At 37.1% G+C, this 60,948-nt stretch overlaps 1 protein-coding gene across 2 annotated transcripts; it reads left to right on the top strand.

Moving 5' to 3' along the window:
• The first annotated feature begins 38,325 nt into the window (after positions 1-38,325).
• Positions 38,326-56,700, top strand: ZRANB2 (zinc finger RANBP2-type containing 2). Of its 2 annotated transcripts, XM_059054702.2 has the most exons (11): positions 38,326-38,670; positions 41,115-41,167; positions 41,258-41,366; positions 42,418-42,500; positions 47,628-47,704; positions 48,001-48,135; positions 49,298-49,467; positions 51,020-51,106; positions 53,046-53,204; positions 54,254-54,327; positions 54,848-56,700. In XM_059054702.2, exons 1-10 carry the CDS (start codon positions 38,615-38,617, stop codon positions 54,285-54,287), a joined length of 963 nt encoding a protein of 320 aa, XP_058910685.1. In that variant the 5' UTR covers positions 38,326-38,614; the 3' UTR covers positions 54,288-54,327; positions 54,848-56,700. The 2 variants fall into 2 exon arrangements, with proteins under 2 accessions (XP_058910685.1, XP_058910676.1); XM_059054693.2 differs by lacking the exon at positions 54,254-54,327.
• The last annotated feature ends 4,248 nt before the right edge of the window (positions 56,701-60,948 follow it).

The following is a 60,948-nucleotide window of genomic DNA, read 5'->3' on the forward strand; positions in this document are numbered from 1 at the left end:
ATTAACTGTTTAATATATTCCTTGCAATCTTTATGCACTAATATACTTTGCGATTTCAATAATATGCAAAGATAAATTTTAGCCCAAATCAGGTAAAACTATACATTTTGAATTGAGTGGACGTCAATTTATTTTGGTTACTAAGGTATTCTGTTAGTATCAAATTCATTCAATACTACATAATGAATCATCCTAAAACAGAGTGACTTAAAGGAATGGGGATAATTTTATTAGTATCTTAGTTCTGGGGTTCTTGCTCGGTGTCTCTCATGCAGTCATATTCAGATGCCTAGGGTGGCTGAAGCTAGAGTAATCGCAAAGGCTTCCTCCCACACACATGTGGCAGTTGATGCTGGCTGCTGTCCGGGACCTCAAACGAGGCTGTCAGCTGAAATATTTACCTATCCACAGCCATTCCATGTGTTCTGGCTTCCTCACAGCATAGCAGTTGGGTTTTAAGAGTGAGCATCCTAACTGGACAGGCAGAAGCTTTATCACCTTTTATGACCCAGCCTCAGAAATCACATAGCATTATTTCCCCCCCACAGTCACAATTCCCCTAAAATCCAAAGGAAGGGAAAATAGATCACCACTTCTCAATGGCAGGAATGTCAATGTCACATTGTAAGAAGAGCATATGGGACAGGGAATGTTTTGCAGCTATTTTGGAATATACAATCCACCAGAGGTCTCTTTGTTCCAATATAGACAAATCTACATTAACATAATGTTAAATAACCAACAACTATCTTTACAAGGAGACATGCTTAGGCCTGCAGATTTCAAACTGCGATATGCGTGCTTTAGGAAAAATAATTTTAAGGAAATAATTTCCGGATCCTATGCTTCACATGTACTCTTTCCAAAATTTGATTGCCTGAGAATATTCATGCCAGCTGTTTGCAAACAGAGAGGTGAGCCTATCACTCATTTTACCTTCTTACTATGGTACACTGAACCTGAGGGCAAAAATCTCCAGATTTTCAAATAGGACAATTCAAAATATTAGTGTTGGTGTTGAGAAAGTAAATGACTAATAACTGAATCATAAAATCTGGAATTGGTTTCAATTCTTTGCCTTTAACAAAACTGAAGGAAGACCTAATTAAAATGACAGCTGGTAGATCATTAATAATTTTTGATGATAGATAACTATGTGATTTTGGCATAAAACTTGGAAGGAGTTCAAATGTTTGAGGGACACTGCTAAAACAAAACTCCATTCTCATCTACTTATTTATGGGAGTATGTTTTCTCAGATCTTACATCCATAAAAACAAAGAATAGATTGATACTGAGATTTGTCTCATCTTAATGTGTAATTTGAATCCACTCATGCATGTTTATTTATTGAACAAAAAATAACCCTACTATCTGAATAATGGACACATTTCTAATAATTCTTTTCTTTATGTTTATTATCTAAAGGTACAATTATTTATGCTGTTTAGGTTAATTTTGTAATAAAAAGTGTGATGAAAGTCCAATTCAGAAGAAATTTTAACCATTGGAGTGTGTCACAAATTTTTAAATTACTTTTCAATGTACATATATATTTTTATGGCAGGGAAAAGTGATCACTAAAAGACTTTCAGGCAGAAAGAATATATTAAAATAGGATAAAATTTTGGAAACGTGATATGGAAATAGAATTTCAGAGAGAAAAATAAATGAAGAACTTCTATTAAAATGAGTTTGTTCAAGTATTTTTATATGGATAAAATGGATTATGGATTATGGATTATGGTGGGAATCAAAATGGATACATTTCAAAGAATGATGAAATTTTTATGTCGATGTTCACAATTTTATGTAAACTATATATTTTAAAAATATTTAGACTTATTATGAGAAATTTTTGAGGTCAACAAAAGTTTCTGAGAAGGGATATAAGTTTTCAAAATTTACTTAAGACTGCTGATTTAGAATCATCCAAAAAATATGAAATATGGTCCTAATTTAACAGCAAGTATTTTACATAAGAGTTATTTTTGTTTTTAGCTAAAAGAAGGAGCTTCTGAACATTTTCATATCCTGTTCAACTAAAGTTGTTTTTAATTGTACATTATGTATGTAACTGTGAGGCAATTCAGTAGAACAGTAAAAGAAGAAATTCTTGTTTTATTAAACCTGGCAGAAGATGGATATGGTTTAATTTTATTATTATGCCTAAGACTAATTATTTAGAGCTGAGATCTCTGGTTTTACTTAGAATTTTTTTACATACATGAAGGAACATATCTAGAATTAAAAATCTACAGTTATATTTTTGAAGAATATAGGTCAGAAATATAGAATATGGTAGAATATGGTCAGAATATGGCAGAAATATAGAAACAAATGCTTGTCCATTTCTTTTGAAGATTATTGATGATATGTACTGAATGTAGGATCTGGAAATCCAGATATGTACTCCTGGCTCCCTTTTCAGTGCCTCAGTGCCCACAAATAGTCAGTTTCATGTAATCTTAATGATATTAGAATCCCAAGCTCATCATGGTGCCTGACACAGTACAGATGCTCAATGTCTCTTTGTTGAATTATTGAATGAATGAAAAAACGGGGATTCATTCATTTATGAGTTAGTCGGTAAGCCTTTCCCACTTTTAGAAATTTTCTATTAAAGTGAAAATTTACATTTGAGTTATATCATCTGAACAATGGTTCCCAAAAGTCAGCCCATAGTCTGACTGCATTAATGTCACCTGGAGTGTGTTATAAATTTAACTTCCTGTACTCTCACCCCATATTACTAAATTACATACTTGAGGGAGTAAGGTCCGGGAATCATTTTTAATGGGCTCCCCAGTTGACTGTCATACAAGAATAGACAGGAAGCTGGAGAACTGATTTTGGAAACAAGAAAAAACAGGGCAGATCCATTCAGAAAATGAGAAAGCAGCAAATTCAGGCAGAGTCTCAGGGGAAAAAATAGTTTGGTCAGGGTACCACTGCTGGAAATAAAACACTGCCAAACATTTGTCACTCTGCTCAAGATTCAAATTCAAGGAAGAGAATGACTACGGGTCTACCATGGGTCATGTTGGTATCCCGTTTAGGGTGGGGTCAGGGGCATGATTAATAGTTCTGCTAGAGTGCATCTGATGGAGAAGAGACTTTTTCACAAACATAAATCAAAATGCTGCTAGAAATCAGAAAATTTGTCTAGGAAGCCCCCCAAAAGTTATAAGTCTGTACACAATGGAATGGGGTGACTTATTATAAAGTAGCACATACCCTGTCAACAGAGAACCAAACACTAGACTGTCACTCAACCTGAACACTACAGAAAGGATCTCTGTATCAAGAGCAGTTAAATAACCTTGATGTTTTTCCCCCATTCTGAGTCTGTGGCTCTGTATTACTAACTGAATTCCAAAATTTTCCAGTTCAGTTTTTAAAATAGACATTGTTCAGAATCCTTTGGAAAAACTAAACAATTGGCTGCATTTATCTTTTTTGCTGTTACATGTTTAATGACAGAATACATGGTAAAGTCTATTGTAGGGAGGAATAAGTTATAACCATCTGCTCAGCTCTTGGCCCTTTTAGCCAGCTTGACCCTTTTCACTCATCATGTGCCCACTGTTCCATAAAGAAAAACCTCAGTCATCGTATCCCCTAGCAATGCTAAATGAGGAAATTGTCAAGGAACCACCTGTTCATTCCCAAATGGCTTCTGCTTTTTTCCTGATTTTTTGGCTAAAAAAATTTTGACTCTGCAAATCTAATGTCTTTTCTTCCCTCTGACTTCTACAGATTTAAAGTTCATATTTGCCAATCCCTTTGGCTCACAGCATTCTCATAGTCCTGAGTAAGAACTGCCTACTTCTTGTCATCCTGAAACCTAACTAATAAATCCCTTTCTCCAACTTCTTTCATGTTGTCTGGGTCATTCACCAATTCCCATAGAAGCAGGTAAGTTTAACTATGTTCATAAATCTGTTTGGATATGGAGATGCTCACTGGTTAGCATCCAAATGATTAAATAACTGTAACCCCCCATCATTTTTCAGGAACTTAAATGTATATGAGTTCAGCTTTTCTGACTCATGTCATTATTCTTTCAGTGATAGAATGGACATGGTACACTGCTCTGTGAAGAATACCTCATTACCTTTCCCAGTTCTCTGAATTTCATAGTGTTGACTAAAAATATCTCTTCACGAGAAGAGTCTAGAAGAACAGCACTCAAGAGAGTTGTGTTTTCCATCACATTGATCTCAGTGAGTAGACTCCACTGCATGACTGAGTTGCATGCTGCTCATAAATCAACAAACATTACATCTGTTCTCACCTGCATTTCAGTGTTTTATCTGTGTGCTTAGTGATATTTAATGTTAAACTATGAGAGGAGTTGCCTTTTCTTTCTTTGTTTTGTTTTGGATTATTTTCTTTAATACATTTACCAATGACCAATCTCTTCAAAAATCCAAACATACTGATGATCTATGTAACATAGCCAGGAAAATAGTTTTATTTCTCTTAATAAAAATATTACATATGCATTGACTCAATTCTTAGACTATGAAAACCAACTTTCTGACAATATGATCAGGCTGTGCTTCACAGCTTTTATCAGTGCCACAAAAAAGTCAAATGTAAAATAGGCCTCTAATAAAATTTCACTGGCTATTCATTGAATTCTATTCACACAGGGTAGTGATATTGGCTAAAGCAAATGAAAAAAAACATAAAAGGTAAATCTTATGCCATAAGTTAACTCCTGAATATACTTTGGTTCCAGGTACTAAATTAACCTGATAAATATGAGAACTGTTGATGGTGTCTAATGCTAAAGTGTATGTACTCAATATACAGATAAATTCTCGCCTGGCAAGAATATAGTTCCTGATTAACTGTTGAGGGATAACAGGAAATTCTATAGCTAGATGTAAAAGGTGATAAGGGCAGAAGCACTGCAAAAAGGACATTGTGTTATTCAGGGTTCTCCAGAGAAACTGAACCATCGACTGAAAAAAAGTGCACAACGTGAGAGTTGTGAGTTAAGTTTTATTTGAGGTAAAGTGAGGACTATAACCCGGGAGACAGCATTTTAGATAGCTCTGAGGAACTGCTCCAAAGAAGCAGGGGGCAAGGTCAGTATATATGTGATTTTGGTGAAGGGAGATACATGCAATCAAGCACACATTTTGGCAGAAAGTTGCTGCTAGTCTTGTGAAGGTTACTGCTAGTCACGAGGAGCAGGTATCTCCATTAATGATTTTAGTGCTTTTCTAGATGTGAGGAGATACAATAATTTGGGCTCATAAAATCTTCTCCTGAAATATCTAACTACCTGAAGGCCTGTTCTGTCAGCTTTCCCTAGACCACAGAGTGCCTCAGCCCTGATCTCTACCATGAACTCCTTTCAGGGTGTGTTGAAGGTCAGTGGCTACAGCAGCTAGTGACTTAATCCTTGTTGAGGCAGATGGCAAGTGTCAAGTTTAGTTGGTACAATAAAAGAATGAGATGTGTTATAAGGAACAGGCTCGCATGATTATAGAGGTTAAGTCATACCATCTGCAGTCTACACACAGGAGACCCAGGAAAGTGGTTGGTATAAATTCCAATCTGAGTCTAAAGGCCTGAGAACCAGAACTAATGATGATCTAAGTTTCAAAGGGCAGAAGACTGATGTCTCAGGTTTAAGTCAGGCAGAGAGAGAGAATTTGCCATTTCTCCATCATTTTGTTCTACTGAGACCCTCAATAGGTTGGATGATGCCCACCCACACAGTAGGGGAGGGCACTCTGCTTTATTCAGTCCACCAATTTGAATCTAGCATTAGAAGATCTGATTTGAAGTCTTGACTATATCACTATTCATGTCCTTGAACCTACGTTTCTTCCTCTGAAAAATGAAAGTAGTAACACCTCACTCACAGTGTGATGGAGTAAGCAAATGGATATAAAATAGATGTAAATGTACCTTGTAAATTTTTAAATGGTTTAGTAATATAAGGTACTATTACTTCTGTTTCTTGTTAGTGCCACACAGGAAGCTATCAAGGCCAGGAAAGTACAAATTTAAGACAAAACCTTTGTCGGGAATTCCCTGGTGGTCCAGGGGTTAGGACTTCGTGCTTTCATTGCTAAGGGCCCGGGTTCAGTTCCCGGTCAGGGAACTAAGATCTCACAAACCATACAGTGTGGCAGTAAAAAAAAAAAAACAAAAAAACAAAAACAAAAAACATTTGTCAAAGTGATTTCATTGGAGGAAACAATATAAACAAGCTTAATGAGGTGTCTTATGCTTTTGGACATGTTTGTAGGTAAAATATTACCAAGAAGTATTAAATGAAAGCCTCTACGAAAGAGGTTATGCTAAAGCAGACATAAATCCATTCAGTAAGAATTGATATAGATAGGCAAAACAAGCAATGCCTGAACTGTTATCCAAGTAAACTGCCTCAAAAATTAAAATAAGCAATTGGAATTACTATCTCAAAACCAGGACAAGTGAATGTAATGGGAGTGCTTGTCCTAGAGCATCTAAATGTTCTTTGCCATATCCCTGTAAATACCTGGTTAAACGAATAATTTATTTCAAAAATGGAATAAGCCATTCCTTATGTCAGTGATAGAAAAGACGTCTAGAGAAAAAGAAAGAATAGTAATGGAAATGAGTACACAGAATAGCTCCTACTTTAAAAGACTTCGGCTTCCCAGAAGTCCCAGACCTGTCATTCTCCTAGCTACTATCACTCCTTACACCAAAGCTGTCAGGTTTGAATAACAGAAAATCTTCTGTTGCTTTTTCTGGTTACTGAGTTCACTGAGAGAGACACAATTTAACTATTCCACCTTAGTCTTGGTTCTTTCTTCCCTGACAGATTCACCTTCCACTGAGAATGATCTTCCACAGCATTGGGAAAGGAGAGTTGGAGAAAAAGAGTATAAGAAATTTGACCTAAGGGTCTGGTAAAACAGTTAAATGATAAAATTTAAGGAAAAACAATTTCTCTGAATGAGAGTTTTCTCCCAAGTCTTCTTAAGTTGGTTAAGACTCTACCAGTCTATCAGTCACTTAAGCTCAAGAATTTGCTCATCTTCAATCACCTTTGCTTCTTTTATCCCCACAAGTTATTAATTGCCAAATCTTATTATTTATAGGCACAGACTGTGGGAGTAATATCTCTTGTCTCTTCCTTTTTAGGCCCTTTTAACATTCTAGTTTGTTTCCACATTATTTTCATGAAATCATTACAATAGCATCCCAACTGGCTTCCCTCCTCAAATTTTTCTCACACTCTAATCTATGCAACACTACCTGATCTATCTCCCCTATTCACACCATTTTCCAAACCAAAATCCTTCAGTGGCTCAACATGGCATACAAAATTAAGTCCAAATTCCCTAGGCTAAAAATTAAAAGGCTGAAAATTCCAAGTGTTGGAGAGCTTGTAAAGCAATAGGAACTCTCAGATACTGCTGGTGGACGTGTATACATAGGACTATTTTGGAAAGCTGATTCCCAGAATCTACTAAAACTGAATATGTGCATATCCTGTAACCCCCAAATTCTACACAAACAACAGTCATTTTGACACATAAGTTGTGGTGTGAATATTCTTACACTGGAATACTTATAAAACAAAGAAAATAAACTACAGATACATTCAACTGCATGTATAATCTCATCAACAGTACTGAGTGAAAGAACTTAGACACAAAATAATAAATACTATCTAATGACATTTCTATAGAATTCAAAAACAGGCAGCATTAACCTATGGTGGTAGAAGTCAGTGGTGTTTCCTTCAGGGAGAAAGAAAGGCACAGTGTTTGAGAAGAGGCATGAGTGGGGTAATGTGTTGGTAATGTTCTATTTTTGAGATCTGGGTAGTGGTTTCTCTGATGTGCTAACTTTGTAACAATCCACTGAGCTGTATACTTACATTGTGTGCATCCCTTTGTACATTTTTTAAAAAATATAAGTTCTTAGCTCAGCTCTTAAGGTTGACCACAATCTTCTCCCCACCTGTTTCTCCGATCTCTCTCTCGCCTCACGAAATGTTAAGCTTCAAATATGTCTTAGGCATTTCAGGCCACTATATAAATTATCATAGACTGGATGGCTTAAGTAACATTTATTTCTCACAGTATGGAGGCTGGGAAGTGCCTTCAGATTCAGTGTCTGGTGAGGGCCCACTTCCCGGTTTGCAGATGGCCATCTTCTTACTGCTGTCTTCAAGTGGTAGAAAGCAGAGAAAGGAAGCAAGTTCTTTCAAGTCTCTTCTTAAAAGAATGCTAATCCCTTAAAAAGACTTCACCCACATGACATAATTACCTCCCAAAGGCCCTATCTCTTAATACCATCTCACTGGCGGTTAGGGTTTCAACATATAAATTTGAGACGAGGGAGGGAACAAATATGTAGTCCATGACAAACTCTACTGATTTATTTACTCATCCCAGAAAAGGTTCTATTTTTTTCCCCTGACCAGGGATTGAACTTGGGGCCACGGCAGTGAAAGCACCAAGTCCTAACCACTGGACCGCCAGGGAACTCCCCAGGTTCTGTATTTTTATTTTATTTTTTCAATACGCGGGCCTCTCACTGTTGTGACCTCTCCCGTTGCGGAGCACAGGCTCTGGATGCGCAGACTCAGTGGCCATGGCTCACGGGCCCAGCCACTCCGCGGCATGTGGGATCTTCCCGGACCGGGGTGCGAACCCCTGTGTCCCCTGCATCGGCAGGCGTACTCTCAACCACTGTGCCACCAGGGAAGCCCTATTTTTTAACCTTGTTATTTTGCTCAAGCCATTTCTCACTGAGAATAATCTCCCACATCTCTTCATATCAAAATCCTACCTGCACTGGCATAAAAACAGACATATAGAACACATAGATCAAATGAAACATAACAGAAACCCAGAAATAAATCCACGCATATTTGGTCAATTTATAACAAAGAAGCCAAAAATATACAATGCAGAAAGGGTCTCTTCAATAATTGGTGCTAGGAAAACCACACAACCACGGGCAAAAGAATGAGACTATACCACTAACTCACACCACACACAAAAATCAACTCAAAATGTATTAAAGACTTGAGACCATAAAACATTTTAAAACTTTGGCTTACTTTCAGTAAGACCTGAAACCATAAAACATCTAGAAGAACATAGGGGATATGATTTTTAACACTGGTCTTGGCAATGATTTTTTTGGATTTAGTACCAAAAACAAAGGCAACAAAAGCAAAAATAAGTGGGACTACATAAAACTAAAGACTTCTGCACAGCAAAGGAAACCATAAACTAAATTGAAAGGTAACGTATGGAATGGGAGAAAATATCTGCAAATCATATATCTGACAAGAGGTTAACATCCAAAATATATAAAGAATTCACAGAACTCAACAGCAAAAGCCCAATCTGATTTATAAATAGGCAGAGGAACTGAGTAGACCTTTTTCCAAAGAAGACATACAACTGGACAACAGGTATATGAAAAGGTGCTCAACATCACTAATCATCAGGGAAATGCAAATCAAAACCACAATGAGATATCACCTTATACCTGTTAGAATGGCTACTATCAAAAAGACAATGGATGACAAGTGTTGGAAAGGATGTGGAGAAAAGGGAACCCTTGTGCACTGTTGGTGAAAATGTAAATTAGTGCAGCCCCTATGGAAAACAATATGGAGGTTCCTCAAAAATTAAAAATAAAACTGTCTTATAATCCAGCAATTCCACTTCTGGGTATATGTCTGAAGGGAAAGAAATCACTATCTTAAAAAGATATCTCAGGACTTCCTTGGTGGCACAGTGGTTAAGAATCCACCTGCCAATGCAGGGGACACGGGTTTGAGCCCTGGTCTGGGAAGATCCCATATGCCGTGGAGCAACTAAGCCCATGCACCACAACTACTGAGCCTGAGCTCTAGAGCCCACGAGAGCCAGAACTACCTAGGCCACATGCTGCAACTACTGGAGCCATGCGCCTAGAGCCCATGCTCCACAACAAGAGAAGCCACAGCAATGAGAAGCCCACGCACCACAATTAAGAATAGACCCCGCTGGCCACAACTAGGGAAAGCCCGTGAGCAGCAACAAAAACCCAACACAGCCATAAATAAATAAATAAATAAATCTGCACCCCCATGTTCATTGCAACATTATTTACAGTAGCCAAGACATGGTAACTACCTAAGTATCCATCAACAGATGAATGGGTAAAGAAAATGCAAAACAATGGAATATTATTCAGCCATGAAAAGAAGGAAATTCTTCCCTTTGCAACATGGACGTACCTTCAGGGCATTATGCTAAGTGAGATAGGTCAGAGAAAGACAAATACTGCATCATCTAACATATATGTGGAATCTAATGTGTGGAGGTTTTGCTCATATCATCAAGCAATTCTCAGACACCAGCTAGGTGTTCTACAATTCAACTTAATTCTGACACTGTCTACCCAAATATAGTATTAGATTCCACAAGTTAAGGGATCAATCCCACAAAACTGTCCTCCACTTCAAGTGCCAATCACAAACCCAGGTCATTACCTAGGCTTCTGATTAACTGGCTATAAATCACAGGTTCCCACGACCCTCTCCTTGGGTCCCATTAATTTGCTAGAACAGATCACAGAACTCAGGAAACTAGTCTGCTTGCTAGATTGCAGTTTACTACAAAAGATATTAAGGTATACAAATCAGCAGCCTCACGAAGAAGTACATAGGGTGAAGCCCTTAACAAAGGAGTCTCTGTCCTAGTGGGGTTTGAGGCCTGACTTAGTAGTATGTAGAAGCATTTTGGCTCACCACCCTGGAAGTTCTCCAAATCTCCTCATTTTGGTTTTAAGGAGGATTCACTATATAGGCATGATTGATTGAATCATCGGCCATTGGTGATTGATTCAACCTCCAGCCCCTCCCCAGAAATCAGGGGGGGGGGACTGAAAGTTTCAACCCTCCATTTAAGGTTGGTACCCACAGTAACTACCCCAACCCACATTTTTAGGGGATATCCAAAAGTCACCTCATTAACATAAACTCAGCTGTGATTGAAAGACGCTTGTTATGGATAACAAGACACTCATTTCACCTTTATGGCTCCGAAGAGTTTTCAGGAACTGAGGAAAAGAGACCAAATATTACAATAAAAGATGTTCCCATTGCTCTTATCACTCAAGAAATTCCAAGAGTTTTGAGAACTGTGAGCCAGGAAGCACAGACGAAGACCAAATATATACAAGAAATACATCTGAGTGACCAATTATATATTTCTTACAAATGACAATATTGCACAGCCCAAGACAAAACTGTGTTGTGAAACCAGAAGTTGTTTCTTCCCCAACTTTCTTCCATTTCTCATGTCTTTCTCCACTCTCACCCCTGCCCATACTGTCTCCTTCCTCTTTTCCCTTCCTTCTCAGAGATCAATACTGACACAGAACTAACAGGATGTAGATAGATAGATAGGTAGATAGATAGATAGATAAAAATAGACAGACTCAAGATTTAGTATAAAAAATTGGCTCATGTTATTATGATGGCTGACAAGTCCCAAGACCTATAGTTGGCAAGCTGGAGAGCCAGTGGTGCAGTTCAAGCCCCAAAGTTGGTAGGCTTAAGACCCCATAAGAGCCAATGTTTCATCCAAAGACAGGAAGAGACTGATGTTCCAGTACATCCATCAGTCGGGCAGGAGGAGTTCCCTCTTACTCATGGGAGGGTCTTCCCTTTTTTCTATCCAGGCCTTCAATTGATTGGATGAGACTCATCCACATAAGGCAGGGCAATCTGCTTTACTCAGTCCACCAATTCAAATGTTAATTTCATCCAAAAACACCTTCACAAACATACTCAGAATAATGTTTGACCAAACATTTGAGCACCCCATGGTCCAGACCAGTTGATACATAAAATGAACCAACACAACTGCCTTCCCAGCTTTTCCCTCTCATTTCTGGAAAAAAGTACTATATTGTTCCTTTAGAAAATTTATACATCTTCACTGTCAAATGTATAGATTGTATGGGATTGAACATTTTCACCTCCAACTCTAAAAGAGGACCCTAAAATGATCCAGATATTCTATCCACTTGACCACAGTGCTTGGTACAGAGACAGACAAAGTTAATAGAGTTAATGGGCTAATAATAACAATCATTAACATAACAAATATTACCCCACTTAACCATCACAACACCCCATTGGGACATATGCTCCCAAAAATGAGAGAAAGCTTTAAGAGAAAACAGCTTTGACTCTTTAACTGGATTTAGTAATGTAAAGATCTGACAACTGGAACTGCCCTCTCCATTATGCTCATAAGGAAAGTCAGCCTGAGAATAGAAGCAACCCAGAAGGGGCTCTTGGTGATATAATATGAGCGCTGAATCAAGCTGCACATGAAGCCAGACTCACCTGTGGACTTTTCAGTTGCATCAATCAGTAAATTCCCTGTTTTTATTTAAGCCAGTTTGAGTTGGGTTACTGTCACTTGGAACAACAAAATTCATAACTGATGTAGAAACTGATACCAAAAGTAGGGTGTTGTAAGAGACAAACCCTAGAATGTGGAAGTGACTGAATCCATGTGAGTACAAAGTACGAAATTGAGAATCCCTAGTAGACTAAGTAAATAGGATCAGGGATGTGCATGTAACCCAAGCCTAGCTACTGACATGTTAGGAAATATTAGCTGGGACTTCCGGGAAAAAGCGTTGACTCTTCAAATATATTTGATGGTATTGAAATATGTGAGCCACAAAAAGGGAGCCTGGATGAGATAGAGACAATCTAAAGGAAGCACAGCCTAAAGACTGATCCTGGTAATAATTTTTGAATCCTGAGTCAAAGTGTACTAGTCTGGGTCCAGTTAGGAGACAAAAACCATATAGAAAGATAAATATGGAAAGTTTAATATTAAAAGTTATTAAACGATACTAAGAGAGTAACTATAAGACAGGCAAATTTTATATGGTACCCTAGGGCTGAGGAAGGATATCTAAGGAAGGATAAAACTTGGGAGGGGGCCTCGTCCCCAGGGCTGGGGTTCAGACCTTCAGAAGAAAGCATAGTTTGTTACACTGGATAACTCATAAATGAACTGGGTTTCCCAGACTGGAGCTGTTCTGCAGTTGCTGGGCAATTAGGAAGCAACTCTGTGGACCGCAGGTAAGGAGCAGAAAATCCGCAATGGTAAAGGATAGAAACCTTCTGGGCACAGTCAAAGCAAGCAAGGCTTACAGAGGGAGCAGTGGCTGGCTTGATGGAAATCCTCTGGGGCACTGTCAGTTTGCACAAGAACTTACAAAGGTAAATGGGGCACTGATTAAGACAGGAAGCCTTTAGAGTGCTAATTTCCATGTCAAGTGCACAGCAATTAGGTTATTGCCAGGCCAAGGCTGAAAGGTTAACAAAGGACCATGTTCTGGGTACATGACTGGGACCGAGATTCACCTTATACCCACACTGCTAGCCCACTAGGCATCAGCAACACAATGTAGGAGAGCACCTTCCTCCTGCAAGGTCCCTCCAGTGCCCTCTACTGAGAATGCTTAACACAGGTCTCACTAAAGGAGAAAAACACTAAAAGAAACTGAAAGGTGAATTTGAAGCCGAGAGGCAATAATTTGATAAGTGGCACACAGGTCATGAGAGGCAATAAATTCCATTTTTGTTTTAGACACTTTCTATTGTATTTTCTGAATATTGCATTTGAAAGACTGATGACAGATATATAAGATCCAGTCCTCATACTATCTATAGCTATGTTGAGTTTTTCATTGAACATTGCATTCTTTCCTGACAGTCTTTCTGCCACCATTTCCTATCCAAAATCTTTCTGCCCAGGTGTCATTTTTTTAGTTAGAATCCTACTTTTGTCACTGACATACATGTTAGCCTATCAATAACATTTTTATTTTAATAAGAGCATTCAAAAAAATGAGGGCTTTAAAAGGAAAGGGTGATGGAGTTTTTAGGTACCTTGACAAGTTGATAAAAAAATACTTTAGGGACATTGGTACTTCGGGTTCTTCTCTGATAATTACACTATTATCTATAATATAGTCAGAATTTACCAGTCTTTCAATTCTGTCTGGTCCTTCTAGAATTCTACAGTGGCAACAAAACATGACCTAATAAGGAATGATTTATTTTCAGTATGAAAGAAAAGAAATCTAAGTAAGCAACCATAATGGTCATAGACTATTCAGGTAAAAAGACAATTGCTTTTTATGCTTTTTAAAAAAAAAATAAACAGAACTGCCAGGGAATAGAATTAAGGAGGCAAAAATTTTACTCAATACTCTTAGTGATTAAAATACTTATTTTATGGAGGACTCCAAGGGATTTATAAAAGTCCTTAACTGGACAATACTGGCCTTTTGAAAAGCTGGATTTTAAAATTTAGGTATATTATATATATATATATATATATATATATATATATATATATATATATATATATATATGATGTTTTTAGTAAACATCAGTAATTTATTCCTAAACTCCTTAGTAGTCCTGTATATATAATGGTAAAGCTGGTCATTTTTATTTCTTGTTAAGTGTTTCTTAGTCCTAGGGCTTTATAACCACAAAGTTTATTATTAAAAAGTTTTAGTTCACCTCAAATACTTTCTGTGTTATTTGGAAAAACTACCTAGGGGGAAATTCACGTAAGAAGAGTAAACCCAATTTAACAGAAAACATGGAAAATTGTTGACGAAGTGCTTTATGTGTGCGTGTGGTTGGCCCAGAGGAAGCATCGGACTGGCTCTGGAAGTGAGAGGCAGAGTGAAAAGATACAGTGTCTCCTCCGCTGTCTGCTTGTGTTGGATAAATGGATCATTTTATTGTCAGGTTGGTTGAGACTGAATGTCAACATTATACAGGAAGATCCCAAAGGTATGCAGTAGAGGGGATGCTGTTGCAGCTTCCTTCGCTTGATGCTATTAAATGAGCTCACAGTCTGTATGATAAAACTTAGAAAGTCGAAGGTCAATAAGTGCCTAGTTTTACAGCATGAGTTTAAGTTCAAACTCTTCATAACTTTATGTGTACTTCTATGGAAAAACCATATCTAAAACAACACTCTGACAGATGAAATTTACCAGAGAAATGAAACAAAATTTACCTGTGAACTGCTGTACCGATTGGTAGAGGTTTTTTTTCCTTTCAATAACAATAGGAGGGGGACCTTCAAGATGGCAGAGGAGTAAGATGTGGAGATCACCTTCCTCTCCACAAATACATCAAAAATACATCGACGTGTGGAACAACTACACAACACTGGCAGAAGACCTCAGACTTCCCAAAAGGCAAGAAACTCTCCCTACCTGGGTAGGGCAAAAGAAAAAAGAAAAAGCAGAGACAAAAGAATAGGGACGGGGCCTGCACATCTGGGAGGGAGCTGTGAAGGAGGAAAAGTTTCCATACACTAGGAAGCCCCTTCACTGGCGGAGATGGGGGGTTGGGGGGAAGCTTTGGAGCCACGGAGGAGAGTGCAGTGCGGAGGGCAAAGTGGAGAGATTCCCGCACAGAGGATGGGTGCCGACCAGCACTCACCAGCCGGAGAGGCTTGTCTGCTCACCCGCTGGAGCGGGCGGGGACTGAGAGCTGAGGCTCGGGCTTCGGTCGGATCCCAGGGAGAGGACTGGGGTTGGCTGCGTGAACACAGCCTGAAGGGGCTAGTGCGCCACAGCTAGCTGGGAGGGAGTCCGGGAAAAAGTCTGGACCTGCCTCTAAGAGTCAAGAGACCATTGTTTCTGGGTGCGCGAGGACAGGGGATTCAGAGTACCACCTAAACGAGCTCCAGAGACGGGCGCAAGCCGTGGCTATCAGCTTGGATCCCAGAGACAGACATGAAACGCTAACGCTGTGCTGCAGCCACCAAGAAGCCTGTGTGCAAGCACAGGTCACTATCCTCACCTCCCCTCCTGGGAGACTGTGCAGGCCGCCACTGCCAGGGTCCTATGATCCAGGGACAACTTCCCCAGGAGAACACATGGCGCACCTCAGGCTGGTGCAACTTCACGCCAGCCTCTGCCGCTGCAGGCTCGCCTCACATTCCAATTATAACTGCCTACATACTCCTCCCTCCTCCCAGCCTGAATGAGCCACAGCCCCCTAATCAGCTGCTGCTTTAACCCCATCCTGTCTGGGCGGGAACGTATGCCTGACTGCGACCTACATGCACAGGTGGGGTCAAACCCAAAGCTGAACCCCAGGAGCTGTGCAAACAAAGAAGAGAAAGGGAAATCTCTCCCGAGCCTCAGGAGCAGAGGATTAAATCCCCACAACCAACGTGATGTACCTGCATCTTTGGAATACCTGAATAGACAATGAATCATCCCAAAATTGAGGAGGTGGCCTTTGGGAGCAACTGTAGACTTGGGGTTTGCTGTCTGTGACTGATTTGTTTCTGATTTTTATGTTTATCTCAGTGCAGTTTTTAGGGCCTATTATCATTGGTGGATTTGTTTATTGGTTTGGTTGTTCTCCCCTTCTTCTTTTTTATTATTATTTTTTATTTTAATAATTACTTTTAATTAACTAATTTTTTTTTCTCCCTTTTCTTCTGAGCCATGTGGCTGACAGGGTCTTGGTGCTCCAGCCTAGTGTCAGGCCTAAGCCTCTGAGGTGGGAGAGCCAAATTCAGGGAACTGGACCACCAGAGACCTCCCGGCCCCACATAATATCAATCGGTGAGAGCTCTCCCAGAGATATCCATCTCAACACTAAGACCCAGCTCCACCCAACAGCCAGCAAACTCCAGCGCTGGATGCTGAATGCCAAACAACTGGCAAGACAGGAATACAACACCACCCATTAGCAGAGAGGTTGCCTAAAATCATACTAATTTCACAGACACCTCAAAACACACCACCAGACATGGCTCTGCCAACCAGAAAGACAAGATCCAGCCCCACACACCAGAACACAGGCACCAGTCCCCTCCACCAGGAAGCCTACACAAGCCACTGAACCAACCTAACCAACTGGGGGCAGACACCAAAAACAATGGTAACTACGAACCTGCAGCCTGAGAAAAGGAGACCCCAAACACAGAAAGTTAAACAAAATGAAAACACAGAGAAATATGCAGCAGATGAAGGAGCAAGGTAAAAACCCAGCAGACCAAACAAATGAAGAGGAAACAGGCAGTCTACCTGAAAAAGAGTTCAGAGTAATGATAGTGAAGATGATCCAAAATCTTGGAAGTAGAATGGAGAAAATACAAGAAACGTTTAACAAGGAGAAGAACTAAAGAGCAAATAAACAATGATGAACAACAAAATAAATGAAATTTAAAATTCTCTAGAAGGAATCAATAACAGAATAGCTGAACAGGTATTCAGATAAGAACAGAAGAACAGATAAGTGACCTGGAAGATAAAATAGTGGAAATAACTACTGCAGAGCAGAATAAAGAAAAAAGAATGAAAAGAATTGAGGACCGTCTCAGAGAACTCTGGGACAACATTAAACTCACCAACATTCGAATTATAGGGGTCCCAGAAGAAGAAGAGAACAAGAAAGGGACTGAGAAAATATTTGAAGAGATTATAGTTGAAAACTTCCCTAATACGGGAAAAGGAAATAGTCAATCAAGTCCAGGAAGTGCAGAGTGTCCCATACAGGATAAATCCAAGGAGAAACACACCAAGACACATATTAATCAAACTATCAAAAATTAAATACAAAGAAAAAATATTAAAAGCATCAAGGGAAAAGAAACTAATAACATACAAGGGAATCCCAATAAAGTTAACAGCTGATCCTCCAGCAGAAATTCTGCAAGCCAGAAGAGAGTGGCAGGACATATTTCAAGTGATGAAAGGAAAAAACGTACAACCAAGATTAATCTACCTAGCAAGGATCTCATTCAGATTCGACAGAGAAATTAAAACCTTTACAGACAAGCAAAATTTGAGAGAATTCAGCACCACCAGACCAGCTTTATAAAAAATGCTAAACAAACTTCTCTAGGCAGGAAACACAAGAGAAGGAAAAGACCTACAATAACAAACCCAAAACAATTAAGAAAATGGTAATAGGAACATACATATCGATAATTACCTTAAATGGAAATGGATTAAATGCTCCCACCAAAAGACAGAGACTGGCTAAACAGAGACAAAAAGAAGACCCATATATATGCAGTCTACAAGAGACCCACTTCAGACCCAGGGACACATACAGACTGAAAGTGAGGGGATGGAAAAAGATATTCCATGCAAATGGAAATCAAAAGAAAGCTGGAGTAGCAATTCTCATATCAGACAAAACAGACTTAAAAAAAAGACTATTACAAGAGACAAAGAAGGACACTACATAATGATCAAGAAATCAATCCAACAAAAGATGTAACAATTGTAAATATTTATGCACCCACCATAAGAGCACCTCAATACATAAGGCAAATGCTAACAGCCATAAAAGGGGAAATTGACAGTAACACAGTAATAGTAGGTGACTTTAACACCCCACTTTCACCAGTGGACAGATCATCCAAAATGAAAATGATCAAGTGGGGTTTATCCCAGTAATGCAAGGATTCTTCAATATACACAAATCAATCAATGTGATATACCATATTAACAAATTGAATGATAAAAACCATATAATCATCTCAATAGATGCAGAAAAAACTTTTGACCAAATTCAACACTCATTTAGGATAAAAACTCTCCAGAAAGTAGGCATAGAGGGAACCTACCTCAACATAATAAAGGCCATATATGACAAACCCACAGCCAACATCATTTTCAATGGTGAAAAACTGAAACCACTTCCACTAAGATTGGGAACAAGACAAGGTTGCCCACTCTCACCACTATTATTCAATATAGTTTTGGAAGTTTTAGCCACAGCAATTAGAGAAAAAAAAGAAATAAAACAAATCCAAATTGGAAAAGAAAAAGTAAAACTGTCACTGTTTGCAGATGACATGACACTATATAGAGAGAATCCTAAAGATGTTATCAGAAAACTAGTAGAGCTAATCAATGAATTTGCTAAAGTAGCAGGATACAAAATTAATGCACAGAAATCTCTTGCCTTCCTATACACTAATGATGAAAAATCTGAAAGTGAAATCAAGGAAACACTCCCACTTACAACCAAAAGAATAAAATATCTAGGACTAAACCTACCTAAGGGGACAAAAGACCTGTATGCAGAAAACAATAAGACACTGATGAAAGAAATTAAAGACAAAACAAATAGATGGAGAGATATACCATGTTCTTGGATTGGAAGAATCAACACTGTGAAAATGACTATACTACCCAAAGCTATCGATAGATTCAATGCAATCCCTATCAAACTACCAGTGGCGTTTTTCACAGAACTAGAACAAAAAATTTCACAATTTGTATGGAAACACAAAAGACCCCGAAAAGCCAAAGCAATCTTGAGAAAGAAAAACGGAGCTGGTGGAATTAGGCTTCCTGACTTCAGACTATACTACAAAGCTACGGTAATCAAGACAGCATTGTACTGGCACAAAAACAGAAATATAGATCAATGGAACAGGATAGAAAGCCCAGAGATAAACCCATGCACAAATAGTCACCTTATCTTTGATAAATGAGGCAAGAATATACAACAGAGAGAACACAGCCTCTTCAATAAGTGGTGTTGGGAAAACTGGACAGCTACATGTGAAAGAATGAAATTAGAACACTCCCTAACACCATATACAAAAATAAACTCCAAATGGATTAAAGACCTAAATGTAAGGCCAGACACTATAAAACTCTAAGAGGAAAACATAGGCAGAACACTCTGTGACATAAATCACAGCAAGATCCTTTTTGCCCCACCTCCTAGAGAAATGGAAATAAAAACAAATAGTATCTAATTTTGCACAGAAAAGGAAACCATAAACAAGATGAAAAGACAACCCTCAGAATGGGAGAAAATATTTTCACACGAAGCAACTGAAAAAGGATTAATTTCCAAAATATACAAGAAGCTCACCCAGCTCAATATCAAAAAAACAAACAACCCAGTCCAAAAATGGGCAGAAGACCTAAACAGACATTTCTCCAAAGAAGATATACAGATGGCCAACAAACACTTGAAGGATGCTCAACATCACTAATCATTAGAGAAATGCAAATCAAAACTATAATGAGGCATTACCTCACACCAGTCAGAATGGCCATCATCCAAAAATCTACAAACAATAAATGCTGGAGAGGGTGTGGAGAAAAGGGAACCCTCCTACACTGTTGGTGGGAATGTAAATTGATAGAGCCACTATGGAGAACAGTATGGAGGTTCCTTAAAAAACTGAAAATAGAACTACCATATGACCCAGCAATCCCACTACTGGACATATACCCTGAGAAATATGTAATTCAAAAAGAGCCATGTACTGCAATGTTCACTGCAGCTGTATTTACAATAGCCAGGACATGGAAGCAACCTAAGTGTCCATGGACAGATGAATGGATAAAGAAGATGTGGCACATATATACAATGGAATATTAGTCAGCCATAAAAAGAAACGAAATTGAGTTATTTGTAGTGAGGTGGATAGACCTAGAGTCTGTCATACAGAGTGAAATAAGTCAGAAAGAGAAAAACAAATATACGCTAACACATATATACGGAATCTAAAAAAAAAAAATGGTTCTGAAGAACCTAGGGGTAGGACAGGAATAAAGAGCAGACGTAGAGAATGGACTTGAGGACAAGGGGATGGGGAAGGGTAAGCTGGGACGAAGTGAAAGAGTGGCATGGACATATATACACTACCAAATGTAAAATAGATAGCTAGTGGGAAGAAGCTACATAGCACAGGAAGATCAGCTTGTGCTTTGTGACCACCTAGAGGGGTGGGATAGGGAGGGTGGGAGGGCGACGCAAGAAGGAGGAGATATGGGGATATATGTATACATATAGCTGATTCATTTTGTTATACAGGAGAAACTAACACAACATTGTAAAGCAATTATACTCCAATAAAGGTGTTTTTAAAAAAATTTTTTAAGTAAAAAAAACCCCAAAACAATAACAACAGTCATTTAGAATGTGTGAAAAGTCCAAGCCCTAACAATGGATGGTAATTTAATTTGAAATATCAGAAATACATTCTATGTTCATTTAGAAAATTGTGACTGGGTTACATATAAGGAACATTCATCTATTCGCTCCACAAATATTTATTATCTATTATGTGCCAGTAGACCATGGTTCTTGCCTGTGTAATAGTCTGTCTAGCATATGAGAAAGTTTTGTTGCTGTAAACATCTGTGATTATCATGAGTTAAATGGGCATCACACTTTAAGAAGAACATAATAAAAATAATCATCATTTTTATTTAGTAATATAATTTCCAAAAAAGTTCATATATATATAATCAGTGATAGTATCCAATATATTTACTGACTGGTACAGCAAGGTTCCAACAAACCAAAATGTAAATAGAATAAGATTGATTTTGGAAGAAATCTGTGGAGTACAGAAGCTTAGCCATTATGTCCACTTGTAGGTGTGCTTTGAAAGTTTCCACAGAGCCAGGGACAGGACATTAAAATGGAATGTGTTGCCACATCATAGGCAAGATGAGGGCTAACAAGAATTCATAATATTGGCAAATAGAAATTGATCAGTAATTCATATTTACTACATGTATACTATGTGTTAGAAACACCTTTGGAGGTATAGAAGAAGTAAAATGAGTCCTAGGATGATGGCAGGAATTTGGAAGGAAAGAAACAGGATGATCCAGAAGGAGAAGGAATAAATGAACTTCAAGGAGATGTCGTGAAGGAAATTTTTCACAACTATCACAGCTATTTTCTCTGTGAAGTATTCAAGGTAATCTGCTAAGAGAAAATAGTGCAGCATTAAGTGCAAAAGTTGTTAAGAGTAGTAAAAAGTTACCAGCATAAGGAATGGGTAAGGATATGTTCAGATTTGCTAGACAATACTGTGAGTCAGTAGTTGGGAACCATAAATGTATAAGGCAGGCAATCAGCATGGTTATAGGATTTGTTTCAGTATTATTCAATGCCTAGTTCCAGGATGAGAACAAACAGATGGTTAGATTATTCTAGAATTGAGGATTAGGATAATGGAATAACAAGGTCATATGGGTGTTGAGAAGTGAGAGTACTGGTGAGAGAGATTCAGCTGAAGTACCATGGGTTGACAGCTGGATTGAATAAGGAAGTGATGCCAAAGGAGGCTTATTGATCAAGAACATATGAAGCAAACAAAGTAGGAGAATCAATGAGAGTGAAAAGCAGCTGCTTCCCTGCATAAAACCTGCAGAAGGGCATTCTGCAGCCTGGAAGAAGAGTTTAATTTACTTCTGATAACAAGGCTTTCTATAATCATGTTTGCCTAGCCAGTTCATTTCTTATTCCTTCACCCAAATACTACCAGGAATCCACATGTCCTGGCATACCCAATGACTATGCTGCTTCCTGTTTTCAAGTCACTGCTGTTCTTTCTGAAGAACTCCTTCTCTTCTCCTAAATCCCCATTCACCTGATGAACTTCTCAGCCTTCAAGACTCATCTCAAGAATCTTTTCCTTCTTAAAGTCTCCTGTGGTAATCTGTCTGCAAAAAAGAGCTACCGATTTTCATACCATCCCAGTACACTCATGCCATTACTCCAACAAAAAACCCTTGATTACAGGCAAGCCAATAGAATGCAAAAGAACTGGCACTGTGCCAGTTCCAGCTTAACACAACTACCATTCTATAAATTTCAGGCTATCCTGCATGGAGTATAAGATATCATGCAGAGAAAGCCAAGGGAGGAGAGTTGACATATAGCACCCATACCCCCAGACATGTAAATAAGACCTTGCTGGCCCTTCCTGCCCATTCTAGCCACCAGTTGAATGTAGATGGAGCCCAGTCAACCCACAGAATGGTAAGAAATAAATCAGTGCTATTTTAAGCCACTAAATGCGGGGTTTTAGTTATATAATTATAGATTAATGATATATCTCCCATTTTCAACTCAAGTGCAACTGCTCAAACTTTCCACTGTATCACACTACTGTACCTAAAATATATCTCTATTATTTTACTTACCACACTAGGATTGCAAAAAATGTTTGCATATCCACTCCCTTTCTATTCTGTGAAATATCTCAGTACAATTTTGTGAATATATATATATATATATATATATATGTATCTCCTAAATCCTAGCACACAACATATGATAGATACTCAATAAATGATGTGAACTAAGTTGAATCTAAATTGAGTTAGTGGGAGGGGAAGAGGGAGAAATAAAGACGCTATGCTCAGTCACTGGAATTTCATGGTTAAATATTTCACAAGTGGAGCAGTTTCTAGAAAAATATGGAAACATGTTGGAGGTGAAGTTGGCTCAGGTACAATCTAGGAATTGAGGTAAGAGTGGGTGCATCATTGAGGATGTGGACTTGTGGCCTAGTATGGTGATGGAATTTGTGTAAAGTGGACGATGGTGATCCTGAATGGGGAGAGACTGTGAACTTCAGAAAAGGAGAGGCTGTGAGTGACAGGTTTTCACAATTACAACAATGCTCTTAAAGCAACAGTGGACAATTAAGATGATGAGGGTCCAATCTTCTGCCCAATATACGCTTAGAGAAAAAGTAAATCTGTACTCCGTAAGCATATTATAAGTATATTATTCTGGTTTTCCAATAAGCCATTTGAGTGCACCTTCTCTGTCTCCTCCCCCTGAATCCTTTTGTTCCATAGCCACTGAAGGCTTTCTGCTCAATCCTCTTCCCTATGCCTATTCTCTGGGCTACCTGAGTCACTCTTATGGCTTCAACCATCACTTAATCTGAACTTTCTCACCCCATATCTTTCATGAGCTTCAGGACTGTTATTTCCAATTCTCTTCTGAATATCTCCACTCTCTGGCCTTTCGGATATATCAAAGTCAAGATGTTAAAGTGCAAACTGATTATTTTCTATTCAAACGATGATTTTCCTCCTGTATTTCCCAGCCCAGTAAATGGCATCACTGCCCACTTGGTCAGTATAGAAAGAAACAGCACAATGGTTACAAGCTTGGGTTCTGGGTATAGTCAAATAGAATGTGCTTGAATCTGTCCTTCATAGATTACTACCCACATGATGACTGGCAAATTTCTTAACTTTTCAAAGCTTCAGTTTTTGTCATGTTATAATCCTCAAAAGCTTGTGAAGAGGATTATATAAATGCCTATCCAAACCCTCAAAACTAAACAGGCAAACTGGACCTCTTGAAGGCATCCTTAACTTTTTCCCCTTCCCTGAGTACCCAACTCTCCCAAGCAACTGACCACAAAGCTCTATTAATTGTTTCTAAAAGGTATCTTGGGACTTCCCTGGTGGTCCAGTGGGTAAGACTCCAAGCTCCCAATGTAGGGAATCTGGGTTAGATCCCTGGTTGGGAACTAGATCCCGCATGAATGCCACAACTAAGAGTCCGCATGCCACAACGAATAGTCCGTATGCCGCAACAAAGATCCCGTGTGCCACAACTAAGACCTGGTGCAGCCAAAATAAATAAATAAATAAACTTTTTTTTTTTTTTTAAAAAGGTATCTTAAAATATGGCTTTGTCCATTGTCACTTTCACTGCCCTAGCATAATACTGAAACGTACTTCAAAGGTCCATTACTAATCTAGCCTAAACTGCCTTTCACACCAGTGTCAGAGATAGCTTTTCAAAAATACAAATCATATCACATCCTTGTCTTCACTTTCAAATTTTTTCCAACATTCGTTTCCCACTAAAGTAATGCCAAACTAAAAAAAAAAAAAAGTAATGCCAAACTCTTTAGAATGTTATATTTGCCATCTTTCCCTGATTTACCTTTACAGTCTAACTGTACATCATTTCTCACCATTCCCTAGATTTTACACTGTCATTTACCAAACATACTCTTCTGCCTTCACATCTATTTCCTTTCCTACATCCTCAGTCCTCACTTCTCCTCTGAGAATTCTTGCTCAGGCTCAAATATGATTCCCTCTGTGTTGTCTTCTCAGAACCCCCAAGGACATAGATTGCTCCCTCATCTGTTTTCCCATAGAACTGTATACAAACCTGTCATAGCCTTTATCACACTACAATATAGCTATTAATTTATTTGTCTATCTGTCCAGCTAAACTCTGATCTCCTCCTCAGAGACAGGAATAGTGAAATATTTATTATGGCATTACCAATCTCTAACATAGTTCCTGGAATATACCAGTACATGTGAGATGCTTGATAAATTGAGAGAATTGATGAATGAATGAATGAACAAAGAAACTATGTAGCCTGAATGGTTCTGGCTCTACATTATTTAAATATGAATTAAATCCAAATAGTTCCAGTACATAAAAAGAGAAAATCCTGAAACTTAGACACTAATTTGAAATACATGATCTACAAGTATTTTTCCTAACTCCAAAATTCTGTGATATGATCATAAACTGAGCTAAAGCTCTTCTCCAGGCAAGGAGGATTAGAATTCTGTCTGGGACACACAAATTTGTAGAATGAGGTCTAGTGAGTTGTTTAGGGTGTGTTTCTAATTAATTCTATCATATTACCTTTAATAAATTATGTTTTGTGAAGCTTATACTTTTCAATTTAGCAAAATTGAATTATGCACAATACTTGATCTTTCAAAATGATGACATAGGGAAGAAAGTGTTTTTTCCTAAAATCTTGTCAGTTTGAGTGACATGTGAGTACCCAGCACTAAGCATCTGTTAGGGGAAATCTTATTGTTCTGTGTCTGTCACTAGAAAATTGGAACAAACGTTGCAAGACCTACACACTGAAAATGTTATGATGTGTTTTTAAAACTGCTTTCCACAGAAGGTCCTTTATTTTATTAGAAAATTATAAGCAAACAAGTCTTGTTTAATGGCTTTCAAAATATAAGCACATTTCATGTCAAAATTGTTTTACTCTCAACTGCTTACTTGTGTGAGAAATCTGTCAAGCCCCGGTGTCCAAGAAAATAGGGTACCATGGCAGAAGATTTTTTGCTGAAGGAAATAATGTATGCTCAATTAAACCAATACAGCGTGTGTAATGGTCTGATTCCACCTTAGGAAGAACTGTCAGCTTTCTTTTCTGGGATCAGAATTTTCCTAATGCCTGGACTTTTGGTGAATTCTATGTAACAAGTGACACAGTCTTGAGCTTGTATCTCAGACAAAGTTGGGCTCTTATTTTTTCTCCTTTCAATACTCAAATATTCTTGGGAATTTTACCTTTCTTCCTGACATCCTCTCTGTCTCTATTCCTTTTCCATACTGCTTTTAACTTGCTAAATATTTTAACAATTAAATATTCAGCCAGTTTTTCAGGGGAATCAATGGTTGGTTGTGATGTTATTTTATTTGAAAGTCATTCCCAAGTGCTTTAGCTCTTCAAATATCAAAAAAATGTGTGCTTCAAAATGAATAGATGCTAATAAAATATGGTGAAAAAAATCCTCGAGCACCCCAATGTCCCCTTATAGTTTATGCTATTTGACAAGTTTACAACAATCTGTTTCTGTAAGCAGAGATCACTAACAGAACTTTCCCCCAAAAAAGATGACAATAAATATATAACACTTAAGATGCATGTTTTTCTAGATAGTCTTTAAAAAAGATGACTTCTAAACATAACATAATAATATTTTATGTTACTAAACTGCCATCTACTGTGCTTGTTCACCCAGTACACAATACCATCTTTTACAGGCTTGTCTTTTTCAATGAATACGTGAATTTATCCCCCAGCTGCTTCTTGACATTCTTTCTTTCCCTTGTTCTAGCCATGTGTACTCCGTAAAGACCAGGAAAAAATTATTTCAACTAATTATAGTCCTACCAAAGCCTTTCACATCATTTAAGACTCTGATTATACACAGTGCCATGAAGACGTGTCAGTTTGAGACAAGAAGAGGTTTAGAGAGGTTTACACTTTGCAGAGTGCCACCTGTCTCCAAAGGGCACAGTCATTAAGAAGCTCCAGGTGCACGTTGTGGGAGCAAAACAACGTAATGAAGTCCTTTGCCTCCTTGTGCACCTTGTGATTAATAACATTCCCCTTCAGTTGTAGCAGATTGTGCACCATGTTCGCTGCAAGAAACCTGGAATACCAGTCTATTTTTCTATCTTTCTCTAAATAGAATAAATTGCCATTTATCTATGACATGAATCAGAAGAATATACAAAATAGGGTATTTCTGCCATAATCTACTTTTATAAGAGCAGCTAATAAGCCAAATGAATGATATTTATTCAATAAGCAACATTTAATATGTATCACTGATCGAATTCTACGTAATCCTTTTTATCCTATACCCACACACATAGAAATATAATTGATATCTATACTGATAACCCAAAGGTGTTGTAAAATTCCAAGTTGCTTCATGAATCATGGAAATGGGAAAGAAAACTGACATTTATCAAATACCTATTATTTACTAGACATTTTCACTAGCACTGTCACATTTTATCCACATAACAGCCTGGTCAGGTAAATATTGTTATCCTCATTTTCATGACTGAATGGGATTGAGGCTCAGAGAGATAATAAGAACCAACACTTATTGACTGCTTACTATTTTCCTGGCATTTTTATTAATTTAAAGGTATTGCCTCAATTAATCCTCAGACCCACATTGTGGGGTAGACGCTATCATTATTCTCCTTTATTAGGGATGACTCAGAGAAGTTAAATAACTTGCCCAAGATCACACAAATAATATGTAGTAAAGCCAAGATCTGAACCCAGGCAAACTGTTTCCAATGCCTGTACCATTAACACCAACATTATATGTGTGACTGTACTTTAACATTAAATGAGTTATATTATTATTTTGTTTTTGAAAATTGGGAATACATGTTTGGTACACGTGGTAACATTCAACTAATCTAACTCCCCTACTAATAGCTATTAATACTTGTTCCTTATTATGCACTTACCGTCAAGCATTTTACATGTGTCATCTTGTTTGAAATTCACACACATATATAATATTATCCCCATTTGACTCTGATAAAACTGAAGTTTGGAGAATAACAATAAGAATAATCACAGCAGACACTTACATGGCACTTACAATGTGCTAGACACTCTTCTCTCAAAGAGTTTAAAATATATTACTTATTTAATTCTGACAACAACAAAATGATGTATTATTATTCCTACTATACAGATGAGGAAACTGAGAGGTAGCATTTTGACCTTTACTGTGAAAGTGAAGAATTGGTCCGGCTATGTTTTTTAAAATTACCTCTCCCGTATGCACCTCCACCCTGGGGCCGTGTCAGGTCGGGGAGGGGGAGCCATTGGGGCAGGGCCAGTTTTGTCAGCAGAGCAGAAATCCCAGTCCCCAAAGCCCATGATTTTAACCACTACTCTAAACTGTGGAACAATTTAAAGTAGACATTCCTTGTTTATTGCAGCAAATGTTAGCAACATGCCTTAACTACAATAGCATTCATCACAATCATTTTGTTGCATACCCAGTAATATAAATTATGCACATTTGGTATGGAGTAGGAGGGAATCAAGCCTGTACAATTTCACACTGGTCAGGCTTGTGCAGTTTCAATGAGGGCAAAAATAAAATTCCTTTCTTCATGTGTTCTACAAATATTGAGTGCTATGTTCCAGATACTGATGTTAAAGAAATAAATAAGATTTATTCACTATCTATGAGGAATTTGGGATATATAAAACAAATAGGTAATTACAACCTAAAAGGATAGTTGCTAAAATAGTTTTGCTTTCTAAGCTAAAGCCAAAGCCACAAACCACTATGTGTTACCTTGCCACACAGCCCCAAAAGAGGTTACACACAGGATAGAGCTGGCAAAAGAAGAGGAAGGTAGAAGAGCATTCCTCCATACGGATAGGGTAAGATGGTTAAAAATACTGTTATAAAATGGTACAGATGACCGGTTTGCAGGGCAGAAATAGAGACACAGATGTAGAGAACAAACATATGGACGCCAAGGGGGGAAAGTGGCAGGGGGGTGGGGTGGGGGTGGTGGGGGTGGGATGAACTGGGAGATTGGGATTGACATGTATACACTGATATGTATAAAATAGATAACTAATGAGAACCTGCTGTATAAAAAAATAAACATAATAAAATGCAAAAAAATACTGTTATAACAGTTGCAATCATATTTAAAGTTCCAATAATGTTTCTGTGTGAACAACTAGAGGTAGAATTCGCTTTCTCTCCCCATCCCTTACCCAGCCCCCCACCCGCAGCCCCAGCCCCCTTTAATTCCCTCTATCAGCTCTCATTGTCTCTCCTTGACTTCTTTTTGTGAGTGTTCTCTCTAGATATTGGCTCTCACACTCCAATTTACCAGCTTAGAAACTCAAATGGAGAGAGAACTTCTCTCTCGCAACATTCCTAACCAAATCCTAGGTAATAATTCTGACTGGTCTTTCCTGATTCACATATTCATTCTTCAACCAATCACCAAGACCAGGCAAGCTAACACACAGGATTGGATTATCAAATCAGACTCACAGAAATCAGAGATTTTTACCTAGCATCAAGCTTTACTAAAAATTCCAAGAGTACAGGCAACCAAGAGACAAAGATAAAGCAGTGAAAGGTCTGGGACATTCTTGCCAGGTCCTTCCTATCTACTAGCCCAGAATAATAGACAAGTCCTGTGTGAAGCTTTGCAGATTGTTATTTCACAGAGTGAAGCATGTAATTTCTAAAACACCTCCATTTTATACCTCAGAGAGTTGTGTAGCTTACATGGCATTCTCTTGGGAGGCCATGTCCCATAAATCAATAGATTCCAGATCTACTTACTGTAAGCAATCTTTACCAAGGGAGAGCCTACTCAGGGCATGCAGATAAGGCTCCTCCTCCTGTCTAAAATCATTACTCTATTTACCTGGAAGTCCAGTTGAGGAGATTAGACCAGATCACCTCCCTTCTTTGCTTTTTCCTAGTGCTATCTCTCAGGTAAAGTAAGGGAATGTCACAGGCCAGCTACTTTACTTCTTCCTCCCCTTCAGGAGACTGGGCATTCTGATTGGATGGCCTGGGACAAGAATCCCACACTGGGCTTGGGGTTAAGGGGAGCACCATGATTGACCTTCCCCCCCAGAAGCACCTGGAGTATGAGATTGCAAAAGGAAAGCACATTAAGCAGATATAAACTGTGACTGCTTTGGTCCGGTCTACTATCTGTCCAGATAATAGATTTTTAAGATTTCTAGCAATGTACAACTTTCCTGTTCCAAAACTTTATTTTTCTCTATATTCTAGCTGTGAAAAACTCCCCAGTTATGTCCTGTGGCTCACTGAATGAAGGCAAAAGAACAAGTAGTGACAGCAAAGAATCTTGTAGTCTGTGGGAAAGTCAAAGAAATGCCTAATAAAACCTCATAAGGAATCTTACAAAGAATATCTCAAGCAAGTATTTTCCATCCAATTCTCTTAATGTCCTCACATCCATTTGCCTACAGAAATTCTAATACAGTATCTGAATTTCTTTAACCTTATGTACGGGGCACAAACAGCTACCCTACTGACCTAATACTCCAACAGGCATTTTTTGTTTGGCTAAAACAGTATTCATTTTTAGGTTAAATTGGAATGTCTCTGAACAGTCTGTCACAGTCTCTTTCACTACCTAGTGTCTTACACTGGCCTGCTCTACTCATTTATGCTACTGCCTTGTCCCTGTAAACATTTGAGGTTTTTGAGCCATGGTTGAAGGTCTTGACTTCGCTAAACTGAAAATTCCTTTGAAAAGAAATGTATACCTAAATTGTTTTTAGTTATTTACAACAGTGTAATGCCCATAATACTCTCTAATTATGCCCATACTACACTTAAAACACTACTTCCTATCTCTTTACACATCTGTATTCATTTGCAGTCTGAGTTCCTTAAAGAAAGAGGCTGTGATATCGTCCTCTTTGTAGCTACATCTAGCCTTGTCTTGTTGAGTGAATGAATAAATTAATGAATGACTATGCCGTTAGCATCAAGCATCCCATTCCTCCTGTGACATGGGACACCTGTGAAGTCCTGTGTCAGCTAAAACATCTTTGTCATAGATTGATGGCAGACTTTAACAAACTTTTATTCTGATATGATTTTTCCCACAAATTTGCATGTAATCTCAGTAATTACCCACTTTTTTTTTAAACACACGTGGTCTGGAAAGTACTGCATTAAACTTGCAACTGACACCTTATACTTGCTTTGCCTTTCAGCCTCCAGCAGGGCCAGCCTCCTTGACCTAATTAGATTCTCCACTCCCACTCCCACATGGCTAGTAAATACTATAATTAATTTATAAAGGACTCTGAAACACCAGCTGGCAATAATTTCCTATTGCACAGAACAAAAAGAGTATTTAAATTGTAGGATATCTGTGAAATGTACATGTGTGTATATTTACATCTTTTAATCCACTGAATTTCCAGGAATGTCAAATTGTGAAGAGTACTAAGTAAACAATGTTTAATAATTTCTTGTCATTTCTTTCAGCACATTAATTTTAAATTGCAGAAAGAAATCTGTGCGACAAAAAATTCTTAAGAGACGTATATTTGGGGTATGTGAGATTTGCATGTCTATGAATACTCACACACATCCCAAGCACTATAATAAACTATGTTGTTCTTAAAAGAATGTGAAGGAGAAAAAGGTGGACAGTTAGTTTAAGGATTTCTCAACGCCTTGAGATAGTGACAAGTGTAGTGACCATCTGCTGGAGTATTTGCCTAGTCAAGAGCTGTGATAGGCAGAATTTTTAAGATGGCTCCTAAGATTCTTGCTCTCTGGTACACATGCCCTGTATTATACCCTCCCTTTGAGAGTGGGCAGGACCTGTTAATGCGATGGGATGTCACTCCTTTAATTAGGTATACTATAGAGCAAAGGTGATGGAATCATTTCTCCCAAGATTACATTATGTTATACAAGACTACATTTGTGGTGATGGTTGTAATAGTAATGGTAGCAGCAGGTGCAGCAGGAACAGATTGTAAAGAAATTCTCCTGCAGGCTTTGGTAAAGTAAGCTCCATGTTGCAAGAGGGCTGTGTGATCAGAGCCTGAGGGCAGTCTCTGAGAGCTGAGAGAAAATCCTGGCTGACAGCTGGCAAGAAGACAGGGACCCCAGTCCTCTAGCTACAAGGAACTAAATTTTATCAACAACCTGAATGAGTTTGGGAGATGACCCTTAGCCTCAGATGAAACTGCACCTCCAGCTGATACCTTGATTACTATCTGGTGAGACCCTAAGCAAAAATAAGCCATACTCAGACTTCTGACCAACAGAAACTGACAGATAATGAACTGTGTTGCTTTAAGCAGCTAAATTTGTAATCTGTTAACACAGCACTAGAAAACTGGTATGAAAACCAACTGCCACCCCACAGGTGCAAGTCCCAGAGCTTCTCGGGGACCTGGTGGATCCCATGCACAATGTGAGCGGGGTTTTGTCGAGAGGGTCCTAAAAGGGAGAAACAGGGACTGAGGCCAATAAAATCCTGGCACAGATTTAGGGTGTCCTGCCCAGAAGGGCCTGCTAACCTGGCCAGTCCCCAGCAGACAATAGAACATTTCAGGGTTTCCATTTCCAGGACCCACACAAGACTAGGTTCTGCCTCCCAGGCCCTGCCAGATGGTCCCAGGCACCACAGAGGACTTAGAACATTTGGAGGAAGGTTCTCCAAAGTGTCCCCCACACCCCATCCCCCAGAGGTGTAGGCCTGGCTTAATAGACCCTATTGCTCAGGTCTAAGGGTGGTAACTGCATCTGTCTGTCCTGGAACTAAGTAGCAGGGGAAACTGGTCCGTAAAAAGAAAATTATGTGTAAGCAGAGACAGTGACAAGAGAGGAGAAAGCATGCTGCTTTGATGCGAGATGACTTCTTTTAGTCTCCTTCTGAATCTGTGCTGTATTCTTGCCTTCCTATGCCATCAAATACCTTCTCTTTATAATATTAATTCCCTTCCCCCTTTCGTGATTTAAGCCATTTTATTTTTATTTTTGTTACTTGCAAGCATACAGAGCTCTAATACAATATTCAAAGCCAGATTCTTAGCTTTGTAGATTTGGAAACTCAAGTTTATCATTTCCACCAGGGCACATTAACCTCTTGGGGATCAATATGTTAAGAGGAGCCATAAAAAACGAATATGCACCTCAGAATGTCAATTTATCAATCTATAAAGAGAGCTATATCTAGAAAGAAAAACTTGTATGGAGAATTCACTCTGGGTATTTCACCACGGTAGGTTAAATGCACTCAGGAGAGGAAATTACCAATCACAGGGTTGTTTGGTTAGCATACACAGTTGTCCCTCAGTGCCCTCGGGGGTATTGGTTCCTGAACCCTAGGCACATACTAAAATTGGTGGATGCTCAAGTTCAATAGTTGGCCTTCCTGTCCACATCCACAGATTCAACCAACCTGCGTTGTGTAGTAGTGTGTTTATTGAAAAAAAATTTGTGTATAAGTAGACCCATGCAGTCCAAATTCTTGTGTTCAAGGGTCAATGATAATTAGAAGAGAATGAGTAGTCTTGATGGATTTTTCTTTCAACTTAGGATAATTGAAATTCCTTCTCTACTCTAGGAATATTTCTCTTTGAAAAATTAGTTGTAGTCCTTGAACTCAAATAGCTTTCTATTCTGGTCATTGCCAGATATATTCTCATATTTTGTCTACAGTTATCCTAGACTTATCTCAAGTCATCTTTCTGTTGACATATGATTCTCCCAGAAAAATTTTACAACTATAGTTGATTAACTTTTTGGAACTTTAACTGCATGTTATTCACCACCTCTGGCATCTATTACCTGTGAGCCTTTAATTGAATAATAATAACCATTATTTATTGAGTTCTGTTTATCAGGCACCTAAGTGAGCTTTCTCATTTAATCCTTTTAGCAATTCTAAAATACTGATACTATTATCACCATCTCTGTTTTCTAGATGAAGAAGCAAAATACAAATAGTTTAAGTGATTTTCCTAAGCTCACATGGTTAACAAGTAGTAGAGCTGAGATTTGAACCCAAGAAATCTGACTCCAGAGTCATCATATATTACACCTTATGGCCTTTCACAAGGTCCTTACAGTTTCTAAACCTTGATTTCTTATCTGTAAACAAAGCTAATACTATCTTTCCTAGGGGCTCCCCTGGCAGTCGAGTAGTTAGGATTCCATGCTTCCAAGGCAGGGGTGGGGTGGGGTCAGGGTGCGGGTTCCATCTTCCATCCGTGGTCCGCTGGTCAGGAAACTAGGATCACACAAGCCGTGCAGTGAGGCCAAAAAAAACTTTCCTAAAGACTGCTGGGAGTCTAAATGTGACAATGGATGTACAGCTCTTAGCACACTACCAAATAAACAGTAAACAGCTATTATCAAAATAATTCCCTCAGGAATATGGATCGGATTTGGGAGATTCCCGTTCACCTTAATATCACAAACACAAACCAGATTTTAGAGTGAGTTAATTCTATTTTCAGATGGCTGATCTAAACAATCACATGCTAATCCTTCCAACCTCAATTCCAAATGATACTTTATTACCCAATTTCTAATTGAGTGCCTTCTGGAGGCCACAGCCACCCAGCCCTCCATCTTGCAGACTGCACATATTGCTCTAAAACTCAGTCACAACTTCACACACTCCCCAACTTTGCCTAAGGTAACTGCTGTCCTAGTGACCTAAGAAGACTTTCACTTTCCACAAATTCCCAGATTAAAATTAGAGAATTACTTAGTTATAAGTATTAAGTTCACAGATTTATTTATTTATCTAAATTCCTTGTTCTTCTGAGTAAGACCTACTTATTTCAAGAACAAATATTTTATGGTTGGTTGTTAAGTTATAATTCCAGATATTTTATAACACAAGGATTTATATATTATAAATTTTTTAAAAAATTCTGGTTAAAAAATCATTATTTTAATATATTTCAATTGTAACTCATGCAGTGAATTTAAGATTTAGAACTTTATAAAGTTATTTTTCATTGTTTTTGAATAGCAGATTTTTTTCCTGCATGTGTCTGAACATGCAAGAACAAAATCTGCTTGATTTTTCTGTATTTTAAGAAAATTCTCTTAGTTTAGAAATGTAAACCTCAGAAGTTAGATCATTGCCACCTCAAACCCTCAGTTAACTGTAGAACTGAGAAGATCTTTTCTTAATAGCTTTGTAACACATCTTAATATGAGTTATGGTGGATTCAACATCCCAACTGCAAGAAATTTCAATCGCCATTAGGGCCAGAAGGTATCCATGTATCAATCATACTCAGAATGTCACAGTGGGGAGTCTGTGATCACTCCCTTTGCCCCTAAAGTTAGTACAATATTTAGCCAGGATCTACTGAATGAGAAGGATAGGTGGGATATGGTGAAATGGGCAAATTTATTTATTTGTTTACACTTATTGAAGTTTTAAGAAAATGCCTAAATCATAAGTGCTACAGTTAAATGAATTTTTATAAGATGAACATACCTATGGAACCAAAACCCAGACCATGACAAAGAATATTACCAGAACTCCAAAAAGCTCTTCATGTCCCCTTTCAGTCATTATCTCCTCCCCACTGCCTAGGATAACCATCATCTTAGATTTGTCTGGCCTGCTTTTGAACTTCATGTAAATGGAATCATATAGCATGTGCTAGTGTGTATCTGGCTTTTCCAATCCAATATTTGTGTGTGTGTGTGTGAGACACAGTAACAGCCATACTCTTCAATGTGGTTGCGATTTGTTTATTGTCATTGCTGTATATATAATTTCACTGTGTGAACATGTAACAGTTTATTTATCCAGGCTACCATTCATAAGTAATTAGGAACTTCTAGTTTGGGGCTATTATGAATAGTGCAGCGATGAACATTATTATATAAATCTTTAGTGAAATATGTGCATTTCTGTGGGGGATATACTTGGGAGTCGAATCGTATGGTCATAGGGTATGCATACATTCAGATTTAATAGATTCTGACAAACATTTTCCAAAGTAAACGATCAACTGACACTTCCACTAGCAGTGTATAAGAATTCTAGTTGTTCAACACCCTAACACTTGGTATTGTCTAAATTTTTCATTTTAATCATTCTTATGGATGCATACTGGTAATTTGTATTTCCTTGACTTACAGTGCCAGCCAAAATGGAGTAAGACCACTACCACCTATCTTTCCTACTGATTACAACTAAAAGTTCAGGGCAAAATACAAAAAGCAACTACCTGAGGACTCTAAAAAGTAAACAAAAACAGGCAGATTGGGGAGGAGAGTCAAAACTTAGAAAAATGCCCTGTGTGGTTTTTTTTCTACTTTCTCTCACAGCTTTGACCTGAGGTCTGGCACCCAGTGAAACTGTGGTTTCACAAAGGAAGCAAAAAGAGAAAGAAATCCCATATTTCTAGCCAGATGAATGGGGAAAGGGAGTTTCTGTGAGCTAAAGTCTATGGGGGAATACTTGGCTTTTTTCCTCCTTTTTTCCCTCTGGGCTTGACCTGAGAGTTAGGGCCTAGGCTTGGACAGCTACACCACCAACAAAAACTCTGTCTTTCTACACAAGTAAACTGGGAACAGGAGCTTCTACGGTCCAAAGAATTTGGAGGGAATTCATGTTTTGTTTTGTTTAGCTCTTTTCTCTCACCTCTTTGCTCCAGTGTGGGCCCTAGTCAGATGCTGTAGCTATGGCACAAAGCTAAAACTCCAAGAGAAACCTCATATTTCTAGCAGGAAAAGGAGACCCTGCAAAACAAAGAATATGAGAGGAATATCAAAAAGGGGTGAGCTTGGGCTTCCCTGGTGGCGCAGTGGTTGAGAGTCCGCCTGCCGATGCAGGAGACACGGGTTCGTGCCCCGGTCTGGGAAGATCCCACATGCCGCGGAGCCGCTAGGCCCACGAGCCATGGCCGCTGAGCCTGCGCGTCCGGAGCCTGTGCTACTCAACGGGAAAGGCCACAGCAGTAGAGGCCCGCGTACCGCAAAAAAAAAAAGGGGTGAGATGGAGAAGGGAACTCCTTAATTCTATGTATGAAACCACGTAAGTCCTGTGCTCACACCTGAACTGACCATCTGCAGGGCAGACAAAAAGCTGCACAGCAAAAGATATGTTAACTAAACTACAATTTAAATTACTACCCAAGTTCCAAAATATTCCTGAGTGTTCTATGTATAGAACAGACTCAAAGAGCACAATAAAACCTTTGAAACTGATATGGAACCAGCACCCACAAGTGAGACTCAACTTGAGATACGAACCGAACTGGATTGATGGCCTCCTAAAACAAAACAAAACAAAAATCAACATTCCCCAAAGACTTTTATCAGGACCCAGAGTCTATGCAACATAAAATCAAAATGTCTTGGAGAAAAATCACAATTACTCAGGAATTCCCTGGCAGTCCAGTGGTTAGGACTCCGCACTTTCACTGCCAAGGGCCTGAGTTCAATCCCTGGCTGGGAAACTAAGATCTCCAAAGCTGTGCGGCAGAGGGGCGGGGGAATCACAATTTCTCAATATATAAAGAACTGGAAAAATATGGCCAGTTTTTAAGGAAAAATCAACAGCTACCAACTGCTAGATAACCAAGATGTTACAATTACCAAAGACTTTAAAACAATTACAATTAGAGTAGATGAAACATTGTCTCTAGATATATGCTGTACTCTAGAAAAATTCTTGCATTTTTGTATCCGAATTAATGACAAAACCTGTGAAACAGAAGGGATAAACTGTCACACAAAGTAACATTACCAGTGTAGAGCAGTAAAATTAAGTACAGCTACATACAAATTTATGCAACAACCTAGGATGATTTAAAAGCACACTGCTGAACGAAAAAAGTTGCAGACGATTACATAACAATAAACAATCCTTGTAAAGCTCAACCGTTTATCAAAGTTTTACATGTACACAAACTAAATTTTTAAAAGCAAAGGAATAAACCCCAAATACACGAGTGTTACCTCTGGAGGAAAGCAAGGGAATAGAATGGGAAAAGACACGTAATTTTAACAATACTGGCAATATCCTAGTTCCAAAATTGCTGCTTGGCTCCCATGTGTACAATGCTTATCTGGTATACCTATTTACGTACCCCAAAACAATAAGTGTCTAAACGACATCCCGTGTCCATGGTGACAGAACAGAGTTCTCGAGCCTTTATTAAAATAACTTCTCCAGAAACACGAAGAGCCCACTACACCTCACCCTCTCAGCGCAGGTAGAAGAACCCGCCTTTGCCAGCTTTTCAACGTCACTTCCTCCCCCGCCTCCCTAGCTCCGCCCATCTGAGCAGAAGTACTTGCCTTTCGGGTCCTCCCGCCTGTAGGGGGCTCTCCGAGGCTTCTAGTGCCACGGAGGCCTCCCGCCTAGGCTGTCCCGGCGGCGCCTGTTAGTTTAGCTCAGAGAATTTATTTGCATTGTAAGTCTTTCGGCTAGGAAAAAATCTCACAGGCATCTTATTCTGGAAAATAACGTTCAAACTCAATCCAGGACGAGTGTTCTCACTGTCAAACCCTGTCGCAGTGGTGGGAAGGAGTCAGGCAGCGTGGGGACAGCCCCGGAGTGCCAAAAGTCCCCGGCCCGCTTGCTCCTGTGAAGACGCAGCTGCGGGTGGCTGTGGTGGCGGCGTCCAAGATGTCGACCAAGAATTTCCGAGTCAGTGACGGTGACTGGATTTGCCCTGACAAAAAGTGAGTTTATGAAGGGTCCCGAATTGGAGCGGGGTTGATCGGTAGAGGTTTTCTCGAGTCGACTGGGCATCTTCCGTTTTTACGGTCTCTGGTACCACCAGCCGGGTGGAGGCGGCGAATTACCGGCTCCCGGGCGGGAGGGAGGCTCTCAGTCTCCTCACTATGAGGTCTTTCGGGAGCCTTTGTTTTGAGTATGTCTCCAGCGTCTCCTAGATCATGTCTCTCCAAGTCAGCCCGTCGTTTTCGGGAGCGAGATGGCCGCCCTTTTGCCCCACACTCCACCCCCCGCCCCCCGCCCCCGGCCAGGTTTCAGCGGTAAGGAAATCTCCCTAACCTTGGCCAGCTCGGAGTCTGATCTCCCCCACGTGACTTTTCCCTGCAGAACTTGACTCTTGTTCGCGGAAAGCGTTCCTTTCTTGAACTCATGTTTTTGCTTCTCATAATTCACCTTTTTTTTCCTCCAATTTAAACTTTCCATACTGTTGATACTTTTTCCTCCGGAACACTATCCTCTTTTGGTTGGGGACATTCTGATTTTTTCTTTATTGATCTTTAATTACCCCACAAAAATTGGACCTTTGGCCTCGTTAGAGCCGAAACACATGAGGCCTGTGTTTTTGCCTGCTCAGCCCTGGAGAATGCCTGCTTCAAAGAGGCACGTGTTTAGTAGCTGCTGAAACCAGTGTGTTCTATTAAATTGTTAGTACTATTTTATTGATGGGTCCTCAAGTAGGTCTACCTGTTTGGAGAGATACGAAAATTACTACGGAAGATAATTGTCAAAAAAAAATGGAATGTACAACTCATGTTCCAAAAAAACATTTGATTTCCTGTCTCTAAGGTAGCCACAGATAGCATGTGGAGTTCATGGTAGTAAAGAGTAAAAACTATGAAGCAAATAAACCTAGGTTTAATTCCAGTCCTATTGCTTATGGATCATTGAACTTTAAATAGGTTATTTAGCTTTGCTTAAAAAACAAAAGGGTGGAAGAGCTCTCTTACAGTGATATAACATAGACTGTATGTGTAGAGCAATAAAATGTATCAAATACTGATTGATAGCTATGGATAGTAGTTTTAAAATCAATTGTCAAAGGAGAGTAAGTCCTTATTTCCCCAGCATTTGTTTTTTATTCATATTTTAGGCAGTTTAAATGAAACATCATGTTTTTTACATAAAAAATTGATGGCTCTCGATTGCATAAAGTTTAAGATGACTTGAAGGGTCTGAAGTCTAACCATTTTGAATAGAACAAACACTTGCAAAAGTCACTTTTGCGACTTTTGCGTTGTTGGTTACTTGTAGAAAAATGTGCTTTTGACAGTGTCATTAATGACAGTATATTCAAATATTTGAGGTAGGTTTTTGTAAGAGAGTGCATTTCAGCTCAGTTACAAATATATGAACAGGGTAACTTATACAATGTGTATAAATCCAGAAAACATTTTCAGAATATATTTTCAGTGCTTGTTGGAGTCATAAAGATATTCTTTAGGGGGGAAAAACAACCTAAAAATTAATTGGAGTGCTACACTTTAGTGTCCATTCTATATTTCACAACTTTATTTCATGCTAGTATAACACCTAAAAAATAATCAGTATTTTAAAATTTAATCTGTACGTGTTATTCAGAGCATTTAGCATGCTTTTACTGACATGCAGATGCACTGTGAAGACCATGTTAGTGAACCCAGTAAGTTTTTTATTTTTGTTCGTTAAATATCAGTATAAAGTGATAGGTTACTTGATGTATTGAGATTATTGGTTGTAGTTTTTCAACCAGGTTTCAGAGGTTGATAAATATCCCCCAAAACTCAGTTTTCTTTTAATTATTGAACCTATTTATATTTTTAGTCAATACAACCTATCTCCCTTTGTTTTTTTACCATCCCACCTCCTATTTCTAACAAGAGTATTTTATTAAGATCTGTGAAGCCGTATCTGACTTAACCCATTTTCTCCCCCTTGGTTCACCCTTAGGATTTTGTATTTCTTATAATTCTTACTGTATAATCTTATTTTCTATACGAAGAATTACTTTAAAGTTTTTTTGAACCCCCGGTGCTTCATCAGTGATTGTTCAAGTAGACTCACATCTCACTTAAGCTTTGTGAGGGGATTTCATTATAATTAACGATATGTGCTAATAGGACACTGAGGCACAGAGATCCTCAACTTACCAGGATCACATAATTTGTAAGTGAAAGATTAGAGTTTCTTATCCTCGACTTGTGACTTCAGTTTTTTTTTTTCCATCTAAATTGTGAGGGTTGGTTTTGGGGGGTTTTTTTGTTAACATTGACATTAACATGAAAAGAGATGATGGTAGAAGTTCTGGACCCAAGTATATAGGGTGGACACATTAAAAAGTTGTGTAATAAGATTTTTTAAATTATATAAGTTTAGTAGATGTCTGTATAAATATTTTTTACTTTATTTTCAGATGTGGAAATGTAAACTTTGCTAGAAGAACTAGCTGTAATAGATGTGGTCGAGGTAAGCATTTAAGGAAGCTTCCTTTAAGACTGTGTATACAGATCATTTCTTTATTTTCCCAGATTCATACTTCATTTTTCTATTCTTCAGAGAAAACAACTGAGGCTAAGATGATGAAAGCTGGAGGCACTGAAATAGGAAAGACACTCGCAGAAAAGAGCCGAGGCTTGTTTAGTGCTAATGACTGGCAGTGTAAAACGTATGTGTTTCAAATTATCATCCTCACTTTTTCCCATAATAATATATCTAGCCACTACTTGTTAATATTACCTACTCTTACTGGTCACATTGACAAGCCAAAGTAACCTTTAAATTAAAGGTCTGTTGATTATTATTAAGTCTATATCTGACGTAGTATAAAGAACTTTTAAATTCTATTTTTTAATGGTAATATTGTTACTAAGATGAATTATATATACCAGTAAACAGATGCTTAAGGTGAGCTAACATTCAAAAAAAAAAAAAATTAGGGAAGGGTATTTAAAAGCACTAAAACCTATTTCTTTCTGTTAAAAAATCTCAGAAACTTTTAGCCTGTATCATCAATGTGAAATATACCACAAAATTTATTTTGCCTGTTTGCACAGTAATTTTAGAATCATAAGTTGCATACCATAGATAATTATTCCTAATTAGGTAGGTTTCTTAATATTTCTGGTTTTCACATGCTGTATTGATTTTTCCAATATCCATCTTTTATGTTAAGCAGATGAATCAAATACACATGAAAGAAGACTGAATCAGAAGAGGGTCTTACACAAATTTCTGGTCTTACAGATACTAAGTTAGTATTAGATAACTTTGCAGCAAGATTAGTTGCTGAATTTGGGATCCAGTGCTTGAACTGATTCTACAAAACAAATTTTTTTTAACATTATTTGGAAGGTATAACCTCACTCTTAAGGTGAATTTGGAGACTGGGAAATTAGTAGAACCTTTTGTTTAAAGTGGTATTTTTTCCCTCCTATGATGGCAGACTCTCTATAGATATAATTTGTCATTGATTTCTCATAAAATGACAAAGGCAGTCTTCATGCTGTACAGGTTTTGCTTCTCTGCTTAAGTAGTTCAATCTGTTGGAACCATACTCTCTCTTCAGAATACGTACATTGGTACATTTTCTTTGTAGCATCCTTAGTACACATTCCTTTATGATAGTGAGTTCACTCTACTTTTTATTTTAAAAATTTAAAAATTCACTACTTGTTTTATGTTATAGTCTGCTAATTTGATATTTTTCACTTTTAAAGTTGCAGTAATGTGAATTGGGCCAGAAGATCAGAGTGTAACATGTGTAATACTCCAAAGTATGCTAAGCTGGAAGAAAGAACAGGTAAGGTTCAAACGCAGTCCAACTAAATGATTTTAAAAGAACTCAACATTGAAATTAATTATACCACTTCATAAGAACACAGTAAATGAAGATTGTTTATTCTGCCCTTTTTTTGCGGGGTAGGGGGCCACTGTGTTGGGTCTTCATTGCTGCACGCAGGCTTTCTCTAGTTGCGGCGAGCGGGGGCTACTCTTCGTTGCGGCACGCAGGCTTCTCATTGCGGTGGCTTCTCTTGTTGCAGAGCACAGACTCTAGGCACACAGGCTTCAGTAGTTGCGGAGCGTAGGCTCAGTGCTTGCCACACACAGGCCCTAGAGTGTGCAAGCTTCAGTAGTTGTGGAGCGTGGGCTCAGTAGTTGTGGCACACGGGCTCAGTTGCTCGGCATGTGAGATCTTCCTGGACCAGGGGTCGAACCCGTGTCCCCTGCATTGGCAGGCGGATTCTTAACCACTGGGCTAGCACAGAAGTCCCTGCCCTTATATTTTTTTTACCTTGTTTTTTTTCCCCTCATCCACAAAGTCATCTTTCGTTTGATAATTTCACAATTTACAAAGTACAGCATCAGGAGGCCTTATCCTTACAAGTAGTTAACATTAGGATAGTTTTAGAAATGCTTTATTCCTCACTCTTTCCTCTGCTGGTCTAAATGTTTGTTACTAGTAATGATAGGGTAGTACCATTTTTTAAATTCATTTGATATCCTAGTATGACAAAAAAGAGCATGGGGCACCATTTAAAGTAATTGTCTAAAGTTTAGGCAATAATTATCAAATTTGGCTATACATTAGAATCATTTGAGAAAGTCTAAAAATCCAGATTCCAAAACAGAGCTATCAAAGCTCTTTCAGGGTGAGTCCCAAAAATCTGTAGGTGATTCAGATAGTGTTTGGTAATCATTGGCCTAAATAATAACCTATCATTGGCTCTGTGTGTTGTCAGTGGTGGGGTGAAAATATTTGCTTAATAGAATATAGTTTTCCCATTATCATCAATTAGTGCAACCACATTATCAGTGTTCTTCACATCTGATTTTATCATTCAGCAACTTGTACAATCAAAGGCTCCATTCTATATATAGTCACCTCGTTAGACCTAGACTTAGTAAACTATTTCCCTCTTTTCTTTTCCTCTCTGACTTTAGACAATTCCATGCTCTGTATAGACTAAGACCTTTTAAATAAGGGTCTCCCTTTGTTTCCTTCCCTTATCTCTTTAAGGTTTACATTTTTTCCCCTGTATTTTTAATCTATCCACCCCCCCCAACCCCTCTGGTTGTTCATTCTGTCTCCTTTTTGGTTTTATTTTCGTGGCCACAGAATGTTGGGGTTCTTTGAAGTCTAATTCCTGAGTTCTCATTTTTGCTCTATATTTTCTAGGCATTTTCTTCTAAGCCCTAAGTTTAAGTGAGCATTGGCACACCAATGAGAACCAAATTTATGTCTCTAGCTCAGACTTCTTTGACCTGTATATTCAGCTGCCTATTCAGCATCACAAAGTGAATATCAAACTCATTATATCCAAACCAAATTCATGATTTTCCCCCAGGACGTGGCCCTCTTTTAGTGATCTCTTTCTCATGATTAGTACCACCCACCATATGCTTGTTACATAAACCAGAAACTTAGGTGTCCTTCTTAATAACTCCTTCATCTCTCCTGTACCCCCAAAATTCTTTTCCATCATTACCCTACGCAGAGATACCACTATATCTTGTTTCTTGGAAAAAGAGCCATCTTGTTGGTGTCTGTACATATTCCCCTCCTGCTCACTTGCAGCCATGGGTTTTTGTTCCAAACTAAAAACTCCATTTGTGTAAAACCGTTTTGGTTGCTTTTAGGATAAAGTCCAAAATCTTTTACTAGTTTTAAAAATTGTAATTCCTAAAAGCCTTTTATTTATTCACATTTTCTGTGACCTATTTTGTGACTCCTTTAAAAGTTTCATTAATGCAAGAGCTATAGTCTAACAACTAAAGTTGTCAAAGTTTGTTTGATAACCTCACTTTCCTTTACTCATTGTCTTTTTTCTGTCATTCCGGTATCTTGACTCTTTCCCATTTCCCTGTATATAAGTAGTTGTCTTTTGCTGGTCACTTGTTGAAGATGTGAGCTAATACATACTGTTGCTTTCTAGTTTCTCTTTACTGTTTGTTCTGTTTACTAATTAATCAAAATACAGAATCATAGAATTTTCAAGTTAGTATCTCAGTTCTTCCTTTGAAGTACATATTATATTCATCCCCTTTTCTCTCTTCATTTCCATTGTCACAACCCTAATTCAGGCCAGTTTTAAATCTGTGTTTGATCCTTTACTTCCTTGCTCATATTTTTACATTTTTTGAGACAAATTTTAAGATATGATTTTTATTTTAACACTTGCTAAAAACATACAGAGGTTCTTGGTTGCTTGTATCATCTAAATTGTATTATAAAGCCTTTTATAAAAAAAGCAAAACTCATTCTTTAAATGGTACCAGAAGTATTTTTTGGCCATTGGGCAGGGTGCTGGGGATACTTGAGTGAGCAAAACAGACATGTAAAGGCAAGGATTAATGAAGTCTTCTTTGAGAGAGCAATGTTTAAGCTAAGAAGTGAAAGTAACAAGTTGAGAGATCATCCCAAGCAAGAACAAACAGCTTGTGTGAATCAGGCCCTGAGACTTGAAAGAATTTAGCATATTGGATGAATTCCTAGGAGCTCCAGAAATCACTTCAGAAATAGGCAAAGGCCATGTAAATCATGGTAAGGAGTTTTATTCTAAATATAATGGGAAGTAACTGAAGGGTTTTTAGCAGGGAGTGACATGTCTAATTTTCTTTAAGCATTACTGGTTTATGGAAAAAGAATTAGGGGGTGGGAGTGGCAAGAGTAGAAGCAAGAAGACCAATTTTTACAATATTCCCTGAAGAGCTTCAAACCAGTAGAATGAAGGAAACACATAAATAAGCCAGTTATCCCTCTAACTCGCTTATTATTCAGTAGAAATGATGCTCAAGTTTTTTTTATGATAGAGCTGCTATATTTCCCACGTATAGGGAAAGAGTTCGTGAGGTTTATTTGTTGTATGGGTTCAAGCAGCATACCTTAATAATCTCCTTATTGTTAGCAGATTGTTTAGGTTCTTTTTCTATGGCCTACGTGAGAGAACATGAAAATACCTTTGTATTTGCTATCAAAATCACTTTAATTTTACTTACATACCTATGCAAAATAGGTATTACCTATATGAGTTACAGTTCACTTTCTAAATCTTGGTATATTGATTCCTTAGCTCCCCATATTTGCCATACCATTTTTAGCTTTAGATTACTGACTAAATAATTACTGACTAAACAGAGACCTCTACTAAAAGCCTATTGATTTTAAATAGGATTGTTTTAATATGTTTACATTTCCACATATAAATAGTCCAGTTTATCAGGCATTTTTCTGCACTGGCCTTAAAAACAATCATTCCGTTGTATCGTATTTTTTCTTTTCTTAAATGAATCATTTTCTATCTATTTTTTTTGTCTTAATTTTTCACCAACTTCAAAGTATTTTGAGGTTTAGGTCTTTACTATTAGTCATTCTTACAATTTGTTTATCAAACTACTCGTACCTTAGTCTCAAGACATACTGATACAATATTAAACATATATGTAGAGATAGGAAGCTGTATTGTTGAATTATAACTTTCTACCGTGTTTATATTCCAAAATTAACATTTAATTTGAGCTGTTTTGAGGTGAACATATACCCAGTTGTACTTTTTCTGTTTCTTTATATTTGATACTTTGAAAAACTAGAGCCAAGATTTTACTAAGGAAAAGTTGTTATTGGTATTTAAGACACTTTTCACTTTTGTATCATATGCATAGAAACAAAAGGAAATTCTTCTGTATTACAGTTGGAGTCTATTTTGTCTCCAGAACAAGGTAGGAGGAAGAGGAAAAAAGGGATGATATCAAGTGATATCCAAGGATAAACACTGATACATTGCAGTTTTCACCGGTACAAAGTACAGTGAAGAAAGGAAGGATTTTGTATTAATGTGATTTTTTTTTTAAAGAAAGTTAACTTTATTACATTATTTTGTTGGGACAATTACATGCTCTCTACTATTTGTTTGTGGCTGTTCTATGAAATGATGAGAGGGTAAGTGATGAGGTTTTTAATGTCCGTGATTGACAGATTTAAAGTCACAAATCTTGAATTTTTAAAAAATAATTTTTTGTCTGTAAGTTTATTTAACGTTTTGCTGGTTCATTAAATCCAGGAATCACTCTTTATGTGCCGGTACTGTTCTGAAATACGAGGTAGTTAGATTATGTTACTTTTAACCACATCTCTGTTTTTTTTCAGTGGGAAATATTTTCAGAATTTCTCATTTCATTTTCTCTAAAACTAACTCACTTTCTTATTCCGATCTCTGTTAAGCCTATGTCAGAGATCTGTCAGTCTAAATTGTAGATGTTAGTTGTGACAGCAAACAATAATGGTTTGCTGATCCTGATTGCTTTTTAGTAGCATATTTTCAGTTGAGGAGTTACTGGCTTCTTCAGAAAACCTGAGTGACTTTTAACTGTATTTAAAACCAATTTGGATGTCCTTTATTGTGTCATTATATTTGTCTATATAATTAAAAATTATCCAAGCTGTAGCTACATTTTAACCCAGCAAAATTTCAGTGTATCAAAAGATTTCAGACCATTTTCAACTAGTAAACAGTAAAATTTGATAGTTGGTTCTTATCGAACCCACTTCTCCCAGAAGAATTAGGATAAACTACAAAGGAAAGTCCTTTTAAAACTTGATTATAGCAGAGGTTTAAGGAGATGTTTTCCACCCATATATTCCATGCATTACTAAAGTCATATAGGACATTTTGAAATTGAGAAGAGCTATAAGTGTAACCACGGGACTTTTCCAGCTATGGTATGTAACTTTGAGACTGTTCTCTATAGTGTTTTGGTGGGGGGTTGTTTTGTTTTGTTTTGTTTTGTTTTAGACCAGTAATTTCTTAAAGGGGTAGACAAATTCTTTGATAAGATCTTCTTTTATTCTATTGCTTGTAAGTGATTCTGACATGTTTTTGTTACTTTGATGAATTGTTATAAGGTAACAGTATATGCCTCCCCTTTTTAGGATATGGTGGTGGTTTTAATGAAAGAGAAAATGTTGAATATATAGAAAGAGAAGAATCTGATGGTGAATATGATGAGGTAAGCTATACATTAGTGTGCAGGTTGAAAGCAACTTAGAGAAACGTGTTAGAAAATACCTTGCAAAAGGAAAATATTAAATGTATCTCATTTTTGTAAGTACACTTTGAGTCTTTTACAGCAGCTTACCTTTTTGTAGGAAATCATAATGGACTTAAACATATAATTGACAAAAATGTATATTAACCAACATAAAAATGTATATTAACCTAAATATATAAAAGTAATTTCTTTGAAAAAAATTATTTATTTTAACAGTTTCAGCTAACAGAAATATTATGAAACTTTTTCTATAGTTTGGACGTAAAAAGAAAAAATACAGAGGGAAGGCAGTTGGTCCTGCATCTATTTTAAAGGAAGTTGAAGATAAAGAATCTGAGGGAGAAGAAGAGGATGAGGATGAAGATCTTTCTAAATATAAATTAGATGAGGTAAATTATTTCCTTATATTTCCCCTTTGTCTTATTCAGGCTATTGGATAACTTATGAATGTCTCTGACACTTTTGGCCCATGGTGAAGATGTGTTCTCCAGTGTAATCATTTGTTTTCACAAAGATTTTAATCTTCTACTCTGCCAAGCATTATTCTGACTCCGGAGATACAATAGTGACTGAGACACAACCACCCTTCTCTTAAGGGAACTTAAATTCCAGAGGGGGAAAGACATAAATAAACAAGATAATTTAGATAGCAGTACTGTGGTGTAGACACATGATGTGATAGTAGAGCATTAGAAAAGCTACTTTAGTTTTAGTGGTTGGGGGATTTCTGAGGCAGTGGAATTTGAGCTGAAATTTGAGTGACAGAATATGAAGGAGCCTGCTGTAAGAGCTGGGATCAGAGCACTTTTAAGGCAGGGAGAACAGCAAATAAAGTTTCCCCTAGCAGGAAACAAGCCAGCACCATCCAAAAAATCATACATAATCTAGTGTGGTTAGAGCAGAGGGGAGAATATAATGGGGGAGTCAGCAGCCATATTAGGTCTGGTGATGTTTTTTTGCTGTGGGGCCTGAGTGTAAAATTTTGTGGATGAATAGATCCAGATTAAGGGTACTTTGGGGACTGAGCATAGGATGCCCTTGAATGCAGCTGAACAAATCAATGCGAAACAAGTTTTAAAAACAAACAAATGAGGTGTACTTAACTGATCTGTGTTTTAGAGTGATGACTGTTAACATATTGAGATACTTGGGAGGCAGAATGGATTCGCAGTTAGGGAGACTACCTAAAAGGTTATGATAGTATACTGAAGAATGAAGTTCTGAACTAAGACTAAGGGAGCTGGATTCAAGAACTTTTAAGGGAGTAAAACTGAAAATTCTTGACAGCTCATTTGGAAATACATTGTGATGAAAAAGAAAATGAGTATGACTTCTACATTTACTTCTTTAACTGTCTGAGACAGTCATTAAGTCTCTTTAGCTGAGATGAGGAATGTAGTAGTCAGATTTCAGGACTGAGAATGAATTTGCTGAGGTGTTAGTTATATAATAAATCCATATGGAGATGTCCAGTACACAGAACTATTCCTCATTCCTAGGTAGCATGGATATCTAAATGTCTAAATATAATTGACTCTGAGTTTTCGTTAGGATGAGGATGAAGATGATGCTGATCTCTCAAAATATAATCTTGATGCCAGTGAAGAAGAAGATAGTAATAAAAAGAAATCTAATAGACGAAGTCGCTCAAAGTCTCGGTCTTCACATTCACGATCTTCATCACGCTCATCCTCCCCCTCCAGTTCAAGGTCTAGGTCCAGGTAAACGGGCACAGGTCAAGGGTAACACCAGTCAAAATGTCAGTATCTAACTTCTTTACTTATAAATTTTGTTTTTCTTGACTAAATAAGCTTTCCTTTTATTTCAGAGTTTTCATTCAAGTCATCTTTTATAAGATAATTTTTTCTTAGTGCCATGAAGTTACTGTCCAATATTTTCAGAAATACAAAATTTTACTATGAAACTTCCTTAGTCCATTTTAACACCATGCCTTTTATTAAAATAGACTTTAAAAATTCAATTAAATCATTATATGTAGTGATATTGAGTTATCTAAGGAGATGGTTTACATTTAGAAATTTTAAAGTAAATAAAGTGAAGATTTATATTTCCACTGATGATTTTAAACACTAGTACAAAAATTTTCTAGGCATTTAAGTTGTTGCTTACTGCACAGTGTTTTATTTGGTATATGTGTTCTGAATAAGCAAATTAAGCTGTATTCTGTTGTCTTAATGCTCATACTTTAGAGCTGTCCAGGAATAAATTAGAAGATTTAATTTGTGTTGTATTTGAATATTATTTTGTTAGTAATGTAAAGTTTTAATTGAAAAGTCCCTCATTTGTGCAATCGACAATAAAAATGAAGTTTTGGTTGAGAAAAAGCAATAACTTATGTAAGCAATCTTCCCTTGAAGAACTCCTATTTAGTTAAGTGAAACTATGTGCAATGAATTTTAACTGTATTTGGGAATAAAATATTAGCTAATTGAGTAATTAATAATTAGATAATTGTTAATTGAGTACTATAAAGCCTGAAAGCTTAAAAGAGTGATTATAAAGATAATTTTAAGGTAAAAATTATTGTTTTTCTGCAGATTATTATTTTCAGGGACAAATTAAGTGTATAAATTAAATTAGTAAATGAAATTTATTTCATTTGTTGACTTTTTAAATTCAAATGGACCATATCTCCCCTATGACATTTTTCAGTAATAAAATTACGTAAAACAGTGACAGGATTGTCAATGTAGTTTCTCTTTAATTCTCTAACCTTTGAGTAGACAGGAAAACCTGTGGATTTAAAAACGTACACATATCAACATTTAAGCTTTATGCTAGATAGTGACTAAGAAAATAGAAGGATTTTTAAATTGGGAAAGGGAAATTGATGGAAATATTTCACAGAAGTTAAATATAAACTGCAACATCCAGTATTCCTGGATGTGTAAGTCCCGGGATACTTTTAAATATTTGTGAACATATAAAGTATTCAGTGTTAATAAAGTGATATTGCTGGATGTTTTTATTTGTATGATCTCGAATGAGTTTTAGAGAAGTTTTGTCAAACTTGGAAAGTAATAGTTGATTATTTTCAAAAATTATCTATTACCTTAAGTTTTGGCATAAGTATTAATACAGAATAAAAGTTTAAAATAAACCATAAAATACTGTATTTTGAAAATATATGTCCCAAAAAGTATTCTTACTATATGAAAATGAATTCTAATACATATTTTTCTTTCAGTGTTCGTATCACAAAGCTTAATTAAATGGTCCTGGAAAAAAAAAAATCCTTCCATGTTGTTCCAGGTCCCGTTCAAGAAGTTCTTCCAGTTCGCAGTCAAGATCTCGTTCCAGTTCCAGAGAACGTTCGAGATCTCGTGGGTCGAAATCAAGGTGAATGAGGTAGCATCTCTCTGTAAAGCAGAGAGAAAAAATATTTAAAGGCTGCAGAAGGCGTTGCTTTTTTTCCTCTTATTTTGCTTCTACTTGTCAATTTTATTTTAGCATTAGAAAACTAATGCACTTGCCTCAGCTTAATTTTCTCACCGTGAGACGTTTCCATTGCCAGCAGTGTGCCAAGACATTCCCATGATTGAATTAACATGGTTATTTTGCATTATGCAAGGTTTGTGCTAAACTGTGATGAAGTAGGAAGATGGAGCCAAGTCTTATCACCAAATGTCTGTTCATTGAAGTTATTTTGCAGTAGTAGTTAAAATAAATTGAGATACGCAAATAAAAAGTTTACTCCATATTTTAAAAGGAAGAAAAATAACTGCCTCAAGACAGATTTTGTTTTGCATGGCAATTATTTCAATATTTATAGAAACAATTTTGTCATTTATATTAGATGAAGTTTCTGGAGGGTTTTATTTTCATTTATCTGTAATATAACACAGGATATTGTACACTGTGTATAGTATGTAAGAAATATAGACACTTCTTAAATTTCCACAAATTAAATCAAGAAGTTTGGTTGGTTAGTCTAGGTAGGATGTGATCTTAAAGTAAGCATTCTTGTTAACTTCAGGTTGCATTTAGTTAGACCTGTAGAGGGAAAATAAGTTTAGAGAAGCAAGTGAGAAACTAGCTTTTAGTCTCTTGAAGTTTTTTCTAGTCTTGGTCAAAATATACTGCCTTTCTTTTAAATTTAATTTGTTTATCTGTTAAAGGCAGCTAACATGAATAAGAGAACAATGAAAATTCCAGTTGTGTGGAACTACACTGAAGTGTAGTGGTAGCTATTTTGGTAAAAATAATTGCTTAATAGCTTATTTTAGAGCCAGTCTGTAGCATTAGATGGCAACTGTAATTTGAGAACATTAAGGAGAAAAGAATGATATGCACAGTTCTATTAAGCCAATACAAAATAGAGAGCAAGTGAGATTATTGTCATTATTATGTATTATCAATGTTTCATTTCTTTTATTTGAGTGCTTCTTAGGTGAAGATCCTTAAGTCCTAGTTCCCTTTGGGAAGCACTTTAATTAAAGTTTACAGAACAGCCTTCATATTCTTTTCAAATATTTTTTTCATCGCTTATAACTTTCCAAAGAATTCTCCTTTTGGGCTTTCTGATTTTATTTTAAGCCCAAAGGTGAATTTTTTGGGAAGTTTGAGCTAAATTACTTCAACCAAAATATGTAAATGAAGAAAAAAATTGTATTTAAACATTTGTGCATTTACCTCTGCCTGAAACATGTGAATGTCAACACTTCATACTTCATGGATAGTAATCCTTCATAAAAATAAAGATTGTTAATATAAATCAAGTTTTAAAGTTATTCATTTTATTTTCCTTTGAATACTTAGCGATTTAATAGCTACTGTTCTTTGTCATATTGTCCCCCTATTCCTGCTTTTTCTACAGCAGCTTAACTAATAAGTTGCATAATTCCACAGCGAATTGTTATGCTTACTTTGCTCAGGAAGTTGTATGATACATATTTTTTCCCCAAATGGAAGGATGTAGTTTCTAGACATAAAGTCATGCAAATGCCCACCTGTTAGCTTTGCTATTTATGTATACTTTAAAATGAACACCTTAAATTTTAAAAGAATTTAATTCTACTTTAATACGTTAAGCTGGTTTTTAATTGTAAGTAAAGAGCACTTATCTTAGAATTTTTTAAAGTGATGAAATTAAATTATTTAAGTAGAATTATTTCATGGTTGAACCAGAAGTCTTCTGTTGAGTAAGCAGTAAGTATTCTTTCTTATAAAATTTTTATAGTTATAAATTCTGTTTGTTTATATTTGGAGCTATTAACTAAACCATCTGCCTGATTTCTTCTTTTAATGAAATGTTTGATTTGTTTCTCAATCAATGAAGATCCAGCTCCAGGTCCCACAGGGGCTCTTCTTCCCCACGAAAAAGATCTTACTCAAGTTCATCATCTTCTCCTGAGAGGAACAGAAAAAGAAGTCGTTCTAGATCTTCTTCATCTGGTGATCGCAAAAAAAGACGAACAAGATCACGGTCACCTGAAAGGTTTGGGTTTCTGTAGAAATAAGAATGGGTGTTCTTAAGTGTGTTTAATAGAGTAACTGAACTTCTCAGTCAAGGATTAGATTTTCATTATCTCCTTCATTCCCACTTCAAATTATTCTTTTCAACTTTGGACTTCAAAAAACATAATTACTTTGTTTATCCTTTGTGCTTTGATCAGGTTGTTTAGAAAAGATCAAACCACTCTCTTCCACTATTTGATCATTTTGTTTAAATTTTTATTTTCATTTATAATTATTATAGCCAACTCTCGGTTATTTCTCTCTTAAGATTTTAATTCAGAAGCTGTGTGTTGATGTAATTTAGAGGTTGATTTTTATCAGTTTTAATTTATGCTATTGATTTTACATTAAATATTAGAAACCGTAGGATTCTAGGGCATCTAATAAGAAAATTAACTATTACAGATCATTGGAAATCTGTCCTAATTTAAATATGTATAAATGCATTTCCACAACAAATTATTTTTTCGTGCCCTTTATAAGGAAATTGTTCTTGTAGCTAATACATTTTTCATCTTTCAGTCCAAAACCTTTTTTTTGTAGAGAAAGACCTTTACTAGATTACTTTATCTGTGTTGACATTTTTAAAAGTGGGAAAGTGTGTCATCTGTCAGCCTTTTCTGCAGGAGGCTAATTAATCGGATTTATTATTTTTCTCTTGGTTCTCAATGTCTACATAGTCATTTTAATGGCTTCCTTGATAATCTTTGCAAATTTTTATATCCTTTCAGCTTGTGAAAGTAAGGATTAGATAAAATCTGATTTTTGCTGTGTTCAGTGCTAGTATTACCTCTACTTGTACATAATGACTGGTTTTGCATCTTCCTGTTTTGGAGTTTAGATATTAAGGTTACACACAAGTAGTTTCATTTCTGTGCATTTGTTCCTTTGTAAGAAAATTACTCCATACTTCAATGAAACTCATTCTGTTGCTTTTTTTCCACGTCTGCAAATTTTTATCTTAGCCACATATAATCCCCCTAGTTTGTTGTCATCTAAACTTAATGAACATGTTCTCTATTCCATAAGCCAGGTGATTGGTGAAAACACTAAACAACCCTGAGCCCAGGGCCAACCCCTCGGAACACCACTACTTTACCCAGGTTGATATATTGCCTTATTCATATTAGCTGCATGAATATTATCCTGTAACTAATTGTACAATCATCTTGTGTGACCTAGATTTCCAAAACATAATTATTTACGGATATATATTTGCATACACAGAAGCCTTGCTATATCTATTTTACATATAGACTTACCACATTATATACAGTGTATCACAGAGAACGATTAAGTCACGCTGCCATCACCAAGTTATTTGTCTTTGTTGTATTAATCTGTAGTTTCATACAATTTTGCAAGGCTTTCTTTCATTACCTTAAATAATTGAGAGGTGGCTATATCTTGAAAGATTTTAAAATTATGATTGCACTGCTACTGGGCTCATATCCAAGGTCTGAGTACTAGTTAATTTTATGTGTATAAGTTTATATCTCAGAGTTTAATTATTCCTCTTACCAGTGTAATGAGGTTTAATTTTTCATATTCTCAAAGTCTTATGAATGCTGATATTCAGCTCCAGCTTACCAGATTACCTGCTTTCTCCATTATGTCTTACAGGCACCACAGGTCACCTTCTGGATCATCCCATTCTGGTTCCCGTTCAAGTTCAAAAAAGAAATAATGAATTAAAATTTACATCTTTAAAAAAAAAAAAAAAAGTCCAGTACAGTGCATGAAGCATATTTTTAAGAAGTTGGTGTCTTACTTGGTCAGAAGTGCTAAATCTGCTAGTAGAGGTGCATGCCTTTCATTGCTTTTCAGAACAATACAGCTGTGTTTATTTGTGAAATTAAAAGTAAATGGTATTTTAAGCCATAATGTCCCAAAATAGATGCTTTGTTTATCATTCGTTATTTACAACCATTTGCTTCATTTAAAACCATCTCAGCTATAACAAAGTACTTTGTTTTTTAATTTGAACTCTTGTTTTTCTCATCTCCAAATATGAACATTACCTAGGCTTGTCTGGACTTTGGGCATGGAAGCAAGACTGGTAAAGTAGTTGGAAACAATCTGTTTATGTTAATCGGGAAAAGGAGTCAACCTGTTTATGTTAACCTATGTCGAAGTGATTCTTATTAACTAGTTGTAAAACAGTCAACTGGAAATTTCTTTATTTTGAAATTCCCTATATTAAGGGTGCCTTAGAATCATTGTTTCTCTTTTATCCAGTTTTACTTTTTGCACCACCAAGTTTAATACAGAAAAGTTTTGTGAATTGGAAAGGAGAAAGGTGTTATTTATTTCTCCTTTTCTGACACGTAATTTTGAGCAAGAATGCCAAACAGTTCATCTCTTCTCTACTAATATGGTTGATGAGAAAAACATCTTATTTTAAAATGTTTAATATTTTTAGGAGCTTTGTGTGATATCCTTTAAAAATCTAGTTATCACATTATAGGGTAGACAGTTAAATCATAGTTAATGAGGAACAAATTGAAGAAAGTTTTTGAAATATATTTCTCTTTGGGTGAAAGACCAACAGACATTGTAAATTTAAGTGAACATTTGCTTTGAGAACATTTAACTTTAAACACATTGCATAAAATTTTCTTCTGAGTTACAAATGAATGCTTATTTCCTCATGACATAAGCAGAAATAATTGTTCCTATTCACTTGAAATTACTTATGGCTTAAAATACTTCAAGGTTTATTTCTCAAAATTAAAATCTGGTCATTTGAGCTCTGTTCTGTCTTCTGGTTTTAAAAATGGTTTCTCTTAACAGTATCTTCAGTGACAATGCAAGGTAAGTATATTAAGGGAAGTTGACAATTGTGCTTGGGAGCTTTTTGTCATGGGGATCAGTATCCACATTTGTTGTTTGGGGCGGGGGGTTTGTGTTTCCTTAATATTAATGTCTACTGCAACTAAAAATTAAAGTGTTTTAAGGTACTTAGTAGACAGACCAAAATTATATTTGTTTTTTATTTTGAAATGAGTGATTTTTCTCTTCAACTCATCTAAAGATGAAAGCGAAATAGCTTACGTAGAAATATTTTGATAATATTTTTACAATGAACTTCCCCTGCTTTTTTTATGTCTTAAAATTTTCTTTGCTACATTTACTGTAGGTTGCACAAGAACTTTTACTCTCTTGTAATTGTGCCTCAGACTTCTTGAAAGTCCACCTTCTAAATTGCCCAGATGATCTTCTAGATTCTACATGTTATCGCTGGTTTATTCTTGTGCTTTCTGTATTTAAAACTTTGGCTGTACTAATAAGTAAATGCAAAGTCATAAATTTAGCTAATAGTTTACAGACAATTCAAATGATTATGATTTTATTTGGTTTAAGCTGTACTAGTTCATTTCGTAAGGAAATGATGCTGTAGACAAATGTAAATAAAGCTTGTGAGTCAAGCATCAAGTGGTGTTTGTTAGAAATAAATTAGAATTTTTAAGCCCTGATTTAATGTTCATTTTTAAGCTATTTACAGTCTGGTTTGTTACTTTTTTTTTTTTTTTCGGTACGCAGGCCTCTCACTGTTGTGGGCTCTCCCGTCACAGAGCAGAGGCTCTGGACGCGCAGGCTCAGCGGCCATGGCTTACGGGCCCAGCCGCTCTGCGGCATGTGGGATCCTGCCAGACCAGGGCACGAACCCGTGTCCCCTGCATCAGCAGGCGGATTCTCAACCACTGCGCCACCAGGGAAGCCCTGGTTTGTTACTTTTGATTGTGCATCTTAAACTCCCTATATTCACTTACCCTTTATGTAAGGTCACCTTATCTTTATATATGAATGCTTGGTTTAAAACATTCCAAAGCCATGATCACTATAACCTTGAGCACTGAACAATTTTTATGACTTTTTTAAACAGAAGAGTATCCAAATTAGTTGAATACTTTATACCAGAACATAACCTTATTCCATGTGGCAAAAAACATGCCATAGTGTGCTTCCATTAAAACGGTCACTTTATAGCACTCAACAAGTATCCCTTTTAAATGCCAAGGGTTCTTAAATTTCCATGTGGAATCCTTCATCTAAACAACATTGAATGGTTGGTATCTGATAAAAAACGTCCAAGTTCAGAGCAAGCTCTAAGCATAAGATCATCTCTAGGCATACTTACCAAGGTAAAACTAATCTTTGATTTTTTTTTTTTTCCTCATGTCTTCTTGATATTTGGCATCCACAGCTAGTGTTGTAGATGCTGGTGAGAAGGTAGGGAATTTCTCCCTTCTGCCCCACCTAACAATTTTGACATAATCGTTAGTTTTTTTGTTTTGTTTTTTAATAGAAATAGCATTATAGCTTTCCTGAACTGGAAATAGTTTTATTTCTGGAAAACAGTGGAAAATTTTAATTTAAAGACAATTTAAGGTATATAATAGTGATTTGCAGGCTAATTCTTCTGTCACCTTAACATACTGTAGTATATCATCCCCTCTTTTACAAAAAGGAAGATTACAGTTTAAGGAAATTAAAAACTTGCCCAAGGGAGCCATAGGAGTAGCATAATGGGGATTCAACCCCAAGTCTGATGGCAGATTTCAGTATTACCTCTAATAACAACCAAATAACATGTTTGAGAAGCTAAATGTTAAGCCAAAATGGTCAGATGTTTTTTAATCTGATTTAGTAAGAAGGTGTTAATTTCAGTCATTTATAGGTAGCTAGATTGGTAGACAGGCATACTATCTTGAAATAACTTTAAATATACAGAAAAGTTGCGAAGGTTGTATGGAGAGTTCCCATATACTCCCACCCAGCTTCCACCATGGTTAGCATATTACCCTGTGATTTTGTCAAAACTAAGAAACCAACATTCATGTATTACTATTACTTTCAATCCAGATTTTGTTTGAATTTCAGCATATTTCTATTACTCGAATCCAGGATACCACATTACACTTTTTTGTCACATTTCTTCTGTCTCCTCTGGTCTGACAGTTTTTCATTCTTTCCTTGCTTTTGATGACTTTGACAGTCATGAGGAGCACTGGCTGGGTATACTTTAGAATATCCCTCATTCTGAGCTTGTCTGGTTTTTCTTGTGATTAGACTGGAGTTGTGGGTTTTTTAGAGCAAATATCACAGAGGAAAAGTGCCCTTCTCACCTCATCATGTCAGGGATACATGATATTCATATGACATCACTGGGGATGTTAACCTTCATCACTTGATTAAGGTAGGAATTGCCTGAAATCACCATTGTAGTTCATTTTTTTCCCCTTAATTTATTCCATTCTTTGGAAGCAAGTTAACTAAGTGTAGCCCACCTTCAGAGTAGGGATAGGGAGAATTCAACTCTACCTCCTGTGGGGGAAGGCTGTCTACTCAATATTTGTAATTCCTCTGTTACAAAGATTTGTCTCCTATTTATTTACATCTGTATGGACTTCCACATATTTATCCTTCAAGTGAAAGTTCAATGCTGTGTTATTTTATTGCTCAAACTGTTCCCAGCTTTGGCCATTGAGAGTCCTTTGACATGCCTCCATTATCCAATAGAATGGAAGGAAGGGAAGGAAGAATCGTTGAAGAGGGAGGTTTATCATCACGTAGGTGAGGGAATAGAATCTAGACCTGTGGTGGTGGTAGTAATGATAGCTTTGACCTTATAGTGTCAGGAAGGATGAATCCAGGTAGAATTAGAGCCAAGTTTATAGTCACTGAGAGTGACCAGTAAGCACAGTTGTTTTTTTTTCCCCAGCCACATTGAACCACATGGATACTTACAGGAAGGTAGAGGGTGTTGTAGCATTGCACACAGATAAAAGATGAACGTGTGATGACTCATAGTTCCCAAATGCCTGTATTTAGCAAAATAAAAGGTACTAGCATAAGAAAAATATTTACAATAACTGGTAACTTCCTAAATACATAAATGAATGATTAAAGTGTATCTAAGGTGAAGAATCCTATACAGCATTATCCAAGAGAATAAGAAGACCTGGGGTTTGAAGCTAAAATAGATATACTACAACCCCTTTCCCATAATCTCAAATCTAGTGGGGGAGTGCTCTTATAAAAATACTTCATGGTAGAAATAAAGTCCGCTAAAGTGGGAAGAAAATCAGTCTTGTCTGAATGAAGAGGCAAACTCTTAAGGAATTGACTTGAGCAGTCTTGAAGGACAAGTTTATTGATGAATAAGGTAAGCTTTAATTTCTATCTACACTCTTCCCCTGGAGTCAAAGAACAAGATTTGAATTTTTACTTCATGATACCTGTATGACCTTGGACATCTTTATGCCTTGCACAAGTATACAGCAAATATTGGCTATTAATTTCACTCCCTACTTATGTTTTCAGTTATTTTATATATACTAATACTCAAATGTTTATTTCCTACTTACTCCTTTCTACAGTACCAGATCCATTTCTCTCACTGCCTACTGTGTATCTCCTTTTAAATATCAAACAATGTCACCATACCTAAATTCTCCCCATGCAATCTGTCCCATCAAAACTAGTATATTTCACATCAATAAACACCATTATCAGTAACTTGGGGGATCCTCAAGCCCGCACTGCTCCATTACTACTATCACTGCTTTGGTTTATGGGCTGAGATAACTACAGTTGCCTCCTAAATGGTCATTTGGCCTCCAGTCCTGTCTGGCATATATAGTAGGTTTTCCACAGTATTTGCTAAACGCTATTTAACCAAGCAGTGATCCTTTCATTCCTCATACCAGAGTGGTCTTATTAACAAGCAGTTTCTGTACATGTAATTTCCTTGCTTAACATCTTTCCTATGGGTTTCAGGATTAAACTGAAATCCTTTGTGTCACCATCCCTTCCCCCAGCCCTGCCAATTCCAGCAAGCTTGGGCACATAGCCTGTATAGCTAGCCACATGAGCCATGCCAAACTACTTGTGAGTTTCATCCACGTACAAGCTTCCTATGCCTGAAATGCCCTGCACACTCCTCATTACCATCGCTTTTTCACTTGGCCTTCATGACAATTCAGAACACTAGGATGCCTTCCCTGGTTCCCGAGTTTCCATAGGAATTAGGTGAATTTCTTGAAAGGCCTTACCCAGTATTTCTAGCTCTCAGTGTTCTCACAGCAAGCACTGCGTGCTTGATAAGGGTGTCAATATCTGTCATGTTTCTTACGAGGTTTTAATAACTTTTTTTCCCTCCAATGCTACTAATAAATGCTTATTTACTGGAAAACATTTGATTGCAGGAGTTTTTTCCTGAAGTTATATCATGACAGCAGTTACCAAACAGGTCTCATTTTTTTTTCTATTAAAGTTTAATAGGTCCATTTCTTCACAAGCTGATAAGGTTTGAATTTACTTATCAAGCTGTGCTTCAGTGTAGTATAGAATCTGTAGAAATTGCACATAAACACTGTTCATTGTCCTCAATGTTCTGTGTAAAGTATGCCAACTTAGTTTATTGTAAACAGCTTAGATAAGGTTGGAAACAAAGCCTCACTGGTATACATTTTGAAATCTGTTTTAGTTTTTTATATCACCAAGGACAGAAGCACTAAAAATTATTCTGGAAGTAAGATTTTTTGGTCAATTGTTTTTTTCCTAACATGTCTCTGCAAAAATACTAACCTAAGCAACTTTGCTTTTGAATTGGTAAATTGAGTTCCTTTAGAATGTATGACTCTTGAACTAAGTGCATTGGGATGCATCATATGCAAAATAAGCAGGGAATTTAAAAATTAGCCGTAGTGTTCTGGTGT

This window comes from Kogia breviceps, chromosome 1 (genome assembly GCF_026419965.1).
Source record: "Kogia breviceps isolate mKogBre1 chromosome 1, mKogBre1 haplotype 1, whole genome shotgun sequence".
Taxonomy (NCBI): Eukaryota; Metazoa; Chordata; class Mammalia; order Artiodactyla; family Physeteridae; genus Kogia; species Kogia breviceps.

What these genes read in the sequence shown, in the direction of transcription:
- ZRANB2 (XM_059054693.2), top strand. Translation starts at nt 38,615, where the DNA reads ATGTCGACCAAGAATTTCCGAGTCAGTGACGGTGACTGGATTTGCCCT. An exon ending in CTGTAATAGATGTGGTCGAG is followed by an intron (nt 41,168 to 41,257) that starts GTAAGCATTTAA and finishes TCTATTCTTCAG; the next exon opens with AGAAAACAACTGAGGCTAAG. An exon ending in TAAGCTGGAAGAAAGAACAG is followed by an intron (nt 42,501 to 47,627) that starts GTAAGGTTCAAA and finishes TCCCCTTTTTAG; the next exon opens with GATATGGTGGTGGTTTTAAT.